The sequence below is a fragment of the Microtus pennsylvanicus genome, chromosome 6 (genome assembly GCF_037038515.1).
Source record: "Microtus pennsylvanicus isolate mMicPen1 chromosome 6, mMicPen1.hap1, whole genome shotgun sequence".
Taxonomy (NCBI): Eukaryota; Metazoa; Chordata; class Mammalia; order Rodentia; family Cricetidae; genus Microtus; species Microtus pennsylvanicus.
The window spans coordinates 3,761,767-3,833,855 of NC_134584.1; the positions used below are offsets into that span (position 1 = coordinate 3,761,767).

General features: G+C 39.1%; 1 protein-coding gene across 1 annotated transcript; it reads left to right on the plus strand.

Annotated features, from left to right (window-relative positions):
- Positions 1-16,355: 16,355 nt before the first annotated feature.
- Positions 16,356-43,476, plus strand: LOC142852666 (vomeronasal type-2 receptor 116-like). The gene is made up of 7 exons (XM_075977748.1): positions 16,356-16,555; positions 25,074-25,365; positions 26,083-26,883; positions 27,914-28,135; positions 28,660-28,783; positions 36,177-36,179; positions 42,569-43,476. Exons 1-7 carry the CDS (start codon positions 16,356-16,358, stop codon positions 43,474-43,476), a joined length of 2,550 nt encoding a protein of 849 aa, XP_075833863.1.
- Positions 43,477-72,089: the final 28,613 nt, after the last annotated feature.

The following is a 72,089-nucleotide window of genomic DNA, read 5'->3' on the forward strand; positions in this document are numbered from 1 at the left end:
CAACTCCCATCTGCCCTGGCGTAGTGTCTCTTCTGCCATGTCCATCTTTGCTGCCCCCCCCCCCGCACACCCACACAGTTTCCCAACGTTTTCTGCAGTCTCCCAACTTGCCTCCATCCCCATGTGCACGCAGCTCCCACTTGGTTACTGCAGCTTCTCCTGACTCCTATGAACTGTGTAGCAGTTGTAACTGCTACACAGCTGCCCTGACCTGCATCTTTTTAACAAATTTCCGTTTAGTTTGGTTTTGAGTTCTGCATAGAAAATTTACAAGTCTTTCTGGCCCACATCATGATTACACCTTAAAAGTCTCAACTAAAACAAGATTTTAGCAGAGGTAAGTAATTTGCTAACTATAATTTTATGTTTTTGCAATTTGTAAACAACTTCTAAGATATTGCAGGTAACATCCCGATCCAAAAATTTAATAACCTTTTTATTTCTGTTATGGAAGTCTGGGAGAGGTTTATGCCCTACTAGGACTTATACCTTCTTAGCCATAGATTCTATCAGTTTAATAATTCATGTTTTATCTTTAAAGAAATGGTTTGATAACAGAGTCAAGAATGAGAAACTTTTAGACATCATATATTCTTTACCAACTAGTAATGAGAAGTTGGTTGAGAAGATTCATACCATTGAAAATGATAACCATAATTTAACAGGCAAAAGTCAATCCATGTAAATGGGTATGAAACCTTGCAAAATGGTACTGAGAGAGTACTAAAGGATTTATACTGTTGAAATTGACAAACAGAATCTGTTAAAAAGTTCTGACAAGATATTCGTCAGTATTGCTATAGGATAGGGTCATTTCAGGTTCCCTATCCTCAGCTGCCCAAGGAACTAACTGGGGACATCGCCTTGGGCTCCTGGGAGCCACTCTAGGTTCAAGTCTCTTGCCAACCCTAAGGTGGCTCCCTTAACTAAGAATTGTGCTTCTGTGCTCCCCATCCAACCTTTCTTTATCCCAATCATCCTGTTTCCCCAAGTTCCCCCCATCCTCCCCTTCTCACTTTTCTCTCCCCATTTCCCCTTACCCCCATCCCAGCCCACCTCCAAGATCCCAATTTTCTCCCCGGCAATTTTGTATACTTACCACAGCCAAGAGGATAACTATATGTTTTTCCTTGGGTTCACCTTCTTATTTAGCTTCTTTAGGTTCACCAATTATAGACTCCGTGACCATTATTTATGGCTAGAAACCAATTATGAGTGAGTACATCCCATGTTCATCTTTTTGGGTCTGGGTTACCTCACTCAGGATAGTGTTTTATATTTCCATCCATTTGTATGGTGATGGATGGAGATAGAGACAGAGACCCACACTGGAGCACTGGACTGAGCTCCCAAGGTCCCAATGAGGAGCAGAAGGAGGGAGAACATGAGCAAGGAAGTCAGGACCACAAGGGGTGCACCCACCCACTGAGACAGTGGGGCTGATCTATTGGGAGCTCACCAAGGCCAGCTGGACTGTGACTGAAAAAGCATGGGATAAAACCGGACTCTCTGAACATGGCGAACAGTGAGGGCTGATGAGAAGCCAAGGACAATGGCATGGGGTTTTGATCCTACTTAATGTTGTGGCTTTGTGAGAGCCTAGCCAGTTTGGATGTTCACCTTCCTAGATATGGACGGAGGGGAGAGGACCTTGGACTTTCCACAGGGCAGGGAACCCTGACTGTTCTTTGGACTGGAGAGGAAGGGGGAGAGGAGTAGGGGAGGGGGAGAAGGGTGGGAGGAGGGGGAGGGAAATGGGAGGCTGGGAGGAGGCAGAAACTTTCATTTTCTCAATAAAAAACATTAAAAAAAGGTTCTGACAAGCTAGCAGATAGAACATCCATCTTGGAAGGCAATCTCCAGGCCATCCAAATAATCTCTACATCTATACATGAGAGTACTACTCAGTGGCAAAAAACAATGACATCTTGAATTTTGCATGCAAATTGATGGAAAAAGAAAACTATCCTGAGTGATATAACCCAGACCCCCAAATAAGAATGTGGTATGTACTCACTCCTTAGTGGATTCTAACAATAAACAAAGGACACTGAAACTATAGTTTGCAATCCTAGAGAAGTTAAGTAATAAGGTGAATCCAAAGAAAAACATATATAGATCCTCCTGGAAATTGGAAGCAGACAAGATCACCAGGTAAAAGTTGGGAACATGGGGGTGGGATGGGGGAAGAGGAAAGGGGGAGGAAGAAGGGTGAAGGGGAGGATCGGGGAGAGCTTGGGGGAGTGAGATGGTTGAGAGAGAGGAAGGAAAGATATGGGAGCAGGGAAGAAGATATCTGAATTAAGGGAGCCATTTTGAGGTTGGCAAGAAGCTTGGCTCTAGAGGGGCTCATCCACGTATCCACAGATATGTCCCCAGATAGGACCCTGGGCAGTGGAGTAGAGGATACCTGTACTGGCCTTGTCCTGTAATCAGACTGATGACTATTTTGAATATCACCATAGAACCTTTGTCTGGGGACAGTTGGAGATAGAGACAGACACCCACAGTGGAGCACTGGACTGAGCTCCCAAGGTCCAGTTTAAGAGCAGAAGGAGGGAGAAATATGAGCAAGGAAGTCAGGATCATGAGGGGTTCTTCCACCCATTGAGACAGTGTGCCTGAACTAATAGGAGCTCACCAAATCCAGCTGGACTGGGAATGAAGGAGCCTGGGATCAGACTGGACCCTCTGAATGTGGCTGACAATTGGGGCAGACTGAAAAGCCAATAATAATGGCACTGGGATTTGTCTCTACTGCTTGTACTGGCTGTTTGGGATCCTATTCTATTTGGATGCACACCTTCCTAAGCCTGGATGGAGGGGGGAGGGCCTTGGACTTCCCACAGGGCAGGGTACCCTGACCTCTCTTAGGACTAGAGCATGAGGGAGGGAGGGTGAGTGGGGGAGGAGGAGGGAAGTGGGAGGAGGGGAGGAAGTAGAAATTTTGAATGGTATTATTTGTAGAGTAATAAAAAATAGAATAATAATAAAAAGATGAGACAATATCATTAATGGAAAAATTTAAAAATTTTGAATCACATGTACAGAATGAGAACCAGAACTTAATTGATTCGAAGAAATCATTAGAAATATTCACAGGTCAGGAGATTCAGATTTTACAAAAGGCAGTCATAAAAATATTTGAATTGATTGAGGAACTTGTCATAACTGATTAAACAAGGAGAGGAGTTATAAGCAAAAGATAATAGTAAAAATTTAACATTGCTAGTACCTCTCCCAGAGTCAGAGAGACATACCAAGAGTTCTAGCTACTTATACTTTTATTACCTCTGAAAAGCCAGCAAATACTCAATACCCAAGAGGATATACAGAATGTGAATGGGAGCCTATATGTATGAAAGATCAGAAAGATATTAAGCAAGCAGTAATATCTTAAGTCCTACATTCACTATATGTAATGGAGATAGTAAAGTGTTCCAGGACAGGCTCTAAAACTATAGTGAAACCCTGTCTCGAAAACAACAACAACAAAAAGTTATGGGGTTCAAGACAGAAGGTTACTCATACGATTGGTTTCAGCTAGTCTCAGCTGTATTAGACCATGGTCTACAACTTTAGTGGAAGATTTTTGGCTAAGGCTCTTGAACATCAAGGTAGAGTCAGAGGTTTTGAGGCCTTCTAAGATCAAATTCTTGGTGAGGGTCCTTATGCTGATCTGGATAGCCAAGCTGTATACAGTGAGCACATCTTGTACCTTTGCCATACAGCAGCCTTGAATGCTTGGGACAAGAGTCAAGAATGAGGAAAAATAATTGAATCATATACTAAGGTTATACAAAGTCCTTTAGTGACTCTTTGCAAAGATTAACAAAACTGTACTAATGTTGGTAGCAGATCCAGAAGCTATATGAGTACTCACAGAGTCTCTTGCTTTTGAAACTGTTAACTTAAAATGCAAAAAGATATTTGGGACTTAAAGTTCAGATCAGCCCCAAATAGACTATTGGATCCTATAGACAGCCTATGTTGAGTCCTTTGATTATAACACTGAGGCCTGGGTAGGAGAAGCAATTTCCAAAGGTATGAAGAGACATGAAAATGCCAAATGTTTTAATTGTGGTTGAATATGCCATCTGAGAAGGGATTGTAGACAGGGCATTATCAGGAATAATGTTTCTTCTGGGAATCATCCAAATCAAAGGCCCCAACCTTCTGGGTTATGCAGAAGATGTGACAATGGCTACCACTGAACCAATGAGTGTAGAGCAAAAAGAGACAAGTAAGGCAGTCCGCTATCATAGGTATATGACTTGAGGGGCCTCTTGCAGACCCCCAGGTCAAACATGGTCCTGTTATTCCCAGTCATTGTGGAGGACCTGCCTCCCCAGAAAAATTAGAAAATCCAGTGCTTATTATGAAAAACTGTACTGCTGTGAATGATAGAATAACAAATGGAGGATGAATAAAAAAATCCAACATAAAATAGAAAAGTACATTTTGGCAGACTTTTGTAAATGATCAAATACAAAAACTGAGAATACAAATAAATAACATTATAATGAAAGGATTATTAGTGCAGTTGTGACTCTTATTACTCCAGAATCACGGCATCATGCTCAATTCTTAGGAATTGGAGCCCTATCTCAGCTAAAACAAAGTAGGAGGTGGGTTGAATGCATAGGGTCAGAAGTACAGAGAGGAAGGCTAAGGTGATATGTGGTTAATGTAGCAGTGAATCTGTGGGCTCATGACCTGTACAAAAGTGAAATACCCAGATAAACATTCCTGCAGTCTCATAAACAGACCATAAAACAGTTCATGTTTGGGGGAAGGATAATATAATGTACTATAAAAAAACAGACACTGACAGGCTGTACAAAAACACAGAACAACAGCTGGTGGAACTCTCAGAAGAACCAACAGCCCTACTTTAAAGTGGTTAACACAAAACATGTATGGGTTAAGCAATGAACTTCAACAATAGAGAAGCTCTAGGCTTTAGATCAACTGGTACAGTTGATCCTTATTGAGGAATCAACCAATCCTTGAAGTTCTCCTGTATTTGTTGTTAAAAAGGAATCTGTAATGTGGAGAATGGTAACAGATCTAAGAGCTATTAAGAAGGAAATTCAGCCAATGGACCCTCTACAATCTGGAATCCCTTTGCCTATCCTATTGCCTAAAGGACGGCCTCTTATAGTCATTGATTTAAAAGATTGTTTCTTCACTATATGTTTACAAGGAAAGGGCAGCGAAAAATGTGCCTTCACAGTGCTTACTATAATAATTCTCAGCCTGCTAAAAGATATCAATGAAAGATTCTCCATTAACACCAATATTTTGTGAGTTAGTCATTGGAAATAATAGGTAAGCAATTTTTTTGAATCTATAGCTTACCATTACATGGATGACATTTTGCTATCTGATTCAAATGTAGATACTTTAGAAAGAATGTTTAAAGAAGTAAAAAAAAATTCTTTATTGGGGATTGCAAATTGCTCTGGAAAAACACAAAGAGGAGATTCTATCAATTACCTAGGTTATAAAATAAATTTATAGAAAATTAGAACACAAAAAGTGCAAATTAGAAGAGATTGATTGCAGACTCTTAATGACTTCCAAAGATTGATAGGAGACATTTCTAACCTATGGCTCACTACTGGAATAAAACCTGATCAAATGGTTCATTTAAACAAAACCTTACATGGAAACAAAAATATAAATACTCTCAGGAAATTATCAGCTGAAGCTGAGAGAGAATTGACTTTAAGTGAATAGAAATTACAGGAAGCACATCTGGATTGTTTCGATCTGAAACTTAACTGCATTCTGGCCATTTATCCTTCATTTTTTTTCCGTTAAAAATTTTAATGCAGAGGGAAGATCTTATCTTAAAATGGATCCTTTTACCACACAAACTGAGTAAAAAATTAAAATCTTATGTGAAAAATATCTCTGAATTAATTATAAGAGGGAAATTGATACTTTGTCAATTTTCAGGAATAGACCCAGTAGAAATTTTAGTACCTTTTACTAATGATGAAATTATCAAATTATGGGAAGTCAATGAACCCTCTCCAAGAGCTTGTACTGGTATTTTGGGAGAGATTAGTAATAGCTATCCCAAAAGTGAGAGAACTTGAGTTATAAAGAGAACTAATGGGATCCTTCCTCACATTTTATGTGACACATCAATAACTGGAGTCCATACATTCTATACTGACACAAATAAATTAGAAAGGGCAGGTTACAAATCATACAATTTAAGTAAAGTGGAACAGAACCCTCATGATTCTGTCGAAAAGTCAGGATATATGGTATTCTCATGGCAATAAGAAATTTTAAAGACCCTCTAAATATAGTTAGTGATTTGCAATGTGCAGCAAGAGTTGTTAATCATATTCAAACCACTAAATTTATATCAGGTGATACAAATTGACTTCAGTATTTATTCAGGTTCAATATATAATCAGGATTATCCCATATACATAATACACATCCAAGCCTATATGGGTTTTCCAGGTCCTCTAGCACAAGGTAATGCACTAATCAATTACTGCTTGGAAATGTTCTGAAGACCTCAGAATTTCATAAAAACATATGTCATCAACAAAGGTTTAAAAAAGGACTTTTCTATTACATGGCAACAAGCCAAGGAAATTATAAGGAGATGTCCTACTTGTTCGTTATACAACCAAACACCACTATCTGCAGAAAGTAACCAAAAGGTACTGAAAGGAATGAAATACGGCAGATATATCTATATATATTCCACTTGGCAGAATTTGGAAGGCTAAAATATGTACACAATACCATTGATACCTATTTAGTTTATACTACAATACTGGTATAGCCAAAACTAGTGGGACCTGCTGCAGCACCTTGGCTAAAATACAACAGTAGTCTTTTTGGGGGCACTCTTTAGGGACTCAAACCCTGTTACACAGTGCCAAGATTCACTTCCTTTCCATTAACCCTTAAAACATACAAACATTAAACCACCAAGGTAACTCTTACCTTGCCAAGTTTGGATGCCAACCAAAGGTACAACCTAGGCCATGACAACAATACAGGTGCTATGTTCTGATAATCACCAACAATTTCCAGAATATTTTACCTCAAGGATGCAGGTCTCTTCTTAATCATCACATATTTCCCTACTCCACCTGGCCATCATAAAGTATCCCAGCAAAGAAAAGATTTTATTTTATTAATTCTTGTACCTTGTTAATCAAAGCTGTCTCTTTAGCCCCAGCTAAACATAGCTAAAGATTCTTCACACAAAAGTCCCAGTAGTGTTTGCCTCCCACTGAAACTCCACAAGCAAAGCCTACATTGTTTGTACTCCTTTCAACATTTTTTTAATCTCCCAAACTCCTATAGAATTGTTAGCTGAGCTTTCAACACTCTGTATCTTTTCTAGCTCAAAGATCCAACGTCTTTCAACAATCCTCCAAAATGATGTAATCAGATCTGTCTCAGCAATTCCCCACTTCTGGTACAAACTTGTCTAGGTGTTTCTATTGCTTGTGATGAATGAAATACCATGAGAAAAAATAAAGTTAGAGAAGATAGGTTTAATTGGCTTATATTTCCACATCACTGATCACAAGTAAGAAAACAAGGACAGGAACTCAAACAGGGCAGAACCTGGAGCCAGGAGCTGGTACAGATGGCATAAGGGTTCTACTCACTGACTTGCTCTTCATGCCTTTCTTAGTCTTCTTTCTCATAGAACCCAGATCCAGAGGCTCAGTGATGACACAACCACAATGAGCTAACAACTGCCTCTTTAATCATTAATTAATAAAATGCCTTACATGCCCGCTTTTGATATAATCTTATGGAGTTATTTCCTTAATTGAGGTTTTTTTCCTCACAGATAAAAGTAAGTTGATTCAAGTTAACATAAACCTATATATAAAATTATCTATTTATCAAAACTCAGTAATAAAATATATATGACATAACATATATAACATATATATAACATATGACGTCCTTAGCCAAAATGCTTTGGTAGGGTTAAGACGGCCCCTTTAGGGGGCGGGGTTTGCCTCGGGCGAAAGCCTGCCAATAAATGGGCGCGCGGGGAGGCGGCTCGGTCCTTTTCCTTCCTACCTCCTGTACTATGCTGGAACTTTGGTTCTGTAAGTCTATCATTAAAGTGGTAAATATTCTTTGATATCTGCATTGCATTTAATTTACGCTGATACATTTGGCGCCCTCCCCGTGGGGCTTTCACAGACCCGGCACAAATCAGAGTCTCTGGAGGCCCCCCGCCGGGCAGCAGGGGTGGTCTCCCTGGGCGGCGGTCTCCCTGGACGGGGAAGCAGCTAAGGTTCTGAGTGACACGATTTTCCCTGCTGCTTGCTAGAGAATCAAGCAGCGGGACGGGAGAGCTAGCACTCCCCGGGTTTGAAATCGATAGTGCCTTTTTAACAGCATGATAAGCCTCTGTTCCCCTCCCAACTCTGCAGGCGATCGGGTCACATGACAGCGGCCCTGCGAGCCCCAGCACAAAAACGCCGGCATCCCTTTGATTTGTTTACTTTGCTGGCTTTTTTCTATTGCCTTTCTGGCCCAATTGCTACTTATCAGTCTGGTGTCTGTTTCAATTTTGTTTTTGAGTCATTTATTTCAGATTTAGGCCACGTGGACTCAACTGGACTCTTTTGCCACCACTGGCAGGAACCAGTCATTACAGGTAAGAGAATTTTTTCTTTTATAAATAATGTCTGAGAACGTGACAGTTTCAGATTTCAACAGCTTTTTTGAGTGCACCATTTGGGAGATCTTACAAGAGGTGTCTATCACCCCACATCTGTGGATATTTCTGGGATTCTTAATTTTCCTTAGCACTATTTGGTTTGATAATAGGAAAATGATCAAATCTCTTAAGGCAGAGGTTGAACGTTTAAGAACTATTGAGAATGACAACAATCTTCTCAAGAATCAGTTTGAAGTTCTCCAGGAAGAAAACAGATCTTTGTTTAAAATGACTCGGTTAACTGAGCAAAATCTAGAAAAGGTACAGGCTGATGTTAAGGAGAAATTCATTACTATGGAAGAAGGAACAGCTGAATTAGATCATAAGTTCCAGCAGTCCCTTTCTGTAGGAACTGAAACATTAACTGAGAGAATCAAAACTGCTGAATGTGACAATCGAATTTTGTATAAGGTTATGACAGATTGGCGGAAAGATTATCAATAGAAGATGGCATGGTTTATGCCATAAAAATTATGTCCAAAGATGACAAGTTATCTCTAATGGACAAATTTCATACTTTAGAATCCTCAATGATGGCTTTAGAACATAATTCTGGGCAGGAGATACAGACATTACAAAAAGCAATGGTGAATAGAATTGAAAAGATTGAGGAATTTCTAAATTCTGATGAAGAAGAGCAAAGGGTAGAAAGGCAAATTTTAACTACATCTGTGGATAAATCCCTCTGGGACAATTTCCACAAAGCTCTACCGACAGCTCTACATGCCTTTCCAATAATAACAGCAGAAAAGGTGATTGGTTTCAGAAACCCTAGGGTCATCAAAGAAGATACATGGGAGCCTGTCTGTATGAATGATCTCAAAGAAATTAAACAGGCCGTCATAACTTTTGGGATGCATGCCTCTTTTGTTAAAGAGATGCTAAAATCTTGGGCCACAACAAGCAGAGCAACCCCTTGTTCTGGCTCCAGCTGAGCTCCTTGGTCCTTGAGAGTGGACCTCAATTAAAATGGAAATGCTTATTCAGGCAGGAGGCTAGACAGCAGGAAAAGGCGAAGGGAATTGATGTTCCCCTAGATAAAATTCTAGTTGAAGGGCTCTTTTCCAACCCTCAGGAACAAGCTAATTTGGATGAAAACATACTCTCCATGTGTACTACAGCAGCCTTAAGGGCTTGGGACAGAGTACAAGACCCATGACAGGAATGGAATCATATGTCAGAGTTAAACAGGGTCAGAGAGAACCCTTTAGTGACTTTTTACAAAGATTAACTAAGGCTGTACAAATAGGGATATCTGACCCAGAAGCAAGACGTATAATAATTGAGTCTTTGGCTTACGAAAATGCAAATGTGGAATGCAAAAAGATCTTGGGGCCTTTAAAGTTCAGATCAGCGTCCTTGGAAGAATGGGTCTTGCATACACTAAATGTTGACACATTTGACTATGGCACTGAAGCATGGGTAGAAGAAGCAATTTCCAATGGTAAAAGGAGACACCAGAATACCAAATGCTTTAATTGTGGCAAAATGGGTCATATGAAAAGGAATTGTAAACAATGGATTTTCAGAAATAATAATAATGCATCTTCTAGAAATAACAGGAATAGAAGGACTCAGCCTTCAGGTTTATGTAGAAGATGTGGAAAAGGCAGACATTCGATGAATGAATGCAGATCTACAAGGGATAGACAAGGCAATCTGATACAGACAGGAAACGTGAGAGGGAGGCCTCACAGGCCCCCATGGCAAACATGGTTCAGTCATTTCCAGTTTCTGCAGAGAACATGCCTCGTCAGGACAATTAGAAAGCCACATGCCTACTGTTACAAGCAATAGTAATCAGAAAGATGAGTTAGGTGTGTTTTGGCAAACTTCTATAAATGATCAAAGACCTAAGCTGAGAGTGTGTGTAAATGGCATTTTTATTACTGGCCTGCTGGACATAGGTGCTGATGTAAGTATCATTACCCCAGAATCTTGGCATCCATATTGGCCTCTAAATGTTCAGCTCCTGGGAATTGGAACCCTATCTCGAATAAGGCAGAGCACGAGATGGGTTGAATATATAGGGCCTGAGGGACAAATAGGAAAATTAAGGCCATATGTAGCCAATATTGCAATGAATTTATGGGGTTGTGACCTATTACAACAATGGAATACCCAAATTAACATTCCTGCTACTTCTAGAGCCCATTTTTTTCTGAAAATAATATTAAAAGTTATTACAAACAGAGAAAACCGGCCATTAGGCTGCGCAAGAACAAGCAATTGATGTCCCTTCAGAGATACCAACAGCATTGCCTCTAAAATGGTTGACTGAGAAACCAATATGGACAAAGCAATGGCCTTTAGCTGAGGAAAAGTTATAGGCTTTAGAACAGCTGGTACAAGAACAACTAGATGCTAGACATATACAAGAATCTACCAGCCCTTGGAATTCTCCTGTATTTGTGGTTAAGAAAAAATCAGGTAAATGGAGAATGGTGACAAATCTCAGGGCCATCAACAAGGTTATTCAACCTATGGGCCCTCTGCAATCTGGAATTCATTTGCCCTCTTTATTACCAAAAGGATGGCCTCTCATATTTATTGATTTAAAGGATTGTTTTTTCACTATACCTTTGCAAAAAGAAGATAGAGAAAAATTTGCCTTCACAGTACCTACTTATAACAATTCTCAACCTTCGAGGAGGTACCACTGGACCGTTCTCCCCCAGGGTATGTTAAATAGCCCCTCCCTGTGCCAATATTTTGTGAACCAACCATTGCAAATAATACGCAAGAAATTTCCCAAATCTATAGTATACCATTACATGGACGACATTTTGTTATCCGATTCAAACATAGATAACTTGAACAGACTGTTTGAAGAAATACAGATACTGTTACCTAAATGGGGATTGCAAATTGCTCCTGAAAAGATTCAGAATGGAGATTCTGTTAATTATTTAGGTTATAGAATAGGTTTGCAAAAAATTAAGACACAGAAGGCACAAATTTGGAGAGATCGCCTACGGACTCTTAATGACTTTCAAAGACTGTTAGGAGACATTTCCAGTCTACGACCAGCTATTGGGATAACACCTGATCTAATAATTCATTTGAACAAAACCTTGGATGGTGATAAAGATTTAAACAGTCCCAGAGAATTAACAGCTGAAGCAGAAAAGGAACTGACAATGATTGAGGAAAAATTACAACAGGCACATGTGGACAGGGTGAATCCAGAGCTCGATTGTATTCTCGTCATATTACCATCAAAAATTTCTCCTACAGGAATTTTAATGCAGAGAGATGATATTATCTTGGAATGGATCTTTTTACCACATAAACCAAGTAAGAAACTGAAAACTTATGTGGAAAAAGTCTCTGAGTTAATTATAAAAGGCAAGCTGAGACTTCGTCAACTAGCAGGCATAGACCCAGCAGAAATTATAGTGCCTTTCACTGCTGATGAACTAAAGAAATTATGGGAAGATAATGAACCATGGCAAAGAGCTTGTGCTAATTTTTTGGGAGACATTAATAACAACTATCCAAAAAGCAAGCGGCTTAACTTCATAAAGAGAACTTCTTGGATCCTTCCTCGAATAGTCCGTGATGCTCCAATAACTCGAGCCCATACATTCTATACTGGTGCCAATAAATCAGGGAAGGCAGGTTACAAATCAGAAGACTTGGGTAAGGTGGAACAAAGTCCTTATGATTATGTCCAGAAGGCAGAATTATATGCCATTCTTATGGTACTAAGAGATTTTAAAGAACCTATTAATATAGTTACTGATTCACAATATGCAAAAAGATTTATTTTACATATTGAAACTGCTGAATTTATACCTGATGATACAGGACTAACCTCATTGTTTCTCCAGGTTCAAGATTTGATCAGGAACAGGCTTTGCCCTATGTACATAACACACATCCGATCCCATACGGGTCTACCAGGTCCTCTAGCACAAGGTAATGCAAAAATTGATCAATTATTGATTGGTAGTGTGCTACAGGCCTCTGAATTTCACAAAAAATATCATGTTAATAGCAAAGGTTTGAAGAAAGAGTTTTCTATTACATGGCAACAAGCTAAGGGGATTGTGAAGAAATGCCCTACCTGCTCTTTCTATAACCAAATGCCACTGCCACCAGGGGCTAATCCAAAGAGCACCCAAAGGAATGAAATCTGGCAGATGGATGTGTTCCACTTTGCAGAATTTGGCAAATTGAAGTATGTTCATCACACCATCGACACTTATTCAGTCCTTCAGTGGGCAACTGCTTTAAGTTCAGAAAAAGCTGATTCAGTAATCACTCATTTATTAGAAGTCATGGCTATCATGGGTATACCTACACAAATAAAGACAGATAATGGTCCTGCTTATGTCTCTAAGAAAATGAAACGGTTTTTTGATTATTATAATATCAAGCAGGTTACAGGTATACCATACAATCCTACAGGTCAAGCAGTCATAGAAAGATCAAATCGAACTATAAAGGATATGTTGAACAAACAGAAAGGGGTGGAAAACACCCCTAGAAATAGGTTACATAATGCTTTGTTAACCTTGAATTTTCTCAACGCTAATGAGAATGGAACAACGGCTACAGAAAGACATTGGATAATGGAAAAGTCTGCTTAAATAAATCAACCAGTTTATTTCAAGGATGTGCTGACCTCATAATGGCAGCCATGGTATGTACTGTGTTGGGGAAGGGGTTTTTCTCTTATCTCCACAGGTGTGGAAAAATTATGGTTACCGTCAAAATTAATAAAGGTTCGGTTTGAAGAAGAGAATTCACTTGGAAAAGAGAAATAAAAATTCATTCACAAGGATGACCGGCATTCTGATGGTAAGGAATACAGATAGGTTGGGGGAAGGTTTCTTTTCTTATCTCCACAGGAAAATACTCATCTTCAAAGAATTTAAGAGACCCTGAATATTTAATTACTGATGGATGGAAAATAGTTACGACCCACTAAGTATCTATACATACTGTAAGTATTGATTTTTTATATATATTTATATGTTTTATTGAACATTTCCTTATAAATGTGTAGAGCTGGTTTTGGAGTTGGACTATGGCTCAGTCCCTCTTCAATTCCAAGCCTGTTGATAAGAAATATTTCAGAGTTTCTGTCTCAGGTCAGGAGCCATGAAATGGGACAGAATAAGAATAATTTTATACTTGATAAACTTTCTCTGCCTTCCCTCACATCTGTGTCTTTCTTTATATGTCAGCATATGTCCTTGTTGCTAATGTTTAAATTTCCCATAACAAGCAACATATTTTCCTACAGTAATCTTTGAAGTTTCCAGGATGAAAATGGGGCCCCACAACATCAACTCAATCTGGTTTTTATGACGTTATGAATTTTTTTAAGTGCTAATTTTAGACCTGTTTTTTGGTACCAACTGCAAGAGACAATTTCGTATGATGCACATTTTTGACAACGCTCTGGCCAGACCTTCTCAAAACACTCAGAGACTAGTTATAATTTTCTTAAGTCAAAGATTAATTTGGGAATTTTACCATCATTTGCTTTCACAGGGGCCCCTAAAAAGAACATCGCCCCCATGTCAGCTAGAAGCAATCTAAGAGGATGACGTCCCCTCTCCCAACAGAGTTTGCCCACAGGGTTAGGGACATCTTTTAGTGGTTGGTTTAGGGTTGAGGGGATGGGGAGATATTGTATGGAATTAGGGGTACATTCAAAAAAAAGGGGGGGATTAACTGGTTTGATGGGATGATTGGTATTTGTGATTTACTGTTTTTAGAAAATTATATTGGTACTGTTTCTTGTATATTGATATATTGAATATTGAATGTGAGTGTTCCTACCTCTATTTTTGTATAAGAGTATGCTTATATTGTATGGATACATCTATCATATCACAATGTACATTTCTACCTCTGGTACTATTTATGTAATAACATTGTTTACATTTGATAAGTAATGACATTGTTTACAGGTGAAGATCATTGTCTTCATATATTGCACAGTTGTTTATTCTCTTAGTTTCAAATTAGATAGGTATTGAGAATTATATGTTTGTCATATTTATTTTTAGGTTAATCAGGTCTTTTAGATACATAGAGATTCTTTTTAGTATAGATAGTATAATCTTCAGCCTCTTTGAAGAGCTGTAGAAAATGGCCTTTAATCTAACCTAGAATTCTGTGCCAACGAGACACAATTACTCCTGGCAACACCACTCTACTCCCGAGAGAACGTTGAGCACCAAAGACACTCCACTGGGAGCTTGTCTTCTTGGCAGAACTGGCCTTTGGGTTAAGAAAAGCCCATACCTCAACTACTGACTAAAATATGAAACAGGATTGTCTTATCTTGCCAAGACAGGGTAGGATAATTCTAAGAAAGTTCCTTGCATTTGATAATGGTATGTCAGTTATGTTAGGCCTTAGCCAAAGTTGGTTGACTCAACATTGCAAACGAGACTTTGGGTGATTGCCCAGGTAGTCAGTTGTCTCTGTCATTTGTTGCACATTTTGGATATCTCTCATTTGTTAAGTAATATTTACTCCCTTCTCAGATCTTTGATGGAGTTGAAGATTATTTAATTGTAGTTACTCTCTAGCAAAACTTTTGTTCTCAATATTGTTTGTTATATTTATCATTTGTAATTATTGTTTATAGTTAAATTTGGTTTAGTTCTGTCTTATTTAGACAAAAGGGGGAGATGTAGGGTTAAGATAGCCCCTTTAGGGGGCGGGGTTTGCCTCGGGCGAAAGCCTGCCAATAAATGGGCGCGCGGGAGGCGGCTCGGTCCTTTTCCTTCCTACCTCCTGTACTACGCTGGAACTTTGGTTCTGTAAGTCTATCATTAAAGTGGTAAATATTCTTTGATATCTGCATTGCATTTATTTTACGCCGATACATGCTTTGACCAGGTACAAGTCTGAGGCACATAATCTTTACTGTGGTGTGGACTTCAGACTCAATTCAACAGTAGTCAGTTATGCTCAGAAAAGGCATGACACTATAACACACACACACATATAATATATAATGTTTTATATATATAAAAATAAAACTTCAAATGTGTATGCGTGTATGTGAATGAGTTTATGAGTGTGTTTATTTTGCCTTCAGGTGATGAGCATATGCACCTGTGAGATGTTTACAGATACGAATGGTCACTGTAATAAATGTTAAATGCCTTCACTGTATCTTCTAAATATGAGCTGACCTTCACACTCTTGGACACTGTGGGCGCTGGGCTCTGTTTATGCAGAGGAGCCCTTCCAGAGCATTTCTTTACTAATCTATCTTGGAATACCCAGACACAATGCCATAACATTATGAATACAAGTTATATAGCCAATCTACTTCATTTGGGTTTGTCCCTGTGGATTTGCTATTCTTAGACTTGGATGACATAATAAACAAATGTCATGAGAGTATGATCCTCAGACATGTGTTTGTCACTTGGACAGAAGTCCTCAGATGTAAAGCCTGAGGGTAGACACTGTTGAAGATTTCTCCAGGGGACTGTAGCAATCTGATGTGGAGAGAATAAGTAGTTGAGAGGCCTCCTCTTATCTGTAACACTTATAAACCACAGGAAGTATCACACATTTCCCTGCTGAGAGTGTGCATTTGTCACCACTGCAGGTTCCATTTGTGATCAGAGAAACATTGACAATGCTGACTTTGATTTCTTTCTTCTTGACCCTGAAGCTTCTTATGCTCCAGTGCGATTTTGGTATACCAAGGTGTTTGTACTCATGGACAGACAATGTATACCAGGATGGAGACATGGTGATCAGTGCCTTCTTACCCCTTTACACCTTTCAAACCTCTCCAAACTCTGAAGCATCAGAGAGCACACACATTTCTCTATGGTAAGTGTTTCCAGCCTTCTCTTCCCAGCCCTGTTCTCCAAGATGTACCCTTAATCCATTTCATCTTTTTCTTCCTGACTTTGCTCTCCTTACAATGTGGTAAGAGGTCTTCATTTTCATCTATTGACTTCAATTTTTCTGGGTGGTGATTGAGCACAAAATCACTCTGTAGCCAGGTCTAACCCATCTGTCCCTCTTTCAGCCACTGTGCAGTGGCCTAATGATGTAACTAAGAAACAGCTGGAGGCATGTGCGTAATTCAGCACTAAAATGTGATAAAATATTGTTCCTTCTACAAAATAGGGTATAGGGATCCTTCTCCTGTACACTTCCTAATATCTACACAAACTGTGTGATGCTGTATATGCCACATTCCTGGTAAGATAACCTACTGTATTTAGTTACTTAAAACATTATGCAGACCAGTATTTCTGCAAGTTGTGCCCCTGTATCTCCTTTACACTTGTCTGGCCAGCAACTATTGTCAGACTGCTGTGATGTTTACATTCTGTCCAGTTTCTCTGTGATACAGATGCCAATAGAACATTTTGCCTAAAATGTCACTACTGCAATCAAAGAACTGTCTGATAAAGGAATGAGAAAGACCCCCGCAGATCCTTCTGCTCCACTGAACACAGAAGATGTCAATGGGAGCACAGTTTACACTTCTTTTCAGAGGTTGATGTGACAGGGGTTGCCCATAGCTTCTGTACTCAGTTGGGAACAGAGACAGCAGAAAGGAAAGACAACTGTTTCTGCTTAAAACCTATCTAAATTTCCCCCACACCTCAGTGTTGGCAAATATTATTGCATTCTCTTTCATTTTCACTTTCAGCAACACTGCCAGTCACATATGCATGCTACAGTCTCTGAGGTACCTGCTACGTTGACTCACGGCCAGTCCTTAGACAGATTCAGTTCTCTAGAAATCTTAGCTTGATTTAAAGGTTTCTGACCTGAATGCCTTTGGTATCTAAATACAGCTGTCATTTGTGGTTTGTGTTGGATTTGGTAATAATTCAGCTTTCCGGAACAGAGGGCAAATGGCAAACCTACTTTATCTGAAGCTGAGATAAAAGTCCAGGTGAAAAGTTATTGACAGTTTGTCTAATTTTGTGCATGAACCAATAGCAATTTTCTATTCTCAAGGAATTAAAATGATGCACTGTGTGAAAAATAAGGCGTACCAATGTCAAACTACATAAAATTTATTATATTAAGTAATAAATTCCATGACAAAAATCTACAGTTTTAAATTATATAATTCATGCTTATTTTAACCACTTGACATGTCCTTAGTAAGAGCCTTATGAACCATGTGGGCCACTTTGCATTTATCTTTTGTCTACCACAGTTTTTCTGATTTTAAGTGAGCCCATGACTTACTGCAGATTATGACTTCAATATTTTGTTTATTGTATAATGTACAGACTATATTAAGAATACATTTTTGCAAGATAGCTGTTTATTTTCTCTCTTCATCTTTATTTTAAATCATGGTCACACACAACTTTCCAAGAGTTGTAAAATGATTTTGTGTTTGTTTGTTTTAAACACTTGTGAGTGTGATGTGCTGAACTTGGAAAGAACATATACAGTTGAAGACTTTGAGGTTCACTAAAGTGGTGATTGTAGCTTCTCTTCTAAATTCCATGGATTTAGTAATTTTGGAAAGTTGGCTCTGTTTCCACGACAGTCCCAATTAACCTCTTGTTGAACAGATATTAAGTCCTATTAGATATCTATATGCTCTTTATGCCTCTATCTCATTCTTCAGTTTCACAGACAATTGTTTCATTCTATTGTTTCTTTATAAACTACTTAGATATGTGCATGAGATTGTGTATGAATCTGAGTGCATGGAGGTGCCTGAGTGTGTGATCATGTGCTTTTCAGAATGCATATGTATGCATATCTGTGTGAATGTCAGGGTGTGTGAGTGTGTGTGGGGGTGTGAGTGTGTCCAGGTAACTGAGTGTATGTGTCTGTGTGGCATTCAGAGGAGAATCTTGGGTACTATTCTTCACTTTCCACCTTGTTTAAGAAAAAGACTCCTTGTTGTTCACTACTCTGCATGTGAACTGGTAGAATCAGAGCCTTCTGGAGTTCTCCTATATCTCTGTCCCATTTTCCCTTTAGATCATCCAGATATCCCATGTCCTAGGAATATAAAACCAGCTCCTCAGCACAAGTATAGCCAGCATGTGCCTTCTCAATCACCTCCCCAATTCACATTCATTGTAAGGAAGCTTGACCTAGTCCAGATTTAAGCTATCTTCAGTTGTCTTTTCACATGGAATGTATAGTTCTAGGATCATATTACCTTGTCATACACATTCAAATTTTGGTGTTGAGAACTTTTCTGTCAAGTACAACGCTCTTACCATCACTACTTTCCTGCTCCCATTTCTCTTCTGGAATCCTTTCAACTACATTTGAGCATTAATCTTACATTCATGTCAATTTATCTGGATGCTTATTCGTTTGTGCATAGTTAAACATTTTAGAAATATTTTTGCACTTATTGAAGATGATTCTTAGTGTTTGACTTAACAAATTAGGTTTTAAGTACAGTTGAACTCTCAGAGAGTTAATCATTCAAAGTCTCTGTGACTGAGCAAAGGAGCTTTCCTTAGGGTAACATTGCAAGCTCTCTGTCATGTAGGAGTTTTTTAGTAAAAAAAAAACACAACACACTTCTGCTTATTCATCTAAGGATTTCTTGTGTTATATTTTGAACCCTTCTACCAAAGTATAGCTAGACAATGCTGGTTGATCAGCTTTGGTTCAAGAAGGTGGAGGAAATGAGTAAGAACTAGTGAGTGATTTTACAACATCTAGGGCACAACCAACAAGGAGATGGGGAAACTTTTGCCTTTTCTCCTTTGTCTTTCAATTCCCAGCCATGAGTTAACAAGTTGAGTTTCTTTTTCAATTGCCATGACACCCTATACCACCACATGCCCAAGAGGCACAGGGCCAACAATGTGTAGACTGTCTGAAAATCTGTGAGGCCAAGAACCATTGATTACTTTTCACCTAATTACATATTTTTAAACAAAAGTCATTAGTGCTGGCAAAAGCTTGATTTTAATAGTAGATTAGTAAAGCCACAGCTCTACATGGTTCCTCTGTGAATACATATTATTCAAGGAAAACGTACTATGCTAATCACTCATCCCAAGCTGAATCTGGTCATATTATTGCTATTTTAAACGTCTTCATTTTTATTTCCTTAAACATTTTAGTTTGAATTTCCACCCTCTCTCTCATGATGTTCCTTAAGTCTTGAGGGAAAAAGAAGGTTGTGTTATGCTGGAGGAGCTAGACTCATTGTGCTTTGGATGTAGATCTTGGCAGGCTGGCCATGATCCAGTGGATAGTCCTATACCAACTCCTATATAGACAGCATTAACTTGACATAGTTTTGTAAACAGGAGGTCTTAAAGTTGGGAGAGTGATGAAGTAAGGAGTGAAAGGCAGCAATGATCAACTATAATACATACTCAAGTGAAATTCACCCTAAATTAAAAATACGTTTCTCCTGACATTGCTTACTTGACTGACCATTCCAGTGAATATTTAATATTTTTCAATTATGCATATTTTTAGGGGCAAATATCTCCACACTCAACAATAGTGATATCTAATCTTTGTTTCTTTTAATTGTGGAGAGCTATTCATTCCAGGAAGCGGGTTGTGGCAGGAAAGGGGGCCGCCCTCTCACCTGTCATGTCAAATGCTCAAAGGCATGTTCATGTGGAACCTGTGCTAAGCCACTCATAGACCACCTGCTTCTGGGTCAGGGCTTCATATGTAGCAGAGCAGTTCCCGCACTGCGATCTATTGAGAGTCAACCCACAACCCAAGGGCACCTTGGGACTGAGGCCTTATTTACCTCACTTTCTTTGTATAATGCTGAGGCATAGTGGGCTTGTCTCTACCCATGTTAGCGTATTTATTGTTGACCTTGTCATAAAACATATATACAGGAAATATACTGATTGAAAAGCATATTTTTATGAATTTAAGCATATATTTGCATTTAGAGAATATACATTATATAAATATATATTATCACATCCTAGGAAGATCCAACTCCTGGGCTCTAGGAAGGGTTCGGGGAAAACTCTACAGTGTGACGAAAATAGACTTTTTCTATTTGAGGGCTAAGGGAAAAAAGTGGACAGACACTTTCCTGATTTTACTCTTATTCTCTCATGTTGAATTCTTCCCTGCTTTCTTTTTTCTTCACAGCTTATAAAGACCCAGAAAATGTTTCAGGCATTGTAACCGAGGGTCACATACCATTTCTGAATAAATGATAAGAAACAGATGTAATAAATGTATAAGGCATGTTAAAGATTAAGAAAAGAGCACTGTCTCTCAGTCAATTCCCTAACTCACAGCTGCAGAATAGGAGTCTTTCTCTTATCTATATAGGTAGTCTTATACAACTAAACCACCAAGGAGACTGGAAGAAATAAAGGAGTTGTGTGTGATCTCCTATATTTATAATTGTATAAACATTTTTAAAAATTGTGGTTCGTGGTTGTAAAAGCCACATTTCTTAGCCTGGAGACTGTTCATTTCCAAAGAGCAACTGTGATCAGAGAGTGAGTGCTGAGGCACATGCTGAGAGGCAAGGCTGAGAAGCCCTTCCCAACTCAGAGCTGCAAGGTAGGGGGCAGAGGCCTAAGCACAGAGGAGCTCACTAAGGCACTCTCCAAAGCACGGTGACATTAAAAAGCACTTTAAATCTTAAAATATATTTTTCTGTACTGAATGTAACCCTTGACCAGGGTATAAATGAATAAAGATGCTCTCGTTGATGTGCTGAGCACAATGACCAAAAGAAACATGGAAAGGAAAAGGTTTCCCTCTGCTTACAGTTCTCAGGTCATACCCTACTTCAGAAGAAAGCTGAGGCAGGATGTTAAGGTGAGGGCATGGGGGTAACTATGCTCACTTGGCTTCTTTCCTATCCACCATTCAACCTGTTTCTTACTGCACTTAGACCAGCAGCCCAGCATCAGCCACACATAGCCTGGATCATCCACATCAATCATCGATCAAGAAAGTGCCCAACAGTTTTACTTACAGGCTAATCTAGAGGTGATATTTTCTCAAATAAAGTTCCTTTTCTCCAAATTACTCTAGCTTGTATTAAGTAGACATCAAACTAACAAGCAAACATAGTCAAAGCAATGCCATAGTTGATTGTAAATATCTTTAAGAAGCAATATGAAGGATGAATATACTATACAGTAACATTAAAAGGCCTTTTAAATCTTACAAAATATTTTTCTCTTCTGCAGGTAACCCTTGACCATAGAAAGGGAAACTTTTAACACTTTCTTGAGGCTATGAAGTTGTTTATTTTTTTTTGTAGCTCTGGCTATATAGGGTATCTTTCTCCCATAGTGAATCTTGAACAAAGTCCAATAAAACTGAGGGTAAGAATTCATGCAAAGATTTTATTACTGTCCCTGGCATCGTGATTAAATTAATTTGCACTGTTTACCTTGGCTCAACAAGTCAGACAGCTGGCTACATATTCTTGTAAATAAGATTGCATTTTTCTGAAAAAAAAAAACCCATAGATTCCATTAGCAGGATGCATAGCATAATCTTAAGCTACTTTAAAGTTTTATGTCAGTTGATAATATATGGTTATCTTTGCAGCTGTGGAATTACAGCTGTTTTCTTAAGTTGTGCTCCAATTCTTAATAGGAACTTCTAACCTCTGATTGGGAAACATCTCTTTGTATTTATTTTATTCATCAAAACTCTGTACAGGCTAACAATACAGATAAGGAAGAGCCACCTTCTTGACAATCCACATATAAAAATGCTCATTCTATCAGGAATTCTATTCATGAGATACCCACACTAGATACAGGCAGTGAAAGATTTCCCACAGCTATTAGGGAGAGAATGCCATTAACATATTTAAAATTACAGGTAGAAGAAACAGATATTCTGAAGGCTTTGCAAGGTGTGATTTTCTCTATTAAGTGTTATTTCTAGTGGGTTACACTTTGAATATCAATTGTCTTCAGTCATGTGAAAACATTTGAAGAAATGAGAAGCCATGAACTGACAGATCAATGAGGAGTACACAGAAGAATTTGAGGGAAGAAAGGAAAGGGAAAATGATTTAATCATAGTAATTCAATATTAAAAGAAACAATCAAAAGTATTCCTGGTGGGGAAGACTGCTTGTTATTCCTGGCTGCCTGGACCATGAAATAATCGCTCAGAAGCTTTGTTATTTGCAATACTATTTGGCCAATAGCATAAGCATATTTCTGGCTAACTCTTTTATCTTAAATTAACCCCTTCATTTTATATTATACCATTAAGTTCTTGGCCTACTGGCAAGGTTCAGGCTCACATCTTTCTCTTCTGGCAGCTCCATGGCTTCTCTTTGATTGTATCTTTTTTCTCCTGCATTCAGTTTAGTTTTCTGCTAAGCCATTGGCTGAAAGAATCTTCTTTATTAATTAACCAATAAAAGCAACACATATACAGAAGGACTTCCCATACCATATTCTATTGATATATCAGAAGTGAATATGGATACTAAAGTCTAATAGAAAAGGTAAAAGAGATCTAGAACATTAAGATTATGAACATACTAAGGTTAAACTAAATAAAAAGGCCAGAATGAGAAATAACAAATTATATATGGAACAAGAAAGCAAACTAAGCATTTGAGTAGAAAGAAGTTAAGCAACCATGATGTGTGCAACAGATGGCAGTGTGGTTTCATGTTAATGGCAGAGTGCAAGTGAAGATACACTTCAAGCAGCTTGGGGAACTGGCTCTATGGCTAACAACAAGCAAGATGGCTACCTAGGTTCAGATCACTAGAATCCGTGCAAATTCTTGTGCACCTACAACTGCAGCACTGCGAGGTATGGTACAGGATCTCTGAGGTTTCTTGCCTGTCAGAGGAGTTCCGGGTGCAGAGAGACATCCTATGTGATGGGGAAAACCGGCAGAGTGAGAGAGCAGGGCACATGTGAGCATATATGATACCAGACATGTACACATATAAGAAAATAATTAATTTAAATATGTAGTACAAAACAATGTGAAGTTTTCAAAGCAAATTTTTGGTTGTATTCCTTTACATATAAAATGAAGGATCTGTGAGCCATATATCACCGAAAGTAAATCACTTCATTGTTAATTCATCCTCATAAAACAAGTGTCCTCAAGTTCGGCAGATGGCTATGTGAAGAACATTCTCTAGACAAGCAGGAGGGCCTGAGTTAGAAACTCCAAAACTCACATTAAAGCAGGGCATGGCTACATGTGCCTGTAAACCCAGTGTTTGAGGCAGAGAAAAGTTACCAGGAACTTGTCTGTGTAGCTGAAAGTACAAGCTTCATTTTAATTGAGAGACCTTGTCTTAAGAGGATAAGATACTAACAGAATAAATATGGCACCCCCCTCTGGACTCTGTTGGTGTACATATCTTGATACACCACACCTGCAGGTATACACAAGCACATATAAACTAACTAACTACATATACCCATATGTACTATACATACATGACGTAACATGTATACACCACAAATACACAGATATATATCATATAATACACCATATACATATGAAAGTGCCTACATACACACACCACATATTGACCTGAACTTGAATGAAAAATTGTCCCAAGTGGGAAGGTGTTGGGTAAGAGAATGACAATGAGGAATACAAATGACAGGAGCAATATCTAGGACCAGAAAGTCTTGAATAAACTGATGATCCTATGCCAAGCAAGCCTGTGAAGAAGTACGGCATCCTATAAACTCACTGCAGTGGGAAAATGCCCAAAGTGAGTAGAAAGTTATGGCAGACAATGTTGTTCAAAGTGAACAAAGGATATCTCAGAGCAAGCTGCCTTAGGACTGATAACCACATCCCAGGGGGAAGAGGTGGGTAATAAAACTCAACTTTGACTCCTTTATTGCACTGGCTTGAACCCTAGAAAGACTGTACTGAGGACATAGAGCTAAATTTTCCTTTGTTCTTTCATGGGGGCCTTTGAGAAACTCTTGGTTCAGTATGGCTCCCACAACATATATACTTCCCATCCCAAGAATCAACAAATTATACTGATTGCTTTTGTGAAGTATAGGCATGCAAAGGCAAAGGCATGCATGACAGCCTGCTTAATGAAGGAAAGAGAGTCTTATTGCACTACCCTCTTACAGGAAATGGATGAAGTAAATGGTATAATATTATATAAGGCATTAGCCCCTATATGATTGAAAGATAGTTTGCTTGCTCTATCCTCATGAAGAAAATGGTTAGTAAACATGGCCATAACCAGCCCTTTGACCTCCAAGCAATCTTATGCTGCAACACCATCAAACAATAAGTAATGATTTAAATATAGACTCTGTGAGGGGAAACTCATTTAGTGCATTCAGTTACTGTATTCATTTCTAAGACAATGGTGTTTGAATATTGTTCTGTAATGACCCTTATGTCCTTTACACAGGATCAATTCTAACAACTACCAATTTGCAATAGCCTTGATTTTTGCCATTGAGGAGATCAACAGGAACCCCCTTCTTTTACCTAATGTATCCCTGGGATATGATATCTACACTGCTGGGCCACAGGATCAAGATAGTTCTTGGAATATTCTCTTTTGGCTCACAGGCAAGGACAAATTCATCCCAAACTACACGTGCAGAAGAGAGGAAAAATCTGTGGCTGCCATCACAGGACCAACATGGGACATTTCTTCCCTATATGGCACATTTCTGGGACTTTATAACTATCCTTTGGTGAGATTATATGAATGGAAAAAATAAAAGATTTCTCCTTTAATGTCAATATTTGAGAACCAATGAGAAGCATGCAAAAGATTTCACTATGTATCATTGAAAATACATAGTCTTGGTGTTGTTGGTGGACCAGGATTCTAGGTGCTTTCTGTGTAATTATGAGGAAAAGAGTTTGGATGCCAGGACTATCCATGCCGTCAAGATAGGGAGCAGAGATAAGATGTCCCTTGTGGAATCAATAATTCCTGTCTTCTAAACAAGCCAAAGTTATGAATCCCAGTGTTGTAGAAAGACCCTACTTCAAGAATATGTAGAAGAAATGAAGGATACCCAGTTTCCTCTTCTAGACTTTAAATGCAATCACATGTATAGGCAACCATACAAACATGGGCACACACACTTGTGTGCACACACAGACATGCACACACAGACCCAAGCAACCAACCTTTTAAAACACACAGTGTTTGAAGTTTATACTCTGAAATTATTGGTATATCTACTTGCAATTTGTGAAATATACATTAATGGCATGAGATATACACAATTGTTTATGAAAAAAATGAATATTCATCTAATTTTCTGAAATATTCTCCAGGTGTTAGAGTTGACTTGAAATACAAGTCTGACTTTCTAAAACTTCAAGTTTATATTCCACATTGAGTCTATGATTTCTGGAAACTCCTAACTTCATGTCACTCCCTGTTCTCTTTTCTTTAGCTGACCTTTGGACCATTTGAACCAAATTTGAATGACCCTGGGAAGTTTCCTTCTGTGTATCAGATGGCCACCAAGGACTCATCTCTGGCCTTAGGCATGGTATCATTGATGGTCCATTTCAGATGGAACTGGGTGGGGCTGGTCATCTCAGAAGAGAAAGATGTTCAGTTTCTCTCAGAACTGGTACGAGAGATGGAAAGAAACAGAGTCTGTGTAGCCTTCACTGAAATAATCCCAGACAACCATTTTTTGATGAAAGAAGTTGATGTCTATGATAGCCAGATTATGATGAACTCAGCAAAAATTATTATTATTTATGGTGACACTGACTCAGGTTTAGGTGTCTTCTTCAGAAGATGGGAACATGTTCTCCCATGGAGAATCTGGGTCACCACTTCACAATGGGAAGTATTTACTGCTATGAGGCATTTCATTCTTGACTCATTCCATGGTACTCTTATTTTTTCACAACACCATGGTGAGATTTCCACTTTTAAAGATTTTGTAAAGACAGTTACCCCTTCCAAATACCCAGAAGACATTTTCCTTGCAAGATTGTGGGAGATTTATTTTAATTGCACACTCTCTGATGCTTCCTGTAAACCAGTAGAAAATTGCTCATCTAGAGGTTCCTTGGAATGGTTACCTTGGTACCACTTTGACATTGCCATGAGTGATGGCAGCTACCATGTATACAATGCTGTGTATGCTGTGGCCCACACCCTCCACAAGATTCTTATGCAACAAGTAGATAAGCAAGCAATGAAAATTGGAGGAAGAATAAAATATCCCCACTGGAAGGTAATACCTTTTTGTTTTGAAGCACAGTGTTACCAAGGGAACTTAATGAAGTGGCCCCACAGGCGTTCTAAAAGAGTATCTTGGCATATTTTTTCCAAAGAAAAGTTTTCAGTACTAGTTTACTGCCAAAAAGAGAACTGTAGACCTGGGTGGATATAGTAGTCAAGATGAGGTCTTCATAGAAGGAAATACTTTAGAAATTACGGCAAAAAGTGATGGTAAAGAGGCCAAATCCTGCCATTCTAAGGTTTTCAGCAGGAAACAGGTTTTCTAACCCCTTCCCATGAAGTTCTTCAATATAACAAGGAGTAACTGACGTCTCAGAATCCTAAATAGCGTAGAGAGCTATTAAACAATGTAATCTAAAATAGCTCCCAAAACTGTCTGCTAGAAACATTGTCTTAAGTTTATTTCTTCTTACTGTGATAAAATATGTGAGCAAAAGTAACTTAAATAAGAAAGGGATTATATGACTCACAATTTCTGTTTATAATCCGTCATTCGAAATATCTTAAGGTGGCCAGAACAGAAGCTGTTTTTCACACCAAGATCAACAGTCAAAAACAGAGAGCAATTTGTTATTGCACAAATACTATTGCTTATCTGGCTCCCTCCAACATGTTCAGTCCAGATCCAGTTCAAGAAATGATCTGCTTAGAACCAGAGAGGGTCCTTGTGCTTCAGTGAACTCAAGTTACAAAATCTCTCCTAGACAATTCTTCACTGGGACTTCATTTCCATGGGATTTTAGATTGTGTCATGTTGGTGTTTAAATCAACCATCCTGAAATTTGGTGTTCAATGCTGGAAACCTTTAGAATGAATAATGAATCAGAGATTTATCTGAATATTCTACTCACATAGTATTAGAATAGTTGAGTTTTTAATTCACTATAATCATCATTTTTTATGAAATATACCTGTAATGATATTTCATGTTGAAAAACAATTTAATGTATATGTGCAGAAGGCATAACTCAATTTTTCTTTAACCATAAGCATGCCTGTCATAAATCTTGCATCTTTCTTAGCTGAACCACATCCTGAAGAACATGCAATTCATTAATCCTGCTGGAGATTCAGTAACCTTAAATCCTTCAGAAAAATTATATGTCGAGTATGACATTTTGAACTTCTGGAATTTTCCTCAAGGTCTTGGATATAAAGTAAAAGTAGGGACATTTTCCCCATATCTTCCACCTGGTCAGCAATTGTCATTGTTGGAGGACAGGAGATCAAGAGGTGAGTGGCATGTCACATTAAGCTTTACAGAACACAGATGACTAAAAAACAAACAAACAAACCCTTAGTGAGTTTCAAGCCTTCTCATAAATTAAAAGATAACTGCACAGGCATATTTACAAGCTTAATTTCTACATTTCAATACTTCCTCCATAAGTTAATTATTGCAAGTACTACCACACTCTTCCCCTTGCATATTCATGATTCTAAGCATGTGTTTATATATATATTTATATGTGCATTATATATTATATTATGAGGTGTATTTATGCTTTTATTGCTTAATTGGATATAGGTTTATAAAATTAAATTTTTTTAAAGATTTATTTATTTATATACCCACACGCCAGAGGAGGGCGCCAGATCTCAGTACACATGGTTGTGAGCCACCATATGGTTGCTGGGAATTGATCTCAGGACCTCTGAGCCATCTCTCCAGCCTAAAATTAAATTTTCAATGGTCTATTATTCTCATAAAATTCAGTCAAGAGATTAATTTTTATATGTTCTCACATTTCTGATTTCCTTTGCTCAGACTCCAATCTCTGTATGCAGTGAAAATTGTGGTCCTGGATTCAGGAAATCTCTTCAGGAAGGCAAGGCATTCTGCTGTTTTGATTGCCACCCCTGCCCAAATAATGAAATTTCTAATGGAACAGGTGTGTGAATTCAAGATGAGGTACCCACATTTGCTTTAATATATGGAATAAAGTAAAAATCGATCACAAGACAATTGCTACAGTATATATTTAAGATTTTTGTATTCATAATAAATAACCGTCAGCTACATACCTCCTTGAGATAGGACACATTTGGTAGCTTTTTATGAGTATAAGTCATTTACTTAATACTTTTTGATATCTTGATAGGAGTATAATAGTCACTTCCTTCAGAGAAATGTGCAGAGAATGTGCACACATGCACGGCTGCCCATGCAGGTGGAATGTGCACACATGCACGGCTGCCCATGCAGGTGGAATGTGCACACATGCACGGCTGCCCATGCAGGTGGAATGTGCACACATGCACGGCTGCCCATGCAGGTGGAATGTGCACACATGCACGGCTGCCCATGCAGGTGGAATGTGCACACATGCACGGCTGCCCATGCAGGTGGAATGTGCACACATGCACGGCTGCCCATGCAGGTGGAATGTGCACACATGCACGGCTGCCCATGCAGGTGGAATGTGCACACATGCACTGCTGCCCATGCATTCTTTTTGGAGCTGTATTAACTTGATATTGAAACCAGTAATCTGGCACAGGATCACTCTTTCAGTTCCCAGAACTATTGTTGAAATAGATCATATATTAAGAGATAGTATATTTTTCTTATGAAATTTGGGAGCTGCAGAGATGACTTAGATGTTAAGAGCAGTGGCAGCCCCTTTAGAGAACCTGGATTTGACTCCCAGTGCCCAAATGGCTTGCAACTGTGTAACTACAATCGCACAGTATCTGAAGTCATATTCTGGTCATCATGGGCAACATACACAATTGCCACACAGAGCAACCACCAGGCAAAATATGTAAACAAAGCACAAGAAGTGTAAGAAATTAATAGTCTCATATATAACAATATGTAACATATATTGGTTCCAATGGAAGAGCTGTGTTTCCTACTCTCTGTAATTCAATGATGAGTAGGGAAGAAAGTTTGTGGAAATGTACATTTAGGGTTATACATAAAGTTTAATAACAATATGCACAAAGCCATGCAGGATGAAGCATGTGACGTTGCATGTATTTTGAGAGTAAATCAAAGAACTTTAAGTGGGTTTGTGCTAGAATGTGCTAGAACATACGATGACTTGCCAAAGGACAAGACAAATGATTGCTAGTACAGTTTAGAATGATCAAGTATAAAAAAATACCAGATCATGTAAAATTTAGTATATAATAAATTATTTGATGAAAGCAAGATAAATACCTCCAAAAATATAAAATGTCAATCTGCCTAATTAACACAATAATTCTCAGTGAAGAACTTCTAAAATAAATTTAGTAAAATCTAAAAGAAACATTATCCAACATGTAGATAATATTGGCTTCATCCTTTAGATGCAATTATTCTTTAACATACATAATTGTTGTTTCTAACATACTTCATAAATAGATTCAAGAATAGAAACTGCATGATCATATAATTAGGTACTGGAAAGGTCTTAAAACAAATCTGAAAATTCTTCATGATAATATTTCTGGAGAATTTAGTCATATAGGTGACAAATCTCAAAATAATAAAAGCAACAAACAACATCACACTAAAAAGAGACACAAAATATTTCTACTTAGGAACAAGAGGAGTTCATCCACTCTCTATGATTTTGTTCCATAATGCTTGAAGTCCTAGCTTGAGAAATAAGGGACTGAAGTAGAAAAGGATGGTATGGGTTGGATAGAAGCAAGTCAAAATATCTTTACTTAATTATGACAGGATTCTTTGTCTTCTAGACCACACAAAAAATCTTCTATATGCATTAAATACATTCCTAAAGGAAACAGGACACAAATTAACCCAGATAAGGCTCTTCTTATATACCAAAAGCCAAAATGCCAAAAAATAAATCAGGGGACCACTACTATTACAGCTAATTTAAAAATTCTTACCAATCAATATTTATTTAAAACATAATTGGCAGAATATAGATAATTCTCCCATACCAGATACTAACTTTAAACCTTTAGATATGCTTTTAAATTGGAGCACCCATAGAAGTCAAGAAATTAGAGAGGGTCCATGATGAGTAGGGGTTAACGAAATAGTGGATAGAATATATGATGCTTTAAAGTTAAGACAGGAAATAATGGAATGAGCAAGAAGGGTTTGGTGGGGTTTGATGTGCAGAGTAGAGAATACTTAAAGCTAATTTTTTGTTTTTGACAATGACATTAGGAAACCGACTTTTGTAGTAGCTTCAAAAATTTGAAGACCTAACAAGAATTTCAGTGCAGAATTCATGTATAGAGTCAATGACTAACTGATTCAGCCCAGGCTATGAGATAAAATACCAAGTGTCACATATGTATTTACTTGTATAAAGAAGATAGGCAGTTGGGTACCATAGATACCCCAACGATTACAAGTGATTTTCATTGTTATTGATCGCTCTCCCAAATTGATGATAAGATCCTATTGTAGTTATAGATGAAATATACTTGAGTCATAAGACATAGTAATAGTAGGCAGGAACTGACCAGGAAACTTTCTACCGACTAGTTAACACAGTGTTGGAAGTTTTCTATGAACAATATTAGGGAGAACATTTATCAAGAGTTTTACTTAAGTGTAGCAATTTCTTCCTAGATGAAAATTCCATCATGTAAGGGAATCTCATTAAGACACAGGATATTCTAATGGCAGTAAAACATACCATCCCACAGGAAAGTTTCTTAATCTCAGGATGTAAAATTTTCAAAAAAATCAGAAAGTCAATGGACTTTAATAGAGACATTAAAACTGTCCTCTCGAAGTCAAGATAAGCAGGGAGGATTAAAGAGAAGATCTTTAAAAGAAGAGAAGCATACTAAAAGAATAAGAGGCAAATCTGAAAAAATATTGAGGCAACCTGAGAAACCATGAAAACTGTAAGGCTGCTTACAAGTTGTATTAAGAGCTCCAGGTTTCCAAATTTTGTGAATTGTCACCTCTGATTGGCTGGGCTTATAATGTTGGAGGTCATTTACTCATGTCTTATTCACTTTTCTATTACAAGGAAACACTATTTCTAAGGTGTTTTATATGAGAAAGAATTTAATTTGGGGCTCAGAATTCCAGGCAGTAATAGAGACCATGACCACCATGATGGGAAACAGAGCATATAAATATAACCACAGTGTTCTAGAGAAGGCTGAGAAATGAAATTTGGCCTACAAGCTGGAGGTCAGAGGGAGCTGAGAGAAAAGAGGTATGGAAGGAGGAAAAAAGTAAGGATAAAAAAAGAGAGGGAAGGAGAAAGCGGGGAGGAAGGGAGGAAAGAGAATGAAGGAATGATGAGGTAGACTTTTGAATACTCGAAGACCACCCTTAGTGACAAACTTCCTCCATCACAGTGCCATGGTGGGGAAAAAGGCAGTATTCCTGACAGCACATATCTGAGAGTTTTCATATTATCCACAAGCAGGAGAAAGGGAGGCAGTGACAGAGAGATACAGAGAAAATGGTGAATGTTGTGGTCTTTGGAAAACTCAAACACTAACCCTAATGACTCCTTCCAGCATTGTGCTATCCCCTAAACACAATATTTCCACCACAGCAGACCAATAATTCATATATATATATATATATATATATATATATATATATATATATATATATATAGCAAGGACATTTACTTTCAAACCACCATAAGTCATATCTTCTATGAATAATCGTTCTTGTGAGTGACCCTAGTAAACTCACTGATTCAACAACTGAGATTTTGATGGTGTCATTAACCGGCTGTGCTGGGAACACTTAGCTTGGATGAGCAGTTCAGTCATGTCCCCTAGGAATAATTTCACATGACACCAAACTAACTTTGAATCAGTTGTGCAAAATAAATAAATGAATAAGTGGCCTCTGAGAATATGCTGACTGGTAATCAATAGGTATGAGAGTAGCTAATGATTATCTTGACCAGAAACACGTAGCTGAATGGGTCCTAGGTGGAAATGGAAAATATCATTTTTCTAAGTGGACATAATAATAAAGTTCATTATAAGTTGTTATCATAATACTCATAGATCAGTGTAGCTATCATTCCTCAAAAAAGATACTTCATTTTCTAGTAGAAGGCAGTTAATATAGAGAACCACAAGAGATTAACAAACAGAGAATAAGAATCTGCACATACACCAGTAAGACGTCCCCTAAAACCATTGCTAAGAGATCATCATCAAAGAGTGATTAAATACAATGTAAGGACCTATGTTAGGGGAACAATTCAGAAAAAACTATTTTCCAAATGTGATTGTACTGCTGTTTGCATGACTCAACCCAGCTGTGACTTCATGGTCAAGACCTGGACAAGCTCCCTGAGTAGATGGAATATTGGATCATGAATTCACATCCCTACAATATGACAATTGATGGTGAATTGGGAGTCACTGTGTCAGTTGATTTTGGGCACTTGTCTCCTGAGAGACTGAATAGTCCAGTGGATGATGCCACATCCAGGAACATTAATAAGATATTAAATAAACTCAGTGATCTTTAAAATAGCAACACATGAAGTTGGGGAAAAGATTCAGGAAGGATGAAAAAATAATTAGATGAGAGAAATGGGAATTAGGCTTGATAAAACATGTTTGTGAAAGTCACCATTGTGTTACATTACTCTTACATCATAAAGGAAAGCCAGAGGAGGAACTCGGGGGTGGAGGCAGATGCCATGCAGGAGTGCTGCTGACTAGTTTGCTCAATATAGCATGCTCAGCCTGATTTTTATACTGCTTAGAACCATGTTTATACTGCTTCCCATGTTGGTACCATCATCAAAGTCCTGGACATACAACTAAAAGCCATTAGTTAAGAAAATTCAGTAAATACTTATCTATAGACAAACTTAAAGGATCATTTTCTCAATTGTGAGTACTATTCCCTAAATGACGTTTTCTTGTGTCAAGTTGACTCTAACTCAGTTAATATCCTAAAGTGTTTTCAATACATATATCTGAAACTCTGAAATGCACTAATTGAAGAAGCAGTCATGTGTCCAAAAACGAAATAGAAATGACTGATAAGTAATAAAACGTATTCAGGCTCACTGAGTTTCAGATAAACACAAATCACATCTTCATTCAGATTTCATTCTAGATCAGTTAAAATGGTAGGCGTTAGGAAATAACAAATCATGGTGGGAATTTGCACGAAAGTGAATCCCTTTTCCTGCTGACAGGAGAACACACAAGTTCAGTTCTATAGAACTCTGTATTAACTTATGTGCAGCAAAAACTACCCATCATTTTTTGAAGGCATGGCCTACAGAATGAGAGGAAAAACTTTTACGGTTGTTATGTCTGATGAATGTTACCATCTAGAATATAGAAAGAACAAAAAAGCATCAAAAATGTAAAAAGGCAATTAAAAATTGGAGCAAGAAAGTAAACACAGAGCTCTCAAAAGATGAAATTCTGATGAAAGGGGAAATTTTAATAATATGTTTAAATATTGTAGAAATCATAGGGATGCAATTAAAACTGCTTTGGGGGTGGACTGAGAAGCCATTGATAATGGCACTGGAACCTGTTTCTATTGCATATACTGGCTTTTGGGGACCCTAGTCTGTTTGGATGCACACCTGCCTAGGCCTGAATGTAGTGGGGAGGGCCTTGGACTTCCCACAGGGCAGGGTTCCCTGCCCTCTTTCAAACAGGGAGGGGGAGAGAAGAAGGGAAGTGAGGGAGCAGGAGGGGAGTGGGCGGAGGGAAGGAAGTGTAAATTTTTTAATGGAAAAATAATAAAAAAAAAGAAATCTTGCCAAGTCATAATGACCAAGATTAAACAAAAAAATGACATCAAATTCTGGTGAAGATATGGGAAATGTGGAACAATTATTTATTACTGGTGGGAATTAATGCTACAACCATTTTGCATATCAGAATAGAGGTTGCTCAAGAAGTTACAAATAAATCTACTTCATTATGTAGCAGGATCTATTTAGGGGATATACCTGCCTAATGACACCCTTGCTCATCCAGGTTAATTGGTGCTATGTTCACAATGAAAAGAAAATGGAAATGGCTTAGATATTCATCAACTGATGAATGGATAGTGAAAATGTGATGCACTTATAAAATGGAAAATTATTCAACACTTAAGTAACATGAAATTATGATAAGCACAAGTGAATAAGTAATACTGGAGGCTGTTGTTCTAAGTGAGGTGACAGAAATTCAGAAAGACAGACATTGCACATTCTTTCCAATATGTAGAAAATTGCTTTTATTCTTTAGATATGTTTCATTTGAGATACTCACAGAGGTAGGAAACTATTGAGGAAGAAGTATGGGTGAGAAGGGGATCATTCAAGCAAAGGGGCATAAATTGTTCTTTAAAAAGTGAAAGTGAAAAATGAAATGGATGGAATTAAGTGAGGAATGGAAATAAAGGTTAGAGGGCAAAATAGAAGAAAGGACAAATAATATAAAAAATCGTTGAAAACCCCATATTGAAACTTAATACAGTAGAACATCCCACAACACATACACATAGTGAGAGAATTTAAATTGTGTTACATTGTATTAAGGTAGTGATATTTCAGACATATCATGTGAACAAATACAATTCTAATACCAGGAACTGGTTATCACTTTTAGATATTGATCAATATGACCCCATAGAATGAGATATCACTCTTGAATATATTCCAGAATTTATTATTAAGTCCCTGTTGCTTGACACCATGTACTTGAACCACAAACATGCAGAATTAAAGTTGGTACTAACCTGGAAATTTCTCCCCCATTGGTTATCATTCACAGAGCTAGAAGCTAGTAGGTATGCTATTGGAGAAAAAGGGCAATCATTGGCTTAACTGAGCAGTGAACACTGCACGCTACATTACTGTCTTGCCTGGAACATGACCCCTGATGCAGTAGTGGCATGAATGATACAGGTGTCAAAAGTCAGCTTCTAACTGTATTAACTCCCTCTTAATGATATTGCAACCATATTTGTAAATGTTATCTAGGCCAAAGTCTTGTGGCAAGATTGATTTTTAGATAGTAAGAAAAAAACCCTTCTACTATTATTATGCTAAATAAATATAACATTAAAATTAGTATTATTGACATTTTGTTTTAATACTGTTTAGAGAATCTCTCTTATCCCCGATTATAGAACATTTTTCTCACAGTTCAAGGCAAGTAGGACACAAACTTGCCATTGTGCTGGAGACTTGGAAGGGGTTGCACACTAAAGGGTAGGTCTATGTCATACCAACCCTTGAAGGACCAGGGTTCTTCACGTAAGAAAAGATGGGAAGATTATAAGATGGCGGATTATTTGAAGGAAACAATGTTTTCTAGAAATAACAGGACAAATACATATATGAATATAAACTCAAGCAGGTATAATCCTACCATGGGTGTGAGGTGGATCCCACCATTATCTGAAAAGATATTGATACGTGCTTGCTACTGGGAATGGCAGAGTCAGTTTTCTTTAATGCTATGACTGACTTGTTAGTGTATCCACCATACAGAAGGTGCCATACCACAAGTAGTTTACAGAAACTGGAGTTGTTATTGACAGGGGAAGAAAGGGAGGAAGAGAGCATGAATATTGGGTGGGTAACCTAGGAAGATGTGATGATATCTAGAAAGAGTTGGGGCAGGGCATTGGAAGAAATGTGATAAAAAACATTATATAAAATTATCAAAAATTTAACAAAAGATATTTTAGGATACAAGAAAATTACAGAAACATAATCCCCTGTTACATGTCTAAGAAATTATTTATCTTAGGATGCTTGCTATATTTATTACCTAAGTATCTACAGTTCTAGTGTAACTTGGTCAATGAAATCACCTTCTGATTCTTGGCCAATGTGATGCCTAACCTTTTTTTGTCAAATTGAAATACTTGGTAACAGTGGACCCTCCTTGAGGAAGTACCTTCAGCACTCAGCATGTAGCTATGTATGTAAGTCATCTTAAGTATTCATAATAGATATAGGTACTTATCCCACTGTGGGAAGAACCACACCTTAGCAGTCAGTCATGGGCTAGGAAAAAAAGAGTTAACTGATCAAGCCAAAGAAATGAAGACAATAGGAAACCTCTTCTATGTTCTATGTCTCAGTTTCTACTTCCAGCTTCTTGCCCCAAATTTTACCTTTGCTTCCTTAGATTTTGAATTGTAAGCCATAATATAAATAAATCCAATTTTCCTTCAAAATATTTTAAATAAAATATATGATATATTTGTATAACTATAAATTTAATTAAAATATATTCCCAGTTGATATTATTTATTGTTTGTTACACAAATAATAGGCAAATGGTCCATTTTTATTTGTCATATTGCATTTTGAACATTAATTAAACATCTTTAACATTGTTAGGTCATGAAATAGCTACAATTTTATGGTATTTGTGAAAGAAATTTGATAGCAAAACATTTAGAAAATTAAAAGGCTACTCACATATACCTGCCTACAAATTCTCCAAACAGGAGGCTTGAGAAAAATATTCTGATTGTCAGTACTTGCTTCTCTTTTTGAATAGCAGAGTTCAGTTATCAGGCCTGACATGGTGGCTCAGTTGGCTATAACCCCAGGCCTAGGGGCCTATTTGGGATCTAAAAATACAAGATATAAGTGTGGTACACAGACCTACATATAGGCAAATTAACAATGCATATCACATTTAAAATTAATAAAATTAAAAAGAATGTCTAAATATTGGATAATTTCAAATTTATTGAGATTATTGTAAATAGAGACTCTGCTTTTACTTCCCGGCCACCCAAACTCAAATAATCACAAAAACTACATTAATTACAAAACTGTTTGGCCAACAGCAAGCATTCGCTAGCTCTTATATCTTAAACTAACTAATTCCTCTTAATTTACCATGAGGTTCCTGGCTTAATACCTCACACCTTGATTCTTAGGTGGCTATATGGCGTATGCCCGACTCCACTTTCTCCCTGCATTCAGTTTAGTTTTGCCCCCTAGCTATATTCTGCCTTGTCATAGGCCAAATAAGCTTTATTAACCAATGGTAATAAAACATATTCATAGCATACAGAGGGGAATTCCACATCATCTCTCCTGTTCTTTATAAATAAAAAGGAAGGTTTTTACTTTAACATAGTAAAATTACATATAACAAAACAGGTATCAAGTAAGAATTAAAGTTACAATATTTAGTCTTTTGTATCTGGCAAAATTAAAGAAGATATTCTATCATCTATCCTTTCTTTGTGAGTATAAATCTTCATATCTAATTTATCTTTTATCATTACTAAGAAAAAAATGTAACTATCTGTCTTCAACTCCATCAAAGTCCCCAGAAGGAAACAGTAATACCTAAGTAAACACAAAGTGCATTGTAAGAAGCTTCCAAAATTCTAGAATTGACATCTCGCTGCCTGGACAGTAACCCAAAGTTCTTCTGTAATGTAGTATCATCCACTTCAGTCTATAGGTCCATAGTATCTGGCAGACATGTCCATGAAGCAGGAAATTTGGAAGACTGTTTTGCCTATATTGGCAGTTTGTCAGTTACTTTCTTCTCTGTCTTGCAGAATGTCTGGCAGACACTTTTATGAGACAGGAACCCTGAAATTACATTCTTTTAGAAATTTCAGTAACTATTTTCTGTGGGTCCTGCACGTCCAGTTTATACAGTGTACCATCAAGCAGTCCAGGCAAGAGCAGTTTCTTGCCCAAATGACTACCCTTGTTATACTGAACGCAAATTCTATAATGCCCATCAACCTTTCTGAAGTAATTGCTTCTGCCAGAAGCAGACATGATTCACTGTTGAGAAAAGTCTAAGTTCATAAAATACTTTAAATGCCTTATTCTCTAGGGCTTTGAAGTGTTTACGATTATCTATCTAACTGAAATATCTCTGTATATCTAGAAAACACAACTAACATGACTACAAGTTTGACTATTATAAACAACTATCGATTAATCTATAATTTTAAATTATATACTATTTTAAAACCAGCTGCATAAACATAATACATTAAACAAGAGTAGAAATATATCTATAACAAAATTGACCTTGAGTTTGTATCAGTAAACCAAAATCTATACCAATGTAAAGTATTCATATCTCTATCATATCCCATCCTTTTTTAGAAAGAGACTTACTGTGACTTAACTACTTAATATTTATAAACTATCATTTTGGAATTTTTAGTACTATTTTCTACAAATTGTTTCCTACTGTTTTTATGGTTCATGGAGAACTATCAGGGAATCTTGTATCACCAAACCACACTAGACTGGAAGTAGCCCACAGGTTCTTGTCTTTTGTGGAAACAAAAGCAGGTCCTCTTTTCCAAAGTAACATCGTTAGACTCAAATTTTGAAGTCAAGGTACCAAGCCACGTGGCTAACATGGACAAGGATAATGGGCCAATTTAAGATGAAAGAAGGAGTTAATAAGAAGCCTGAGCTACTAGGCAAACCAGTTTATAATTAATGTAGTAGACCTCTGTGTATTTCTTTAGGACTGAATGACTGTGGGACTGGGCAGGAAAGAAGCCTCAGTCAACAGTAGCAGAACCTCCTGAAAGAGCTAGAGCCATTGATGCCACCAGTATGAACCAGGAAACCTTCTCTTAAAGAAGCTGCACCTGTGCTTTCAACCAGAGCCTATTTGGAAAAATACAGCTACCAAGACGCTCCTATTGATTTCCATTTTTGTGGGTCTAGAAGCCCTTTTGGTAACCTTATTGGGCATTATGTGAATGTACATTGCCAAACACGGGGAGCCATTATGTAAATGGAGACTGCTCTTTTATTTCCTGGCCACCCAGGCATGAATAATCCCAGAAAGCTTTACTAATTACAACACTGGCTAATGGCTCAGGCATATTCCTAATTTGCTTTTACATCTTAAATTAACCCATTTCCATTATTTTAAATTTTACCATGAGGCTTATGGTTTCTTACCACCCATCTTGCTTATTGACAGTTACATGGCATCTGCCTGACTCTGCCTTCTTCCCTACATTCAGTTTAGTTTTCCCACCTAGCTATATTATGTCCTTCCATAGGCCAAAGCAGATTGTTTACTAACCAAAGGTGAAAAAACATATTCATAGCATACAGAGGGAAATTCCACATCAGTTTATAATTGTAACGCTCATCTGTTCCCTTTCCTCATCCCAAACCTATCATACAATGCTCCAGTGCTCTCCTTCAAGTTTATGGCTTCTGGTATTCAGGAACTGCTTATGGCTTTCATATACATGTACAGAACACATTATTAAGCATAATCTGTTAAGTCCATACAATGTTACTTTTGTATGTATGTATGCATGTATGTTTTCATGGTTAATCATTGGTAGTATGCAACAAACTACTCAGTTCTTTTATGGAGAAGACCACATTTATAGTTTTAATGAACTCTTCTCATCTAGTATGGTGGTGGTACATCCAAGAGTCAAAGACTTCCTACTAAAACCCCAAATATCAAACATGAGAAGCCTTTTTAAGTTACCGTTTAGGGCTTCAGAGAAGCCTATTGCTGTTGCCTTGGAATACAAGCTTTTACTACTGATGCTACCATGAACTCCAGAAACAGAATCCAGAGACCCCTGAGTAATCACTTTAATGGTGCCAGAAAACATCACTGAAGCTTCCAAAGGAAGGAGGCAACCAACGGTTATAACAATTTATAATTCCTATGAACCACATCAACTACCAGTATTGCATTATGACCCTGAGGTTGCAATAACACTACACATTCATGGATGGAAAATGACATCTCCATAACCAGACTTAAAATCTCTTTAATAGACAGAAATTTTATGCATCATATTTGAAGTCTAGTTTATTCCTAAGTACTAGTGAAATCATGGTTATTGGATGAGACTATATAACCACTACTTTACTAAATCCACATAATTCCTAACAACAATTTATAAACATTCATGGTGATACCCAAAGAAAAGCGTGATCTTCACCTCTCATCTAGTAAGCTTCTACTGGTAACAGATGGAACCCGCTAAAGAAGACAGAACAAATCCAAATACAGAGTTTTGATGCCTAGGCTCTTGGCTATATCTATAGAACAATTCCACACCTAAAGCTCAGGGAACATTGTGAAAGAGTGCAAAGAAAGACTGTAGGAGCCAGACCTTCAAGAAGTATTTTGTGACATCTCTTCTAGTTATATCAGAAGCTGCACCATAAAGTCTCATTAATATGACCACCCAAACGGAAACAGAAGTAGGATGATGCCATACATCCTACACACTAAACAGAATTGGAGGCAGACCACAAGTTCCCAATCCTATACAAAGAACTTTTGGTAACTGACTGTAACTGGGACTGGGAAAACTGGAAAGATGAACGAGCATATTTACCTTTTCTGTGTAACTAAAAGAAATAACATTTTCTGTGGTGAAGATAAAACTCATTTTTAGAAATCTCATGTTCCAGGAAATATTATATATCATCTCTGCTCTCTTGGCAGTTTTCAAATTATTATGATTAGGGTAGGTTGATGAATATATACTACATTATAAAAAACAGTGTATAGGTTCCAGAGGTCTGATTTACTGCAATATAAATGTGCTATGTGTTCTCCCAAAGTTGATGTTAGATTATGTCTTACATGAAAGGTGATGCATTAATTAGCTTTCAATTGTATTTATAGACCTTGACCAAAATACCCTGAGAAGGAAAAAGTTTATTTTACCTACAAGCTTACAGTCTGTCATGAAGGGAGGTAATGGAAGGTACCTGGAATAAAAAGCTAGGTGCAGGAACTGAAGTCTGTTTACTTTAGCAGTAAGTTGGTTACTATATTGCTCCCCATGGCTCATATATCTCACTTTTTAATAGAACCTAGGGTCAATTTCCCATATTGGCACTGCCTAACAAAGCTAGATTGTTCTAAAATAATCATTGATTAAATTCTTTACCAGACTGGTTTGGCTAGCCTGATTGAGACTTTTTTCACTTGACATTATTTTCAAAAAGAACTTTACTTTGTGTTAAGTTGAAAAACAACATGAGATGACATTTGAAAATATAAGCTTGGATAGTTGTCAACAGATGATGAATTAACATTCATCAGTGGGAATCACAACTCTCAACATATTTAGTGGCTTAAGTGTATGTCTGCCATGGGAAGAAATGATAATATTGTCTAACCAACACCAAATGTCCTGGTTTTAGAGACATGACTATTAAGTGTTATAGAAATAAGAATAATAAGAGTTTGATTTTATGAAATCCTACCCTAAATTACCATAGCATACTGAATATACAATGAGACTAGATATGTTGTCTGTTTGGTTTGTTTGTTTTCAAGACATGTTTTTTCTTTGTACTTCTGGATGTCCTTCAGGTCACTTTGTAAGCAATTCTTTCTAGAAACTCAAAGATTCAAAGCCCTTGCTTCCTGATTGAAGGAATAAGCTGTGTGCCACCATGCCTGACTAGTTTTCTTTTTCTTCTCTGTTTTTGTTTTATTTAGTTTTGATGTTCATGTTTTGCTTTTGTTTTTGATATGATATATTCATATGGAAATAAGAAAAGACTTTTTATGACAAATGAAAAGAATATTGTTTATTTACTTAGTACAAAAGAGGGTATGTAGTATCCACTAGGTAAAAATCTAAAGGCAGTATCCTATTATTCATTGTATTCAATAATCAGAAGAATAGTTGGATTACTTTCCCCAGTGTTCTACTTTCAGTGGGTGGATGACAGTGAATGAAAATCATTGAAGTTATACTGAAGTCACATCACTTTTCTTGCCAGATATTGATCAGTGTGTGAAGTGTCCAGATGATCAGTATGCCAACACAGAGCGAACACACTGCCTCCAAAAATCTGTGACATTTCTGTCATATGAAAACCCTTTGGGGATGGCACTAGCTGGCATTGCACTTTGTTTATGTACATTTACAGGAATTATTCTTGGGATTTTTGTGAAGCACCAAAATACTCCTGTTGTAAAGGCCAATAACAGTACTCTCAGCTACACCCTGCTCATCTCCCTCACCTTCTCTTTTCTTTGCTCCTTGCTCTTCATTGGTCAGCCCAACACAGCCACCTGCATCCTGCAACAGATCACATTTGGAATAGTGTTCACAGTGGCTGTGTCTACTGTCTTAGCCAAAACCATCACTGTGGTCCTGGCCTTCGAGATCACTACATCAGGAAGATGGATGAGGGGATTGCTTAAATCAGGGGCACTCAAATTTATCATTCCCATCTGTTCAGTTACACAAATTATCTTCTGTGGAATCTGGCTGGGAACATCTCCTCCCTTTGTAGACACAGATGCACATTCTGAACATGGTCAGATCATCTTAATGTGCAATAAGGGCTCAGTCACAGCCTTCTACTGTGTCCTGGGGTACCTTGGGGCCCTGTCCATGGGGAGCTTCACAGTAGCTTTTTTGGCCAGGAACCTGCCAGACATCTTCAATGAAGCCAAATATCTGACATTCAGCATGCTGGTGTTCTGCAGTGTCTGGGTCACCTTCCTCCCTGTCTACCACAGTACTAACGGGAAGATAATGGTAGCTGTGGAGGTCTCCTCCATCTTGGCTTCCAGTGCAGGGCTCCTAGGTTGTATCTTCATCCCTAAGTGTTATATTATTCTTATGAGACCTGATAAGAACTCATTAAAGGCTATGAGAGATAAAGGTCAATGGATATAAATAATCTTTTGGATAACTCATGTTATATATTTTACCGTTTCTGAGCAGTGACAACAGAGTTTATAAGGTTAAACTGCTGCTCATACTTTATACATTCCTCAAGGATGACTGACTGACTAAATATTCAGTATTTGTGCAACGTTGGAATTTTGAAAATACAAGACTAAATTTTCTTGGGTTGTCTTAATTTTCTTATAAGCCAGCTATAGCTTATATGTGGCTTCCAGATAAATAATTTTATATTATACAACCTGGTCATAGTTACCAACAAAGCAAGACCAAGGTATTATAGGATAGCATCCAACACTAATCATAGCATATAATTTCAAGAATTGTTGTAAATTATCACATGGTATATCCAGAAATGTATTTTGAAATTGTCTCTATTTTTGAATTAATTTTGTTTTATTACTTTAAAAATTACATGAAAGTACTATCATATTGTATTTTAAGTAACCTGTGTTCTCAGCCCCCATTCACTCACTATATGCCCCCGATATAAACTCTTTCTCACCATATTTTAAGAAAAGTGTTCATTTGTAATTGAGGAAAACCAAATTTTGTTATTTATTCCTGTCTTATGAAGTAACTAATATCACGGGTGATGACTACTTCAAATTGTAAATTTGACTAGAATGTAACATCATCGTGAAATCACAACTCTGTTCGATCAATGGTGGTATCAACAGACAAGATTAATCAAAAATGCAGAGAATCTGCATGCCATGGCTATGAGTCTTGAGGATTATATAGAGAAAGTAAGACAAACACCAAACTTACCTTTAGATGGTGTTATTTTTAGCATAGTGGTGCTATCATAGTCATGGAGGAGTAGTTGTTGTAGGATTCCATTCTTCTTTTGGAGACTGCAAAAGTTGTTGTTACACATGCTCATAGTTTGCTAAAGAAAACTAACAGAGATTCAATCTCAAAATCACGTACAGGAAGGTAGATGAAACCTTTTTCTAGAATTAGTTAGTACTCTACATGAGCATTAATATCATGATAAGATGTTTTGGACTTATAGCTTGTAAAATTTAAACCTTAAGAAAGACAATGGATTGCCAATACAAAATCAAAGGATTATGAGATTAGTAGCAATAAAATAGTTCTTAAATATCTGTTTTTCTTCTGTCTCATGTCAGATGGCTCTTGAGACATGAGACAGAGATTTTGGATTTCACTTTAATAAGCATGCTTGGGTTTAGAGAAGGAGAGAGCCACACTCCAACTCCAAAGTCAGCTTTATGCTTTAACTAGATCGAGACTATAAAAAGACCATTTGCTATTAAATTTTTTTGGTGGCACTAAACCCATTAAATCTCCCAGTGTTCAGAGCAGGGCAGCTATAGCAAGTGAAAGCTTGCTGGGAAAAGCGATCTGAGGGTTAGAACAAGCTGATTGACTCAGGAACATTTTTTTCCCAGATGTTTCATTATTCCTTGGGCAAAGAAGAAAAAAGACTATTTTCCATAAGGCTTTCAGTTTGTATAGGCATAAAGACAAGTTTAGCAATTCCATAGGGGGTAAAAATAGTATCAAACATGTCTTTAATACAATCACAAAAACAGTGGATCTAGCAAGAAAGCACCTTGCATCTCAGATTGGGCATGGCTATGAAGATTCCTGGCAGATAGGAGGAAGATTAATTAAGAATGGAATTTTAAATCACTACAGAATTCTAGGAAAAAGTTTTCATACACTAATTACATTTTATAAGTGTAAGTAGAAGTATATGATTAATTGTAAAAAAAAAAAAAACCCACAGAAGTACGGATGTGTTCTTTGAGCATTTCTGCTTTCTTCCCTGGTGGCTGGGAACACACCCTTGGTGGTAACAAAGATTTGATTGAGTGAATGCTTCCATAACAGGGCTTCATGGTGTGAGAAAGGTATTCGGTTGTCCTTACAGGAAAAGTCAGGTTTATACATGGCTGGGATATTATAGAGTGGAGAAATGTCATGATTCCACAAGATTTCTACAGAATTTACAGTGACTTATCTAAAAGACGGGTGTTCCGGCAGCTCTGAAAAATAGGGTTATATACAAGATGATATTTTTCAGTATGTCTAGTAGATCTGTCAGATGTACATTTACTGTATAATACTTGTGGGTTCACCAAAATTTTATGGTATGTCTATAGAAAATAGCAGAACCAAACATTTGGAAAGATTTAAGAATTTTTATCTTGTGATAGATGTGATATATGAACAGTCCAATATACCATTCTTCTTGGTATAATTTCTCTGATTGATTTGACATTTTCCTTAAGATGTCTCATTTCTTCAGTGGTCTTTAGAATCCTTAGCTGGATACCTTTATTCTCCGAAAATGACAAAAGCAGAACACTTCCCCAGCCCTAATTTTAGGAGATTCTCTTTTGGCAAGTTATATATGAGCAAATAAAAAGGATTTGTGAGTTTTATAGGTTGGTTTAGATTAAATGGCCATGCTGTTCAATGAACTGTTTTATCTTATAATTGAGAGGTGTCTTTTGCTCAAATGGAATCTTTACCAGTTATGGTGGTTTCCATAGCTTCTCTTCTACTGTGAAAATAAAAGCAAAACCCCTTCCCCAGTGTGATGGAGGAAGGTCATTGATTAAAAAAATAAAGAAACTGCTTGGCTGGCCCTCATAGGTTAAAACATAGGTGGGAGGAGTAAACAGAACAGAATGATGGGAGGAAGAGGAAGTGAGCTCAGACTCGACAGCTCTGCTCTCAGGAGCAGACACCTCAGAGAGACGCCATGCTCCCCGCTCCTGGGCAGACACACGCGATGAAGCTCCGACCCAGGATGGACGTAGGCTAGAATCTTCCTGGTAAGACCGGTGCTCACAGATTATTAGAGATGGGTTAATAGGTATATCAGAATTAGCCAGTAAGGGCTAGAGGTAAAGGGCCAATCAGTGTTTAAATGAATACAATTTGTGTGTTGTTATTTCAGGGCATAAGCTAGCAGGTGGCCAGGGTGCTGGGGACGCAGCCCTGCCACCCTTATTACTACAGATGGCGCCCAGACGTGATGGACTAAATCCACTTAAAAACCTGAGAAGGCTTAAAAATAAGGAAGAGAGTATTTAACACAGATTTTTGCTATTTGTTGGTGGTGTGCTGTAGAGAGATTTCCTGATTCGGCAACAGCAGCATAAAAAACGCTGCGTCATTTTAAAGCGTGGCTTCCTGGGGCTGTGCTGCCAGTGTGAACTCTGGATTTAAAGCATTTCAAAGGCTTTTTAGGGGACTGGATGTTTCTGTTCTAGCTTGGGATCGGAAGGAGAGTGCTCTGAGACCCTGCAGATGGATGGCTCAGCGCTCCCCGCTGGCACCTGGGCAGCCGGCCGAATCAGGCTTAGGCAGGCGGAAGAGCATGGCGGATTCCGGCTCTGCGTGTCAGATTTGGTTGTAACTTGGATGAAAAGAATTTCTGTGCTGCATGCTCAGTCTCAGAATTAAAGTGCTGAGTGCTGCTCCTACCTGGCGGCCCCAGAACTAGCACAACATGGTCCGTCCTCCATTTTGAAATTTTCCTGACTCAGCAGCAGGAAAAAACTGGCTGTTTTAAAATGCTGGCTTTCTGGGCTGTGCTGCCATTGCAATCTCTGGCTCCTGCGGGAGACAGAGCTTTTGAATGGAGCATTTGGAGTAAAGTGCTACAATTTGTTTGATGGCAACTAGACTGCTCTGTGCCTAAAAGGGGGACATTGCGTGCTGCAGCTCAGAGGCACAAGCAGCTCCGCCATGCTAGTGGTGCAATGTACAAGGATCAGAGGCACGAGTGGCTCCGCCATGTTGGACTGGGCGGGGCCAGCAGGCAGTACCTGTTTTTGACCTAGGAATGTCACAGCTTAGATTCTTAAGCGCCTAGTGATTTAAAGGCGCAAATCAAAAGTGCTCCTGGATAGTAAAAAATTGCAGATTCACAATAGGACAGATTCAGACCACTAAATGAGTCACACTGTTGGATGAATGTACGTAGGCTTGAGAGAGAGAAGAAAAAGAATATAAAGAATAAAGTTAATGGTTTAAAAAAAAAGGTAAAGTCTTTAAAGAGACAGAGTACAGATCGTTAAGAGATTAAAACAAATAAAGAAAAATAAGCCACGTAAAAATGGAAAATTCACAGAGAGTCTGGATTATGTACATTGTGTTTTCTTTAAAATTTTTGACTGTGAAGGAGCTAAGTACAGAGAGACATTTCATTACACAGTCTGCCAAGCTAAACCAGAATGGATATTAGGGTATTACGATTTCAAAATTTGGGTCTAAGAATATGATGCTTTGGAGAGGGTCTTCTTTTGTTTTCACAGAGGACCAGACCCGGTGGATTGCATCTATCCCGATATGGTATGATGGACCACGCTCTCCTGAAGGGTTGCTGTGAACATCTTCAGAAAATTGCTTCCCTCAACTACCAACTGAGATGAAGCTAGCACACAGGTTATACCATGAAAGACCTAATTAACGACGCCCCCATTCAGCAGGAAGCAGTTTAGAGAGAAAAAACTGCGCCCATGTTCCCAAATATGGTTTATAAATGTTCTTTAACATTTAAAGGGGGATATGATATAGATATGAATAATTTGTATTAGTATAGATTTTGCTTTATTGATAGATATTTAAGGTCAATTTTGTTATATGTATATGTATTTCTGATCTTTATTAAGGTATTGTGATTGTGTAATTCATTTAAAACTGTAATGTAAGTTGATCCCGAATTTCCTGAGAAACCACCACACTGCTTTCCAAAGTGGTTGCACAAGTTTGCATTCCCACCAGCAATGGATGAGTGTACCCCTTTCTCCACAGCCTCTCCAGCAAAGGTTATCATTGGTGTTTTTTATTTTAGCCATTCTGAAAGGTGTAAGATGGTATCTTAAAGTTGTCTTGATTTGCATTTCCCTGATCGCTAAGGAAGTTGAGCATGACCTTAAGTGTCTTTTGGCCATTTGAACTTCTTCTGTTGAGAATTCTCTGTTCAGCTCAGTGCCCCATTTTATAATTGGGTTGATTAGCCTTTTACAGTCTAGTTTCTTGAGATCTTTATATATTTTGGAGATCAGACCTTTGTCAGGGATCAACCTATCCCTGGACCCAGCAATACCACTCTTGGGAATATACCCAAGAGAGGTCTTATCATACAATAAAAGTATATGCTCTATGATGTTCATAGCAGCATTGTTTGTAATAGCCAGAACCTGGAAACAACCTAGATGCCCTTCAATGGAAGAATGGATGAAGAAAGTATGGAATATATACATATTAGAGTACTACTCAGCAGTAAAAAACAAGGGCTTCTTGAATTTTGTATGCAAATGGGTGGAAATAGAAAACACTATCCTGAGTGAGGTAAGCCAGACCCAAAAAGAAGAGCATGGGATGTACTCACTCATATTTGGTTTCTAGCCATAAACAAAGGACATTGAGTGATCTTAGAGAAGCTAAATAAGGAGAACCCAAAGAAAAACATATAGGCATCCTGAATATTAACCTTCATCAGGCGATGAAAGGAGACAGAGACAGAGACCCACATTGGAGCACCGAACATAAATCTCAAGGTCCAAATCAGGAGCAGAAGGAGAGAGAGCATGAGCAAGGAACTCATGACTGTAAGGGGTGCACCCACACACTGAGACAATGGGGATGTTCTATTGGAAACTCACCTAGGCCAGCTAGCCTGGGTCTGAAAAAACCTGGGATAAAACCGGACTCTGAACATCGCCGACAATGAGGACTACTGAGAACTCAAGAACAATGGCAATGGGTTTCTGATCCTACTGCACGTACTGGCTTTGTGGGAGCCTAGGCAGTTTGGATGCTCAACTTACTAGACCTGGATGGAGGTGGGGGTTCCATGGACTTCCCACAGGGCAGGGAACCCTGATTGCTCTTCGGGCAGAGGAGGGGAGGGGACTTAATTTGGGGAAGGGAAGGTAAATGGGAGGCGGTGGTGGGGAAGTGACAGAAATCTTTAATAAATAAATAAATTAAGAAAAATAAAAATGTAATGTATATAGGTAGTTAATACATAATCATACTAGTCAAGTTTGTAGTCATGTTAGTTAATATTTTCTAGATGTACATAGATATATTTTAGATAGGCATTCTTCATATCTTTCAAAACTTATAGAATATGGCATTTTAAATGTTCTAATAACTTTGGGTTTTTCATGACAATGAGACATGTCTGCTCCTGGAAGCACCAATCTACTTCAAGAAGGAGATGGGCGTCGAAGAGGATCCTTATGGAGTTTGATAGCCATTTTGGCAAGAAACTGCTCTTGCCTGGACTATTGCATAAACTGGACACAGAGAACCCACAGAGAGAAGACTACTGAACTTGCCTAAAGGTGAGATGTTCTTTCGGGGTTCCTGATTCATGAAAGAGTCTGCGAGACATTCTGCAGGACACATGATAGTGACTGAACTGACTTTGAAATGTCCTGCTTCATGGAAATGTCTTGGGATACCATGGGCCTGTAGGCCAAAGATGGATGCCCCAATGGTACTAGAAACTTTGGATGACTGTCCAGGCAGCGAGATGTCTCTGTCATTTCTAGAGTTTGAAAGTTGCTTTTTTCTTGTTTGCTTAGGTAATATTGTATCTTTCTGGAGTCTTTGATGGAGTTAAGAATAGTTAGTTATAGTTTTCCTTAGTTATGATAAAGATTATTGTAATTTTTACTTGATAACCATTTTGTTATATGTAATTTTGTTATGTTAAAGTTAAAACCTTCCTTTTTTTGTTTAAACAGAAAAAGGGGAAATGATGGAGAAAGGTCATTGATTAAAAAAATAAAGAAACTGCTTGGCTGGCCCTCATAGGTTAAAACATAGGTGGGAGGAGTAAACAGAACAGAATGATGGGAGGAAGAGGAAGTGAGCTCAGACTCGACAGCTCTCCTCTCGGGAGCAGACGCCTCAGAGAGACGCCATGCTCCCCGCTCCTGGGCAGACACATGCAATGAAGCTCCGACCCAGGATGGATGTAGGCTAGAATCTTCCTGGTAAGACTGGTACTCACAGATTATTAGAGATGGGTTGATCGGTATATCAGAATTAGCCAGTAAGGGCTAGAGGTAAAGGGCCAATCAGTGTTTAAATGAATACAATTTGTGTGTTGTTATTTCAGGGCATAAGCTAGCAGGCAGCCGGGGTGCTGGGGATGCAGCCCCACCGCCGCCCTTATTACTACACCAGTGAAATACATGTCCTGGTTTCCATTCTGTGGTCAGTACATCTTTAAAGTACATTGGCTGATTGATTTTCACAACTTTTTTTTTAAGTTTGATCATGATAGTATATGCATCCTAACTTTCTTTATTTTTCACTTATTTTATTTTATTTTTTTAGTTGTTGCAAAAAAAAATTTTCCGCCACCTCCCCATTTCCCATTTCCCTCCCCCTCCTTGCACACATCGCCCTCTCCCCCTATTCTCCTACCATCTCCTCCTCCCTCCTACTCCATTCCCCCTCCCTCTCGAGAATGAAGAGCAGTCCAGTTTCCCTGCCCCGCGGGAAGTCCAAGGTCCTCCCACTTCTATCCAGGACCAGATAGATGAGCATCCAAACAGGCTAGGCTCCCACAAAGCCAGTTCATGTATTAGGAGTGAAACCTACTGCCATTGTCCTTGGCGTCTCATCAGCCTCATTGTCCGCCATGTTCAGAAAGTTCAGTTTCATCCCATGCTTATTCAGTCCCAGACCCGCTGGCCTTGGTGAGCTCCCAATAGATCAGTTCCACTGTCACAGTGGGTGGGTGCACCTCTCGTGGTCCTGACTTCCTTGCTCATGTTCTCCCTCCTTCTGCTCCTCATTTGGATCTTAAGAGCTCAGTCAGGTGCTCCAATTTGGGTCTCTGTCTCAATCCATCGCCAGATGAAAGTTCTATGGTGATATGCAAGATATTGATCAGTATGGCTATAGGATAGGGTCATTTCAGGTTCCCTCTTCTCAGTTGCTCAAGGTACTAGCAGGGGACATCTCCCTGGACACCTGTGAGCCCCTCAAGAGTCAAGTCTCTTGCCAACCCTAAGATCCCTCCCTTAATTAGGATATATATTTCTCTGCCACCGTGTCCACCCTTCCTTTATTCCAACCATCACATTTCCCAAAGCTCCCCCCATTTCCCCTTCTCATGTTTTTCACCCCATTTCCCCTTACCCCATGCCACCTCACCCCCAAGTTCCCATGTTTTGCCCTGCAATCTTGTCTACTTCCCATATCCAGGCGGATGACTATATGTTTTCTTTGGCTTTACCTTCTTATTTAGCTTCTCTAGGATCACAAATTATATGCTCGATGTCCTTTATTTATGGCTAGAAACCAATTATTAGTGAATACATCCCATGTTCATCTTTTTGGAGCTGGCTTACCTCACTCAGGATAGTGTTTTCTATTTCCATCCATTTGCATGCAAAATTCACAAAGTCATTGTTTTTTACTGCTGAGTAGTACTCTAATATGTATATATTCCACACTTTCTTCATCCATTCTTCCATTGAAGGGCATCTAGGTTGTTCCCAGGTTCTGGCTATTACAAACAATGCTGCTATGAACATATACTTTTGTTGTATGATAAGGCCTCTCTTGGGTATATTCCCAAGAGTGGTATTGCTGGGTCCAGGGGTAGGTTGATCCCGAATTTCCTGAGAAATCGCCACACTGCTTTCCAAAGTGGTTGCACAAGTTTGCATTCCCACCAGCAATGGAAGAGTGTTTCCCTTTCTCCACAACCTCTCCAGAAAAGGCTATCATTGGTGTTTTTGATTTTAACCATTCTGACAGGTGTAAGATGGTATCTCAAAGTTGTTTCAATTTGCATTTCCCTGATCACCAAGGAGGATGAGCATGACCTTAAGTGTCTTTTGGCCATTTGAATTTCTTCTGTTGAGAATTCTCTGTTCAGTTCAGTGACCCCTTTTTTAATTGGGTTAATTAGCATTTTAAAGTCAGTTTCTTGAGTTCTTTATATATTTTGGAGATCAGACCTTTGACTGTTGCAGGGTTGGTGAAGATCTTCTCACAGTCAGTGGGTTGCCTTTTTGTCTTAGTGACAAGTGTCCTTTGCTTTACAGAAGCTTCTCAGTTTCAGGAGGTCCCATTAATTCAATGTTATCCTTAATATCTGTGCTGCTGGGAATATGCGTAGGAAGTGGTTTCCTGTGCCCATATGTTGTAGAGTACTTCCCACTTTCTCTTCTATCAGGTTTAGTGTGTTCAGCCTGAAATTGAGTTCTTTACCATTTGGACTTGATTTTTGTGCATGGCGATAGATATGGATCTATTTTCATTCTTCTACAGGTTGACAACCAGTTCTGCCAGCACCATTTGCTGAAGATGCTCTCTTTCTTCCATTGAATACTTTTAGCTCCTTTATCGAAAATCAGGGTTCATAGGTGTGTGGGATAAAATCTGTGTCTTCTACTCTATTCCATTGATCGACTTCTCTGTTTTTATGCCAATACCAAGCTGTTTTCAATACTGAAGCTTTGTAATATAGTTTAAGATCAGGGATGGTAATGCCTCCAGAAGTTCCTTTATTGTATAAGATTGTTTTGGCTATCCTGGGTTTTTTGTTTTTCCATATAAAGTTGATTAATGTCCTCTCAAGATCTGTGAAGAATTTCAATGGGATTTTTAATGGGGATTGCATTGAATCTATAAATTGCCCTTGGTAGAACTGCCATTTTTACTATGTTGATTCTCCCAATCCAAGAGCAAGGGAGGTCCTTCCATTTTCTGGTGTCCTCCTCAATTTCTTTCTTCAATGCCTTAAAGTTCTTGTCAAATAGGTTAGAGTTATCGCAAGATATTTTCTGCTATTTGTGGTTATCGTGAAAGGTGATGCTTCTCTGGTTTCCTTTTCTGCTTCCTTATCCTTTGTGTATAGGAGGGCAACTGAATTTTTGAAATTGATCTTGTATCCTGCCATGCTACTAAGGTGTTCATCAGCTGTAGGAGTTCTTTGCTGGAGTTTTTGGGGTCGCTTATGTACACTATCATATCATCTGCAAATAATGAAGTTTAACTTCTTTTTTTCTAATTTGAATCCCTTTGATCCCCTTATGTTGTCTTATTGCTATTGCTAGAACTTCAAGCACTATATTGAAAAGGTGTGGTGAGAGTGGACAGCCTTGTCGTGTTCCTGATTTTATTGGGATAGCTTTGAGTTTCTCTCCGTTTAATTTAGTCTTGGCTGTCGGCTTGCTGTAAATAGCTTTTATGATATTTGGGTATGACCTTTGTATTCCTAATCTCCCCAAAACCTTTATCATAAAGGGGTGTTGAATTTTGTCAAATGCTTTTTCAGCATCTAATGAAATGATCATATAATTTTTTTCTTTCAGTTTATTTATATGATGAATTACATTGATAGATTTTCATATGTTGAACCAGCCCTGCATCTCTGGGATGAAGCCTACTTGATCATAATGGATAATTTTTCTAATGTGTTCTTGGATTCAGTTTGCCATTGTTTTATTGAGGATTTTTGCATCGATGTTCATGAGTGAGATTGGCCTGTAATTCTCTTTCTTGGTTGAGTCTTTGTGTGGTTTTGGTATCAGGGTAACTGTAGCTTCATAAAAGGAATTTGGCAATGACTCTTCTGTTTCTATGTTGTGAAATACATTAAGGAGTATAGGTATTAGGTCTTCTTGGAAGTTCTGGTAGATTTCTGCATTGAAACCGTCTGGACCTGGGCTCTTTTTGGTAGGGATGTTTTTTATAACAACTTCTAATTCTTCGCGAATAACAGTTCTTTTTAGATTGTTCACCTAATTCTGGTCTAACTTTGGTATATAGTACTTATCTAAAAAAGTGTCCATTTCTTTAACATTTTCCATATTTGTGGCATATAAGCTTTTGTAGTAAGATCTTATGATTTTCTGAATTTCCTCTGTGTATGTGGTTATGTCTCCTTTTCATTTCTGATCTTGTTAGTTTGTGTGTTCTCTCTCTGCCGTTTGATTAGATTGGATAGGGGTTTATCAATCTTGTTGATTTTCTCCAAGCACCAGCTTTTTGTTTCATTGATTTTTGGATTGTTTTCCGTGTTTCTATTTTGTTGATTTCAGCCCTTAGTTTGGTTATTTCCAGTCTTCTACTCCTCCTAGGTGAGTCTGCTTCTTTTTTTCTAGAGCTCTCAGGTGGGCAGTTAAGTCTCCAATGTGTGCTTTCTCTGTTTTCTTTAAGTGGGCACTTAGTGCTATGAACTTTCCTCTTAGCCCTGCATTCATAGTGTCCCATAGGTTTGAGTATGTTGAATCTTTATTTTTATTGAATTCAAGAAAGTCTTTAATTTCTTTTTTTATTTCTTCCTTGATCCAGGTGTGGTTCAGTAGTTGACTGTCCCATTTCCATGAGTTCATAGGCTTTTCTGGGGGTAGCATTGTTGTTGAATTCTAACTTTAATTCATGGTGATCCGATAAGACTCAGGTGGTTATGAATATTTTTTCGTAACTGTGTAAGTTTGCTTTGTTACCGAGTATGTGGTCAATTTTTGAGAAGGTTCCATGAGCTGCAGAGAAGGTATATTCTTTTCTATTTGGGAGGAATGTTCTATAGATGTCTTTTAAGTCCATTTGATTCATTACCTCCATTAATACTCTTATTTCTCTGTTAGGTTTCTGATTGACCTGTCCATTGGTGAGAGAGGAGTGTTGAGGTCTAGTACTATTAGTGTGTGTGGTTTGATGACTGCTTTGAGTTTTAGTAATGTTTCTTTACGTAAGTGGGTGCTTTTATATTAGGGGCATAGATATTCAGAATTGAGACTTTGTCCTGATGAATTGTTCCTGTTATGAGTAAAAAATGTCCCTCTCCATCTCTTCTGATTGGTTTTAGTTTGAAGTCAACTTTGTTAGAAATTAGTATGGCCACACCTGCTTGTTTCTTAGGTCCATTTGCTTGATAAACCTTTTCCCAGCCCTTCACTCTGAGTAGATGTTTGTCTTTGTGGTGGAGGTGTGTTTCTTGTAAACAGCAGTATGTTGGATCTTGTTTTTGTGTCCAATCTCTTAGCCTGTGTCTCTTTATAGGTAAGTTGAGTCCATTGATATTAAGTGATATTAATGACCAGTGGTTGTTAACTCCGGTCATTTTATCTTTTTTTTTTTTTGGTAGTAGAGTTTGTGTATTTCCCTTCTTCAAGTTGGGCTGGTGAAGATTCATTAGATGTCTGAGTTATTGTGGGCATTGTTGGACTCTTTGGGCTGTGATTTTCCTTCTATTACTTTCTCTAAGCCTGGATTTGTGGCTACGTATTGTTTAAATTTGTTTTTATCCTGGAAAATTTTGTTGTCTCCATTCATAGTGAACAAAAGCTTGGCTGGGTATAGTAGTCTGGGCTTGCATCCATGGTCGCTTAGTTTCTGCAGTACATCTGTCCAGGACTTTCTGGCTTTCATGGTTTCCATAGAGAAATCAGGTGTAAGTCTGACAGGTTTACCTTTATAAGTAACTTGGCCTTTTTCCATTGCAGCTCTTAATATTCTTTCTTCATTCTGTATGTTTTGTGTTTTGATTATTATATGGCGAGGAGATTTTTTTTTTGGTCCAGTCTATTTGGTGTTCTGTATGCTTCTTGAACCTTCAAAGGAATATCTTTCTTTAGGTTGGGAAAGTTTTCTTCTATAATTTTATTAAATATATTTTCTGGACCGTTGAGCTGTACTTCTTCTCCTTCTTTTATCCTAATTATTCTTAGGTTTGGTCTTTTTATTGTGTCCCAGATATCCTGAATGTTTTGTGATGAGAATTTGTTGGTTTTGCTGTTTTCTTTGATCAGTGTGTTTATTTTCTCTATGGTATCTTCAGTGTCCGACATTCTTTCTTCTATCTCTTGTAATCTGTTGGTAGTACTTGTCTCTGTAGTTCCTGTTCATTTACCCAGATTTTCCATCTCCATCCTTCCCTCTGTTTGTGTTTTCTTCATTACTTCCATTTCATTCTTCAAGTCTTGAACCGTTTCCCTTTCCTGTTTGATTGCTTTTTCTTGTTTCCCTTGGTTTTCTTGGGTATCTTTGAGCAATTTATTCATTTCCTCTACCTTTTTGTTTGTAGTCTCTAATTGTTTATGGCAGTTTTTCACCTCCTGTTTAAGGTCCTCTATTATTTTCATATAATTCACTTTTGAGTCGATTTCTTCTAGTTCTTCTGGTGCAGGGTGTACAATTCTTATTCGGGAATCCCTGCATTCTGGTGATGTCATGTTGCCTTTCAGGTTGTTTGAGGAATTCTTGCAGTGGTGCCTTCCCATCTCTTCCTTCAAATGGAGCCAGGAGAGGTCTGGTTTCTTGGTCCAGTCTTTGCTGTGACTGACTCTCTGGGTGTATCTCCTCTGGTGTAGAAGCAGGAATCATTCCTATCCAGATGAAACTCCTCAGCACCAAAACATGGACGCCTGGTAATCCAATGACCAATGGAAAAACGGGAGAACTTGGGGGGCAGGGTGGGGTCGAGTAGAACACAGGAGACCCTGCCGTGCAAGTTTGAAGGCGCCTGTGCTCTTTTTGGGAGTTCTTGAGGCCTGCCTGTTAGGCAGGCACTCACTGCTCTGGGTGGGTAGCCTTAGTGTAGGAGCAGGAACCTGTTCTTGAGCAAAGAACCTTGCAGACCACACAGGCTTGGGGGTGGGGTGGGGAGTCGTAAGAAAGACAGCCCTGCAGAAGGAGCTGGGGGAGGGGGGTTTGTGTTCTCTCCCGGGACAATCCGCCCCTGGATAGCACACACACTCACCTGTCCAGAGGAGCTCCTCAGCACTTAAACAGGGATGGCTGGTAGCCCAATGAGCGGGGCACAAAAGGCGATTTTCATAATTTTTACTACTAATTTCTCTCCATAGCTTTTGTTCCTTTCTCATTAGTATTTAGAAAATTGAAAGTTAATAAAGCATTATGCAGTCAATTTCTGGGAGTCTTTATCATCCCTTTATCTTTACTCAATATATCCTCTAGAGTTGAAATTTTTTTCATAAAATATTTTTATTATTATTTTTTTTAATTGAAAAAATTTCCGCCTCCTCCCAGCCTCCCATTTTCCTCTCCCTACTCCCACTCCTCTCCCCCTACCTCTCCAGTCTGAAGAGCAGTCAGGGTTCCCTGCCCTGTGGAAATTCCAAAGTCCTCCCCCTCCATCCGGGTCTAGGAAGGTGAACATCCAAACTGGCTAGGCTCCCACAAAGTCAGAACATGAAGTAGGATCAACCCAGTGCCATTGTCCTTGGCTTCTCATCAGCCTCATTGTCCACCATATTCAGAGAGTCAGGATTTATCCCATGCTTTTTCAGTCACAGTCCAGCTGGCCTTGGTGAGCTCCCAATAGATCAGCCCCACTGTCTCCGTGGGTGGGTGCACCCCTTGTGGTCCTGACTTCTTTGCTCATGTTCTCCCTCCTTCTGCTCCTCATTGGGACATTGGGAGCTCAGTCCAGTGCTCCAGTGTTGGTCTCTGTTTCTATCTCCATCCATCGCCAGATGAAGGTTCTATGGTGATATGCAAGATATTCATCAGTATGGCTATAGGATAGGGTCATTTCAGGTTCCCTATCCTCAGCTGCCCCAGGAACTAACTGGGGACATCTCCCTGGGCACCTGGCAGCCCCTCTAGGTCCAAGTCTCTTGCCAACCCTAAGATAGCTCCCTTAATTAAGATATGTGCTTCCCTGCTCCCCTATCCAACCTTCCTTTATCCCAATCATTCCGTTTCCCCAAATTCCCCACATCATCCCCTTCTCACTTTTCTCTCCCCATCTCCCCTTACCCCTCTCCCATCCCACCCCCAAGATCCCAATTTTTTGCCTGGCAATCTTGTCTACTTCCCATAACCAGGAGGATAGCTATATGTTTTTCTTTGGGTTCACCTTCTTATTTAGCTTCTTTAGGATATCCAATTATAGACTCAATGACCTTTATTTATGGCTAGAAACCAATTATGAGTGAGTACATCCCATGTTCATCTTTTTGGGTCTGGGTTACCTCACTCAGGATAGTGTTTTCTATTTCCATCCATTTGCATGCAAAATTCACGAAGTCATTGTTTTTACCACACTTTCTTCATCCATTCTTCCATTGAAGGACATCTAGGTTGTTTCCAGGTTCTGCCTATTACAAATAATGCTGCTATGAACATAGTTGAACAAATGCTCTTGTCATATGATCAGGCATCTCTTGGGTATATTCCCAAGAGTGGTATTGCTGGGTCCAGGGGTATGTTGATCCCGAATTTGCTGAAAAACCGCCACACTGATTTCCAAAGTGGTTGCACAAGTTTGCATTCCCACCAGCAATGGATGAGGGCACCCCTTCCTCCACAGCCTCTCCAGAAAAGGATATCATTGGTGTTTTGATTTTAGCCATTCTGACAGGTGTAAGATGATATCTCAAAGGTGATTTGATTTGCATTCCCCTGATTGCTGAGGAGGTTGAGCATGACCTTAAGTGTCTTTTGGCCATTTGAACTTCTTCTGTTGAGAATTCTCTGTTCAGTTCAGTGTCCCATTTCTTAATTGGGTTAATTAGCATTTTAAAGTCTAGTTTCTTGAGTTCTTTATATATTTTGGAGATCAGACCTTTGTCTGTTGCGGGGTTGGTGAAGATCTTCTCACAGTCAGTGGGTTGCCTTTTTGTCTTAGTGACAGTGTCCTTTGCTTTACAGAAGCTTCTCAGTTTCAGGAGGTCCCATTTATTCAATGTTGCCCTTAATGTCTGTGCTGCTGGGGTTATACATAGGAAGCAATCTCCTGTGCCCATCTGTTGTAGGGTACTTCCCACTTTCTCTTCTATCAGGTTCAGTGTGTTCAGATTGATATTGAGGTCTCTGATTCTTTTGGACTTGAGTTTTGTGCATGGTGATAGATATGGGTCTATTTTCATTCTTCTACAGGGTGACATCCAGTTGTGCCAGCACCATTTGTTGAAGATGTTTTCTTTCTTCCATTGTATACTTTTAGCTCCTTTATCGAAAATGAGGTGTTGACAGGTTTGTGGGTTAAAATCCGGGTCTTCTATACGATTCCATTTGTGGACTTCTCTGTTTTTATGCCAATACCACACTGTTTTCATTACTATAGATCTGTAATAGAGTTTGAAATCAGGGATGGTAATGCCTCCAGAATTTCCTTTATTGTGTAAGATTGTTTTGGCAATCCTGGGTTTGTTGTTTTTCCATATAAAGTTGATTAATGTCCTCTCAAGATCTGTGAAGAATTTTGATGGGACCTTGATGAGGATTGCATGAATCTATAAATTGCCTTTGGTAGAATTGCAATTTTTACTATGTTGATCCTCCCAATCCAAGAGCAAGGGAGGTCCTTCCATTTTCTGGTATCCTCTTCAGTTTCTTTCTTCAATGCCTTAAAGTTCTTGTCAAATAGATCTTTCACTTCCTTTGTTAGAGTTACCCCAAGATATTTTATACTGTTTGTGGCTATCATGAAAGGTGATGCTTCTCTGATTTTCTTCTCTGCTTCCATATCCTTTGTGTATAGGAGGGTGACTGATTTTATGGAGTTGATCTTGTATCTGGCCACATTACTAAAGGTGTTTATCAGCTGTAGGAGTTCTTTGCTAGAGTTTTTGGGGTCGCTTATGTACACTATCATATCATCTGCAAATAATGAAGTTTAATCTCTTCCCTTACAATTAGAATCCCCTTGATCCCCTTATGTTGTCTTATTGCTATTGCTAAAACTTCAAGCACTGTATTGAAGAGTTATGGAGAGAGTGGACAACCTTGTCATGTTCCTGATTTTAGCGGGATGGCTTTGAGTTTCTCTCCTTTTCGTTTGATGTTAGCTGTCAGTTTGCTGTAAATAGCTTTTCTTATATTTAGGTATGACCCTTGTATCCCTAATCTCTCCAAGACATTTATCATAAAGGGATGTTGAATTTTGTCAAATGCTCTTTCAGCATCTAATGAAATGATCATATGGTTTTTTTCTTTCAGTTTATTTATATGATGGATTACTTTGATAGATTTTTGTGTGTTGAACCAGCCCTGCATCTCTGGGATGAAGCCTACTTGATCATAATGGATAATTTTTCTAATGTGTTCTTGGATTTGGTTTGCAGTATTTTGTTGAGGATTTTGCGCTGATATTCATGAGTGAGATTGGCCTGTAATTCTCTTTCTTGGTTGAGTCTTTGTGTGGTTTTGGTATCAGAGTGACTGTAGCTTCATAAAAGGAATTTGGCAATGGCTCTTCTGTTTCTATGTTGTGAAATACATTAAGGAGTATAGGTATTAGGTCTTCTTGGAAGTTCTGGTAGTATTCTGCATTGAAACTGTCTGGACCTGGGCTCTTTTTTGATAGGGATGTTTTTTATAACAACTTCTAATTCTTCACAACTAACTGGTCTATTTAGATTGTTCACCTATTCCTTGTTTAATTTTGGTATATGATATTTATCTTAAAAAGTGTCCATTTCTTTTACATTTCCCAGTTTTGTGGCATACAGGCTTTTATAGTAAGATCTAATGATTCTCTGAATTTCCTCTGTGTCTATGGTTATGTCCCCCTTTTCCTTTCTGATCCTATTAATTTGCATATTCTCTTTCTGCCGTTTGATTAGTTTGGATAGGGGTTTATCAATCCTGTTGATTTTCTCCAGGAACCAGCTCTTTGTTTCATTGATTCTTTGGATTGTTTTCTTTGTTTCTATTTTGTTGATTTTTGTCCTCAGTTTGATTATTTCCAGTCTTCTACTCCTCCTAGGTGAGTCTGCTTCTTTTTTTCTAAAGCTTTTAGGTGGGCTGTTAAGTCTCCAATGTGTGCTTTCTCTGTTTTCTTTAAGTGGGCCCTTAGTGCTATAACCTTTCCTCTTAGGACTACTTTCATAGTGTCCCACAAGTTTGAGTAGGTTGTTTCTTTATTTTCATTGAATTCAAGGAAGACTTTAATTTTTTTCTTTATTTTTTCCTTGATCCAGATGTGGTTCAGTAGTTGACTGTTCAGTTTCCATGAGTTTGTAGGCTTTCTGGGGGTATCATTGTTTTTGAATTCTAACTTTAATCCATTTCTCTGTAATGTTACTTGCTTCTTCTAAAGGGGCTACTTCAGAATTATACATTAAAAATGGTAAATCAAGGTTTCTATTTGTGGTAAAATCTGGGGAAAACCGTGGCATCATGCCGAACAGGCATCGCCTTTGGGAAGGCTGACAAGATTCCCCATCTGTGCTCCACCTTCCCCTGGATCCACATCATCAGGGACATCAGCAGGATCTTCTTCCAGAGACTCAGCCTCATCCTTAGGAACTTACTTGATCATGCGTGTCAGCCGGCTTGGAACCTGAAGCAGAGCCTCTTGGCCCTGTGGAAAAACACATACAGCTCCCCTGGATCTTGCCACCACAAGATCCGGTCCATACCATTTGTTATCCAATACATCTTTCCACATCACATATTCCTTTTTTTCCATAGGGCCTGCTGTGTGCTTTTCAGCTGCTGCAGTACCCGACTCATTCAGGATTAAAAAATTAAGTGTGAAGAGCACAAGGGAGATTCTTTTCCTGGGGGAAGAGGATTCAGCTATTTGCCCTTTTTGTTTTTGCAGAATTTCTTTAATACTTCTGTTAGCTCTCTCCACAATACCTTGTCCTTGCGGATTGTATGGAAGGCCCGTAATTTGTGTCACCTGGAGCTGTGCACAAAAGGCACGAAATCCATGGGAGGTATATGCTGGGCCATTGTCTGTCTTAAGGTGTAGGGGTTTTCGCCAGGCAGCCCAGGCCTCAAGGCAATGTGTTTTTACATGAGTCACCTTTTCTCCCACTAGGGGCGTGGCATGAATAATGCCAGAAAAGGTATCCACTGATACATGCAAATATTTTAATTTGCCAAATTCAGGCACATGGGTAACATCCATTTGCCACAACGCGTTAGGTTGCAGCCCTCTAGGATTGACCCCAACATTAGGGGGAGTGCAAAAAGGCCACACATGAAGAGCAGGCTTTAACTATTTCTCTGGCTATCTGTCTGGAAATATGAAATTTTCTTCTAAGGGTATTGGCAGGCACATGCCAAAGCTTATGAAAATCTCATGCTAATTCTACAGGATCCGAGACGACCAAAGACATGGACCAGGTAAGGCAGTCAGCCAAATCATTGGCCTCAGACATGGGTTCTGGAAGCAAAGTATAAGCCCGAATATGTCCAATGAAAAAGGGATTATCCCTTCGTAAAATGCATGCTTGAATTTGACACAAAATATTGGAAACTGTACTTGAATTTCTAACAAAGGCAGCCACCTCCAATGAGGCAATGGCATTCACCACATATTTAGAATCTGAAAATAAATTGAAGGGTTCTGAAAATCTTTTAAAAACTTCCAGCACGGTCATACATTCCGTGACTTGTGGGGAATCAGGCCAAAAATCAAGCAAAATGGGATCCTGACCTTGAATTACTATGGCACCTTTGCCAGTTTTGGAGCCATCAGTAAAAACAGTCAAGGCCATATAAATGGGCTTTTTAAAGGTAACCTTAGGAAAATACACTATGTTCCTTTCCACAAAATTCAACAGGAGATGTCTTGGATAATGATTATCAATAAGGTTAGGAAAAGCGCAAACCAAAACAGCCCACTCATTCACTGTAGCAGCCAATGTCTCCACCTGTCCCTTTGTATAGGGAATAATCAATCTATCTGGCATGGTTGCAAAAGATGTTAAGCAATGTTTTATTCCCAATACCGCTTGAGAAGCAACCAACTCGGGATAATATTGAATAACTTTGGTACCTGAAGAATTACCATGGATCCACCATAAAGGGCCATTTTGCCACAGCACCCCAGTAGGGTAATGTGCGGTTTTTAAGATTCATAAGAATATGAGCAAGGCAGGGTTGACTTGGCACAATTGCGCCTTAGTCATTGCTTTCTTCGCTTATTTTAAAGCCTTTTCAGCCAAGGGGGTCAAAGTTCTGTTAGAATTAACATTTGGGTCACCTTCCAAAATAGAAAACAAGGGCAACAACTTTGCCTGGGGGATGTTTAAATACCCCCTAATCCAATTAATATCCCCCAATAATTGTTGAAAATCATTAAGTGTCCTCAAATGATGGGTGCGAATGGAAATCTTTTGAGGGGTCACAGTCAAAGGGGATATAATTGCCCCCAGAAATTTTATAGCAGTAGTCTGTTGGATCTTATCAGGTGCCAAGACCAGGCCCGAATGGCATAGGGCTGAGGCCGTTTCCTGGAATGCAGCCAGGAGCACTTCCTGCGAAGAGGCAGTCAGCAGGACATCATCTATGTAATGAATAATTCTCATTTTAGGAAATTGTTGTCTTACAGGTAAGAGGGCCTGATGTGGGAGTGATTTCTTATTAATAAAGAAACTGCCTAGACCCATTTGATAGGCCAACCCTTAGGTAGGCGGAGTAAACAGAATGGAATCCTGGGAGAAAGAAGCTGAGTCAAGGAGTCGCCATGGTTCTCCCACTCCAGACAGACGCAGGTTAAGATCATTCCTGGTAAGCCAGCTTGTGGGCTACACAGATTAATAGAAATGGGTTAGATCAATATGTAAAAGCTAGCCAATAAGAAACTGAAACTAATGGGTCAGGCAGTGTTTAAAAGAATACAGTTTCTGTGTAATTATTTCGGGTAAAGCTAGCTGTTCAGGCGGCCGGGTGCGGGGACTCAGCCCGCCGCTCCTACTACTACAGAATGGCACCCAACGTGCTAATGAACTCCACGTAAAACCTGAGAGGGCTTAAAAAGGAGAGAGAGAGAGAGAGAGAGAGAGAGAGAGAGAGAATTTAAGACAGCTTTTTGCTGTTTGTGGGTTGCGCGCCGCAAAGAAATTGTCCTGACTCGGCAGCAGGAAAAAACTGGCTGTTTTAAAATGCCAGCTTTCTGGGCTGTGCCGCCATTGCGATCTCTGTCTGGCCCCTGTGGGAGACAGAGCTTTTGAATGGAGCATTTGGAGTAAAGCTCTACGGCTTGGTTGATGGCAATGTGGACTGCTGTGTGCCTGGAACTGTGTGTGGCTCAGGGGCACCAAATGGCTCTGAGGCAGGAGCTGCTCAGCTCCGCCATGCTGAACTGTGCTGGTCTCAGGTAGGAACTACCGTAATTACCATAAAAACAGCGCAGTTAAGGTTTAGACTGGGCAGGAAACAGGCTGTACCTTATTACCGTATTACCTGTACATGGTGCAACTTAAGTTTTTAAGAACTGCTTAACATTTTAAGAAATGCTCCTGGATAGTAAAAAAATGTTACAGATTCACAATAAAACAGATTCAGACATAAAAGACCATACTGTTGGATGAATGTACGTAGGCTTGAGAGAGAGAAGAAAAAGAATATAGAGAATAAAGTTAATGGTTTAAAAAAAAAGGTAAAGTCTTTAAAGAGACAGAGTACAGATAGTTAAGAGATTAAAACAAATAAAGAAAAATAAGCCACGTAAAAATGGAAAATTCACAGAGAGTCTGGATTATGTACATTGTGCTTTCTTTAAAATTTTTGACTCTAAAGGAGCTAAGTACAGAGAGACATTTCATTACATGGGCTGCCAAGCTAAACCAGAATGGATATAAGGGTATTACGATTTCAAAATTTGGGTCTAAGAATATGATGCTTTGGAGAGGGTCTTCTTTTGTTTTCACAGAGGACCAGACCCTGTGGATTTCTTCTATTACAATTTGGTATGATAGACCACGCCCTCCTGAAAGGTTGTTGTGACATCTTCAAAAAATTGCTTCCTTCAACTGCCAACTGAGATGAAACTAGCACACAGGTTATACCATGAAAGACCTAATTAACGACGCCCCCATTCAGCAGGAAGCAGTTTGGAGAGAAAAAACTGCGCCCATATTCCCAAAAATTGTTTATAAATGTTCTTTTACATTTAAAGGGGGATATGATATAGATATGAATAATTTGCATTGGTATGGATTTTAAGGTCAATTTTGTTATATGTATATGTATTTTTGATCTTGAATAAGGTGTGATTATGTAGTTCATTTTTAAAATGTAATGTATAATTAGGAAATATAGGTTGTTGATGGATAATCATAAATAATAGTCAAGTTTGTAGTCATGTTAGTTAGATTTTCTAGATATATAGAGATACATTTCAATTAGATAGACATTCTTCATATCTTTCAAAGACTGCAGAATATGGCATTTAATGTTTTAATAACTTAGGACTTTTCATGACAATGAGACACTCTGCTCCTGGCAGCACCAATCTACTTCAAGAAGAAGATGGGCATCGAAGAGGATCCTTATGGAGTTTGATAGCCATTTGGGCAAGAAACTGCTCTTGCCTGGACTATTGCATAAACTGGACACAGAGAACCCACAGAGAGAGGACTACTGAATTTGCCTAAGGTGAGATGATCTTTTCGGGGTTCCTGATTCATGAAAGAGTCTGTAAGACATTCTGCAGGACACAACAGATAGTGACTGAACTGACTTTGAATTTTCCTGCTTTGTGGAAATGTCTGCTGGATACCATGGGCCTGAAGGCTGAAGATGGATGCCCCAATGGTACAAAAGAACTTTGGGTGACTGTCCAGGCAGCAAGATGTCTTTGTTATTTCTAGAGTTTGAAGTTTCTTAGTTCTTGTTTACTTAGGTAATATTATATCCTTCTGGAGTCTTTGATGGAGTTGAAGAATGGATAGGTAGTTACAGTTTTCCATTGTTATGATAAAATAGATATAAATATTGTAACTGTGATTCTTGCTTAATAACTTTTTGCTATATGTAATTTTACTATGTTAAAGTTAAAGCCTTTCTTTTTTGTTTAAACAGAAAAAGGGGAAATGATGTGGGAGTGATTTCTTATTAATAAAGAAACTGCCTAGACCCATTTGATAGGCCAACCCTTAGGTAGGCGGAGTAAACAGAATGGAATGCTGGGAGAAAGAAGCTGAGTCAAGGAGTCGCCATGGTTCTCCCACTCCAGACAGACGCAGGTTAAGATCATTCCTGGTAAGCCAGCTTGTGGGCTACACAGATTAATAGAAATGGGTTAGATCAATATGTAAAAGCTAGCCAATAAGAAACTGAAACTAATGGGTCAGGCAGTGTTTAAAAGAATACAGTTTCCGTGTAATTATTTCGGGTAAAGCTAGCTGTTCAGGCGGCCGGGTGCGGGGACTCAGCCCGCCACTCCTACTACTACAAGGGCCTGATCTACATACAGCTGGCATATTGTCGGGCTATTGGCCATTCCCTGTGGGAGCACTCTCCATTGATAACGAGTATCGGGTTGCTCATAGTTAACCGATGGCAAAGTGAATGCGATTCGCTCCCTATCATCCGGATACAAAGGAATGGAAAAAAAGCAATCCTTGATGTCCAAGGCCATGACCGGCCAGCTACGTGGTAAGGCAGAGAGTAAGGGTAGTCCCCTCTGGACTGCACCCATAACCTGCATCTGAGCATTAACTGCACGCAAGTCATGTAATAATCTCCATTTTCCTGAGCTCTTCTTAGTAACAAATATAGGGGTGTTCCATGGTGAAACAGAAGGCTCCACATGCCCAAGCCGTAATTGTTCTGAAACCAGGTTTTTTGCAGCTTCCAATTTTTCTTGAGAAAGGGGCAACTGAGGAACCCACACCAGCTTATTGGACCCCCAGGGTATGGGTACAAGACTGTCATTGGAAGCCAATTCTTCAGTGGCCCCTAGGAAAAACCCAGGCCCCTTCTATCCTGTTTTTTCACAGACTCTATAGGCCTTTGACAACCCTGAAGATTCTTCTCCAGGCCCTTAGATGGAACAGAACCTTGTCTTTTCATCATACTTTTACTAGCCTCTGAATAATCATTAGTTAGCCTAAGTTTCAATTGATGTTGAATGTCATGGCCCCACAAATTAATGGGGACTTCAACCACGAAGGGTTGAACTGTGCCTTGTTGGTCCTCCATTTTCCAGACCAGCTCTTTGGCACTCATGTATGGCGTGCGAGCGTAGCCCAGCCCTTGTAAGGATTGAGATGACTGTTGCAATGGCCAACGCTTAGGCCAGGCTTGCAGCTGGATGATACTCTGGCCTGCCCCAGTATCCACCAATCTGGAGAATATCTTTCCCTCTATCATTAAATCCAACATGGGCCTTTGATCCAGTTCCATAGATAGACAGGCAAGGTCCACTCCAGTGGAGCCCAACCCCCTGTCATTTCTTTCCTTAAAGTGAGCAGGAAAGGTCTCATGCTTAGATGGTAGTATAAGCAGTTGGGCAATCCTGTCCCCTGGCGCAATAGAAATCATGACACAGGAAGAATGACACAGGATCTTAATCACTCCAGTATAATCGGTATCAATGACTCCTGGAAAGACAATCAAGCCTTTCATAGTGGATGAGGATCGCCCTAAGACTATCCCCACTGTTCCTTTTTCTAATGGGCCATTCATGTCAGAATCAACCATCTGAATTCCCATCTCCTGGGTTAATACCAGTCCGGTGGAGGCACGGAGGTCCAACCCTGCTGAGACTGAGGTTGCTTGGCGGATACAGTCGGGTTGGGAATGGTGGTCTGCTGCAGTGCCCCATAAATTTTTGGGCCCCGGGGACAGAGACCCCTCATCCCGTTTTTTGACTCCTGGCCACTGAGCTGTACAATGGGCTGCCCATTGATGTCCTTAACAGACCGGCATTTATTGGCCCAATGTTTCCCTTTTCTACATCTTGGGCAAAGGTCAGGTTGCCTTACATTAGGAGTCTGAGCCTGAGAAGACAGCCCTTTCAGTGACCGACATTGTTTCTTAAAATGCCCTTGTTGTCCACATTTGAAACATCCTCCTCCTTTTCCAGTCTTTGCGGCTTGAGTAGTAGATAAAACAGCAGCCGCTAGGCCTGCATTGGTAAGGGGTCCTCCAATCTCTCAGCAGGCTTTCAGCCAGGCCTCAATTCCCTTCTCTTTAAAAGGAGTAATGGCCCCCTGACATTCCTTAGTACTCTGTTCAAAAACAATCTGCTATACCAACGGCATCACCTGATCTACATCCCCGATAATCTTTCCAGCCATATCAAGCATTCTAGCCACAAAATGAGAGAAGGGTTCATTTGGCCCCTGAATAATCCTTGTTAGATGGCCTTTGACTTCTCCTTTATTAGGCAAAGACTTCCACACCCTATAGCAGATATCATTAATCTGTTGGTACACCTCCTGAGGATATCCTAGCTGGTTGGCAGCCCATTGCCCTTGCCCCAAAAGCATATCCGCTGTCCATTGGGGATGATTATTCTGGGCATTCACTCTAGCTTGGACATGAGCTTTATCCGTAACAATGGATTTAAAATCCAAAAATTGTCCCATACTTAGGCAAGCCCTAGCAATCTTAAACCAATCTGGAGGAGTCATGGCCATGGTGGCGATTCTACGCAGCAAGGCTATGGTATAACTAGCTGTAACTCCATAGGTTCGAACTGCTTCCACTAAATCCTTTAACTGTTTATAAGATACAGGCTCATAATATCTCTCATTAGTCTGCAGGTCCTCAAAAACTGGAAACACGGACGCTAGACGTGCCCATGTATCTCTTTTAATAAAATGGCATCCCCCTCCCACTTGTGAATAGGATGGAGGCACAGGGAGCGGGTATGGCTCCAGAGGTGCCAATGGGCCCACATCCACCCCTGCTGACTCATTATGTGCAGGGGGGCCACCTCCACCCATATCTTTCATCCTCATAGCCAGCGGTGGCTTCCTCCAGTTCTTCTTCCTCCTGAGGGTCTAACTCCTCCTCAGACAGATCCAGGTCCGCAAATTCCTCAAGCACCTGATAGAGGGGACCTCCCCTCTTCTCGTTTGCCTCCCTTTTAGGGAGGACTGTATCAGGATCCTTTTCTTTTACCTTTTCCTTTTCTTTTGTTTTTCTCTTTTCCCTTTTTCTTTTAGGCCTATCCAAGTCTTCTCCCTTTGAATCTGATTCTAAAAGACTGTCCTGGTGTTTAATGAGGGCTCTCCGCCCCTCTCTCGGAATGTCCACATCGTTTCTCTCCTTGAGGCCGCGGCCAGACTGACGGCCGAGCAACCAGAAACAGCAGGCTAGGACAAACACCACAAATGCCAAGAACACAGGACCAAACACCCAAGGATCAACTCCCGCAAGCAGCATACTTGGAGAGACTTCAATCAGCATACTAGGAGAAACTTACCGACGTCACCACTCCACGTGTTGAGTTCTGAATCCTCTTTGGCCCCTCGCCTGGCAACTGAAGTTCCCAGGGTTTTGGCACCAGCTGCGGTGAACTTCTCAACCAGCGAGAAAGAACAACCACCACACGAGGATTCTTCTCAGATCACGCTTTAATGGAGTGCCTTTTGGTTGATGGGGAGCAGGAAGCGAGAGAGGGGCCCGAGAGCACTAAAGCAGCTGCTTATATAGGGAGTAGGCACACGGGTTGCCCTGTGATTGGCTGCCACCATCAGCTGACACTAGACTGCGTCAGGATAGGCCCAAGGACCCTAAACCACCATGCATGCGGGAAGCAGGGGACACGCAGCTCCCAAAGGCATAGCCAAATATGGAGTTGTTTATTTCCAACAAGACAGGATGTCAGCGCCATCTTGTAATGGCAATCCTGTCTGGCTCCCTGCAGTTTCCATAGAGAAATCAGGTGTAAGTCTGATAGGTTTACCTTTATAAGTAACTTGGCCTTTTTCCTTTGCAGCTCTTAATATTCTTTCTTTATTCTGTATGTTTTGTGTTTTGATTATTATATGGCGAGGAGATTTTTTTTTTGGTCCAGTCTATTTGGTGTTCTGTATGCTTCTTGAACCTTCAAAGGAATATCTTTCTTTAGGTTAGGAAAGTTTTCTTCTATAATTTTATTAAATATATTTTCTGGACCGTTGAGCTGTACTTCTTCTTCTTCTATCCCAATTATTCTTAGGTTTGGTATTTTTATTGTGTCCCAGATATCCTGAATGTTTTGTGATGAGAATTTGTTGGTTTTGCTGTTTTCTTTGATCAGTGTGTTTATTTTCTCTATGGTATCTTCAGTGTCTGACATTCTTTCTTCTATCTCTTGTAATCTGTTGGTAGTACTTGTCTCTGTAGTTCCTGTTCATTTACCCAGATTTTCCATCTCCATCCTTCCCTCGGTTTGTGTTTTCTTCATTACTTCCATTTCATTCTTCAAGTCTTGAACCGTTTCCCTTACCTGTTTGATTGCTTTTTCTTGTTTCTCTTGGTTTTCTTGGGTATCTTTGAGTGATTTATTCATTTCCTCTACCTTTTTGTTTGTGATCTCTAATTGTTTATGGCAGTTTTTCACCTCCTGTTTAAGGTCTTCTATCATTTTCATATAATTCACTTTTGAGTCGATTTCTTCTAATTCTTCTGGAATAGGGTGTACAATTCTTCTTATTTTGGGATCCCTGGATTCTGGTGATGTCATGTTGCCTTTCAGGTTGTTGGAGGAATTCTTGCATTGGCGCCTTCCCATCTCTTCCTTCAAACAGAGCCAGGAGGGCCTGGTGTCTTGGTCCAGTCTTTGCTGTGACTGACTCTCTGGGTGTATCTCTTCAGTGTAGAAGCAGGAACCGTCCCATCCAGATGGAACTTCTCAGCACCAAAACATGGACGCCTGGTAGTCCAATGACCCGCGGACAAAAGGGAAAACTTGGGGGGCAGGGCAGGGACGAGTAGAACACAGGACACCCTGGCACAAAAGCTGAAGGTGCGCATGCTCCCTTTTGGGTGTCCTTGAGGCCTGCCCGATAGGCAGGCACTCACCGCTCTGGGTGGGCAGCCCCAATGTAGGAGCAGAAAACTGTTCCTAAGCAAAGGACCCAGCAGAAAAACGCAGGCTTGGGGGCGGGGTCGTGTGCAAGAAAGAGCCCTGCAGAAGGAGCTGGGGGAGGTGGGTCTGTGCTCTCTTCCGGGACAATCTGCCCCTGGATAGCACACACTCACCTGTCCAGATGGAACTCCACAGCACCTAAACAGGGCCGCCTGGTAGCCCAATGATCCGGGGACAAAAGGAAAAGCAGGACAGGCAGGGCAAGATCCAGGAGAGCACAGGCACCCCTGGAGCACAAGCTGAAGGTGTTCGGGCTCCCTTACAGGGGACCTTGAGGCCTGCCCAGTAGGCAGACACTCACAGCTCTGTGTCTTTTGTTTCTTTAGTACAATTGTGAGTTTTCTTTTTAGTATCTAATGATGCTTTCTGTGAAAGAAGCATGTTTCTTTAACTCTTGCTTGCACTGTTAGCACATTAGGGTTAAGTTATGGGTTTAGAGTTAAGGTTAGGGATTAGTGTTAGGGTTACATATAGGGGTTAGGGTGAGTATTAGGGTTATGTTCAGGTTTTAGGGTTTGGGTAATAGTTAGAGTTAGGGTTAAGTATTATGATTTGGTCATAAAATTACCTGAAAAATACACATGCATTTTGCTCTGAAGAGAAGCAAGTTTCGTATCTTGAGTGTTCCCTGAAAACTTCATGTTAGATTCTGGGTTAATAAGTACTTTTTTTGTGATTAAGATATTTTCCAAGTTTAGTAGAAACTTGTAGTTTCTCTAAAAAAATCCATGGCACTTTCTAGAATAAAGCACATTTTATTTACCTATTGCATGCACGGTTAGCACATAAACATTATGGTTAGAATTAGGCTTTAAGGTTAGGGTTAGTGTAAGGGTTA

Excerpts from the sequence above, each read along its gene's own strand:
- LOC142852666 (XM_075977748.1), top strand. The coding sequence starts at position 16,356 with ATGCTGACTTTGATTTCTTTCTTCTTGACCCTGAAGCTTCTTATGCTC. Across the intron at positions 16,556-25,073 it reads AGCACACACATTTCTCTATG|GATCAATTCTAACAACTACC; the intron begins GTAAGTGTTTCC and ends TCCTTTACACAG. Across the intron at positions 28,136-28,659 it reads GATCAAGAGGTGAGTGGCAT|ACTCCAATCTCTGTATGCAG; the intron begins GTCACATTAAGC and ends TCCTTTGCTCAG.